Source organism: Gossypium arboreum, chromosome 13 (genome assembly GCF_025698485.1).
Source record: "Gossypium arboreum isolate Shixiya-1 chromosome 13, ASM2569848v2, whole genome shotgun sequence".
NCBI classification, from domain to species: Eukaryota; Viridiplantae; Streptophyta; class Magnoliopsida; order Malvales; family Malvaceae; genus Gossypium; species Gossypium arboreum.
In genome coordinates this window covers 118,606,701-118,675,190 of record NC_069082.1, presented here as the reverse complement: position 1 = coordinate 118,675,190, position 68,490 = coordinate 118,606,701, and the positions used below count along the sequence as shown (strand labels likewise).

Genomic DNA, 68,490 nt, shown 5'->3' with positions numbered 1-68,490 from the left:
CTTATTTTCAGTCAAATTTGAGAAATAATCATTCAGTTAAACTCTGTTTATTTGTTTCAATCAAACACTGATTAGTTTAGATTATTTTATTATTATTTGACCTATGAATTTAAAATACAAATAGGCTCTTTTACAACCTTAGAAAATACACCCATTAGATATTAGAACTCATAACACATTTAAAGAATTTTGTGTTTACGTTTTGAGGGTTCTTTATTTTCGGGTTTTCGGGGTTTAGTTTTTATCTCCATCTTTTGTACTCTTCATTCTTTTGTCATTGTAGTAAAATTATTTTTGCCCGTGGTTTTTTATCCTATTTGGAGGAGTTTTTCCACGTTAAATTTGTGTGTTCAATTTCTCAATTTATTCCGCTATTTTTTTTACTTGTTGCTTAATCGGGTCGATCCTAATAAGTAGTATCAGAGCTAGCTCAATTTTCATAGATCAACTCATTCAGAGATGACAATAAAAATGTTTGAAATTGAGAAGTTCGATGGTGAGACCAATTTCAATCTGTGGCAAGTTCGAATGATGACAATTCTAGTTCAATCCGGCTTGAAAAAGGTTGTTACAAGGGAAAAGCTTGAGAATCTAAATAAAACAGAATGGGAAGAGCTTGATGAAAAGGCTTTGTCTGCAATCCAATTGTGCCTCGCAAATACGGTATTGCAGGAGGTATTGATGGAGAAAACCTCATCCGCCTTGTGGAAAAGGTTAGAAACTCTTTATGTGACTAAGTCTTTGGCTAACCGTTTAGTGTTGAAACAACGTCTATTTACGTTTCGTATGAATGAAGGTGAGCTTCTTAGAGATCATATCAGTCAATTCATTACTCTTTTAAATGATTTAAAGAATGTTGAGGTTCATATTGATGATGAAGATCAGGCTATGCTATTATTGTGCTTTTTTACCCCTTTCATACAAGTTTTTCAGGGAGACCCTAATTTTTGGCAGAGACAAACTCTCATTCGAAGATGTGAAGGGTCATTTGTTGAGTAGAGACAAGCTCGACAATGAGTTTCATTTGGATAGCAAGGCAGATAGGCAAGCTTCCATTTTGGTAGCATCAAAGACACGAGACAAAATGGTTCGCTATTGTCAAAAGTTAGGTCACGTTAAAGCAGATTGTTATAAACTGCGAAATAAAAGAGCTACTGAGAGTAACGAGGAAGATGTAGCTGGTGCTAATTTGGCCTATGAAAACGGTGATGATTTCTTGTTAGTGTCAACAAGCGATAAATCCAAGCTTACATCCGAGTGGATCCTAGATTCGGGATGTTCTTTCCACATGTGTCCCAATAGAGAATAGTTCTCTATATACAGTTCGGTTGAAGGTGAAGTTATACGCATAGGAAACGATTCACCTAGTAAGGTAATTGGTATTGGTACTGTTAAAATTAAGATACACGATGGGGCGATTATGACACTCTCAGATGCTAGTATGTACCTGATATACGAAAGAATCTCATCTTATTGAGTATTTTATACTTGAAAGGATGCAGAATCAACATCAAGTTGAGTGGCATTAAAGTATCTCGTGGAGCTCTCATTTTGTTAAAAGGTAAAAGAACCGACAATCTTTATATTCTGGAAGATTTTATAGTGACCGGTGAAATCGGACGTCCCTCGTCCGTTATGGAGTCGAAGTCAACTTATTTGGAGTAGAGGCAACTTGGTCATAGGAGGGAAAAAGGTATGACCGTTTCGTTAAAGAGAAGTTCTCTTTTAGATGCAGGTTTTGAAAAGTTAGGGCACTGTGTTCGTGAAAATCAGACTCGGGTTAGTTTTGATTTGGTAGTGTACAAGTCGAAGGCTAGAAGTCTTCCAGTTTCTAAGCACAAATTCGACTCAGTTAACTCCCTGCATAGTTCAAGATAGGCTCGTGGCGGGCTTAAGCAAAGATGGCGTTGTGGAAATATGAGTCAATGTGGAGATTTGTTAAATATGACTCCTATTTTCAGTCAATTTTGAGAAATAATCTTTCAGTTAAACTCTGTTTATTTGTTTCAATCAAATATTGATTAGTTTAGCTTATTTTATTATTATTTGACCTACGAATTTAGCCGATAAATAGGCTTTTTTACAACCTTAGAAAATACACCCATTAGATATTAGAACTCATAACACATTTAGAGAATTTTGTGTTTACGTTTTGAAGGTTCTTTGTTTTCTAGATTTCAGGGTTTAGTTTTTGTACTCTTCGTTCTTTTGCCATTATAGTAAAATTATCTTTGCCCGTGATTTTTTATCCTCTTTGGAGGGGTTTTCCCATGTTAAATTTGTGTGTTCAATTTCTCAATTTATTCCACTATTTTTTTTTACTTGTTGCTTAATCGGGTCGATCCTAACACATTTATAACCTCCATTTGTGTGCGGGAGCAACGATCAAACTCCAAATTGGGTTAACAAATAAATTTTATAACTATAGTATGCACACACTTAACACTTATTCAATTTTTACTCGTCAAAGGCTAAGGCCAAAAGTTATGTTCGCTACAATTATTTATAAGATGGATAGTCTTCCCGCTCATATTTCAATGAATACTTTGCACATTTTAAATCACCAACATATAGTTCATACATTTTACATTTGATATCACTAGTAAACAATTTACACACCTCTTACATTTTATATTGCCAACAGATGGCCTAAACCTCTTATATTTTACATTTCCAATGATTGTATCCTTGGTATATATACCATAGATCTCCACTACATAACTCCAGATCATTCAATCAACAATTACACCACTTGAATATACATTATACATTCTCGGATTGTCAACTCGATAGGCCTACCACTCGCTAAATCACAAAGTAAAATTTATACAGGTTAACAACGAATAAAAGTACCATCCGTCAATGCATTATTAAAAAAAAGGGTAGGCATAAATTTCAATAGCTTCACAAGGCATTTTATATACTAGATCGTCAGGTCAACACGCCAAACTACAAAGCAAAGTCTTAGGGATTTTTTCCTCTTTTCACCGTTCAATCATCGAAAGCATTTCTCCATACTCTCTCCTCTCACTTCCAAATTGCCACTTGCTACCTTTTTTTACAGTAACTATCATCAGTGGAAGTAGCTTACATATGGTTTCGAGGTAGGCCACTTTCTAACCTACTTTTCGACTAGGAGTGTTGGAAAAAATTTGATTTAAAAAGGGTTTTCTGTCACAACATAAAATTAAAATTTTGAAAACTGACTCAATTTGTGATATTTATAGTAATAAAATTTTCTCAAAAAGTATTTGTGCTTTGAGCAAGACGGGTCCTAGACGTTCGCAGCTTTCAACTGAATTGTCTTCTCGGCTATTCTTGTACAATGAATCGCTTCGAGTGTAGGCTCAAACATTCATGAATCAAATACAGAACCAGAAACAATCTATTGCTTTTAAAAGGAAAGTAATTTTCTCTCAATAGAATTCAGTAGAATTGTTATTCCTAGAAAATAGAATTTATACTTAGGAAGTAATTTTTTTACTATTTTCGGATAAAATAAAAATATCTCAAAGTTGTGTCAAATAATACTTATTTGATATAAAAACTAGTCTCCTAGTTTATCTAGAAGAAGGGGGTGACACACCTTAGTTAAATATACCAGGGTTGCTGCCCCTCATATTTATATGAAAGGTTTTAGGCCTCTCTTGTATTGGGTCGAATTTTATGTGATTCTTGGACTTTTAACCCAACACCTTATTGTTTAATCCAACCAATACATGTTTCTCTATTTCCCAAAATAAATATTATTTTTCTAAATTAATTTACCAATTAAATTAGTTTTCTCAACCCAATTCTAATTTCGTTAAAATCATGACAAGCTTATCGTTAAAATCATGACAAGCTTATCTTAAAAGAATCTCTGCGAAAATATATTTAATTTCCATATTCAACGGATTCACAATGACTAATTAATTTAATACTATTTTTGAATTTCAATTATTTGATTTAAATAATAATTTGAAAAACTTGAATTAACTTTTAAGTCATTTCCATGCTTGGAAAAAACATATTCATTTTCGAATGTAACCCATTTCACTAACTTTATCATTTCCATCAATTTATGTTCATTTGATTTTATATGCAACTCATTTATGGTTTCAAAGAGCTAGCAGATAGACCACTTGGTAACATGCAACCAGGGATAAAATATGTAAGCAAGTCCATGGTCATGGCATATGAAAGTTATGAAAGTCCGCACGATTTAATTGATAAGTTTGCCAAGAATGAACTATCTGTTTATACAAGTCCGTATGTACAAGATAAGACAGTTTGTTAGGACTATATTACGAGTTTGATTCCACATTAGGGAATTCGTTATTAAGTATCCGCCCATATGTTATTTATTGCTAAAGGTGGACCGCTATGAATGGGATATTTATTGATGATCCGCCAGATTTGTTAGTTGGATTTCATGAGTTGATTTTCTTATTAATTTGAAATGGGGGTTTTCCTTATGAATCCGCCAGTATGTCTCGTAAAGCATAAATTCGAAGATTTGAGTCTGAAACAGGAATCCGTGAGGACCATGAGACAAATTTGAGTCTATTAGGACAAGCCACTAATAACAGTCTACAACAAGGTCTATACACCTAGATTGTCTTATTTGGATTCTTGTATATATATTAGTGCAAGATGCATTATGGTTTTCTTTCAGACATCTGCAAGTAAGAATCCGTAAAGATTTTCTCTCAAAAAAATAGTTGCATATGGGTTTGCCAAGACAACTAATGAAGAAAGAATATGTAGGGATAATCCGCCAAGCTTTCAAACATTTATTTGAATTCTTATATTACATTTGTGAAGTCTCATCAATGAGAGCTCTTTATGTGCAAGGTTCTGCAAGTATTTAAGTGATGGTATCTTTGAGGATAATATACCAAGTACAAAAGAGCCAGATTGTGCGACGTAAATACTACGCCAGTGAGATTGGTGAACCATCGTAGTGTAGACAGTCAGTATTTAATTCAAAACCATAAAATGCCAGTTTATTTGCATGCTGCTAATACGAGGTATGGATAAGTCACTAAGTTCATTTGAACTTACTTTTGTGATATTATGTATTGCAGGTAGTAAAGGAATTTGATAGTTCATGGAGGGACCAGACCCTAGTAGTTGTACTTCCTAGTCGTAATATGCATACAACGGGATGACCTAGAGGCAGAGTCTCAAGGTCTGAGTCTTATTTATAACTAGTTTTAATAAGAATATTATTTCCAAACTAAGTAATATTCGGTATGTTTAAACTACTTTGTAAAATATTTTATAACTTAAGTTAAAGTTGTATAATTAAAATAAATTCATATGGTGTGATCAATTAGGTAATTGTATTTTAATAGCTACATTAAGTTAGAATGTCGAGATTTACATTAAAGAATATGTTAGTAAATTTTCAGTTATGAAGTGTAGCACCCTGTAGTCCAGATCCAACTATTGGGTTGAGTATGGGTGTTACAATTTACCCACTTCTTGGGCTATGAATTCTACTATTTTGAATGATGTTACATGCTGCAGAAGTCGTATATCCAATGCACCAGCTTTCGATTCCTTATCTATTTGAACTCAGGATTTTACTTACATCAAAATATACGAATCACACATACATAGTCCACTCAGGATTAAGGTACTTCACACTATGAACGTCACAAATGAATAAATCCATTAACAAATTCAAGATCTATTCTACTTGGATCCTATCCAATGTATTGTCAGTTCAGTCAGTCACATCTATGTCTCTATCTTCTAGGAGTCATCCACTCCAATGCTTAAGAAAAAACATCTCTCCAGTTGGACTTGATAGACGACATATTAATCTTTCAATGGGTTTGCAAATTTTCAATTAGACTATGAACATGTTTAGTTTCATCTACTAATATAACTTGTCTTTTCATATTACGATCCGACCTCGTAATACCTCTTAATATTAGTTAAACATTAGATAACTAGTGAGCCAATATTTGCTTCCATTTTGTTTTGCATGTTAAAATCATTGACAACAATATACAAATGGTATTAATGTAATTTATAGATATACACTTACCCTGATTGGGACATATGGCAACACGAGAACCAATGGAGTCTAGATGGTCACTCAATGACCGACTACCCGTGTGCATCATACCCCCTCCCCCCAATGGGAGGGATCGTCCATCCTTAACCACCCAGTTGAATCCACTGTTAAGCCATCCACTATTAACATATGCACTTGATTGAAAAGAGGATCATCTGGGAACCCTCTCTTGCCTATTAATACACCCAAAGCACAATATAGATGGGCCTCTTTTCTTTCCTCCCAACAAATCCTAAGAGGTTAAATCCTCTCCATTTTCTTTACTTTTCCAACTCTTGATCCTGGTGTGAGTGAATCTGTACTCCTCAATATTAAACTCCTCTCCTCTTTTTCCACCTTCATTGATATTATGTATCAACACACCAAAAATGAGATAGGACATTGATGTGAATTATGGTTAGGTACTATAATTGTAACAACATATAAAACAATGAAGCTTCCACTGGTCCAGAAAATGCTAACAATAAACAATAATACAATTGATTGTGGTTACTGTCAAGTTTCTGAAAACTACTCTCTTTTAAAGTTTCATTTATTTATTATTTTATTTTATTAAGATTTCGTATTAATATATTTTTATTTGAAAATTCTCAAATCTTTTACATGACGCATATTTTCGGGCAAGGATTTTATTTTACTTAAAAGTATCTTATTATGTTTTATAATGTAAAAATCCTTTTACTTAAATAGCTTAATATTTTGGTCGTTGTCTATAGGAAAATGTGAATAAAAATCTAAAGTCAAGATACTTGTTGAACAAACTTTTTATTAACAAAATAAAGGGAATCTAAAGTCAAGATGCTTGATGCATTTGTTTACAATTAATTCCTTTTTATTAATTAACTGATTGTATTTTTTTTATAAAAATAAATAAATTTAAAAGTAATTTTTAAAAATATTGGACCAAAAATTAAATCGATGAAGAAATTCAATAATAGAATCAAATGAGGTAATTAAAATTAACTATACATATTAAATATAATGAAATATCACAAGGCTCGTTTTTTAAATTTTATTTCAAAATAAAAACCAACACAAAAACATAGTTTCTATAGTAAAGCAATGTCAAACTAGTTGTTGCAATAATCAGTTTGGATCTCCTCCTTTGTAGGGGTGAGCAAATGGCTTTGTGGTCGGTTTTTTAATATAATCTAAAATAATCGACTTGATTCGGTTCATTAAGTTAATTAATTGACTTATTATAAAATATATATTTAAAATAATGAAAATATAAATATAAATTATTTCGATCAAATCAATTGATTCGATCATAAAATTAAAATATCAATAATAAATTAAAATAATCAAAATAAATAGATCATATAACTGATTTAATTAACTTAACTAAATTGATCAATTAAGTGATCTGAATCCGCTTATGTTCTTTCCTACTCCATTGACATTTAAGACAAAACCTTGCACTAAATGAATCACTCAATCTCATACATCAAAAACTAAATAAGCATACTCTCCCTATTGATATGCATCTTCAAGTCATCAAGTATCATAAACAATTATAATTTTAATGAAAAACATCATGACTAAACCTCAATCAAAAAATGAGAGTAAACAACTATACAAGTTAATGCATGGTAGATTTATTTATGATTTGCGTCAATCATTTAAGCTCGAAAGCCCACCTAAAATTTGAAAAAAATTTAGAGTAAAAAGAATATATTTCGAAAAATGGACTTGACAAAAATTTAGACCCACTTATAATATGAGCTAAACTCTAGCTTGAATATTTAACATGACTGATAGGGATGAATTTTAGTCATTGGAAGTATAAACTCGAGTTTAAAAATTATTCCTGCAACCTAGGCCTCAATACTTGCCAAGATGTCTTGAGACATGGTTGAAAAATAATTGTTATATGGTCGTTAGCAGGCTATGTCTCAAGACATGCAACTCCTAATGCATTAAAACTTTCTCGAGACATATAATCTTATGTCTCGGGATTTAACTACCAAAGTGCTTCAAAAATATTTTAAACATTTTAGAACACTTTAGTATTAACTCAAAAATATTTAAACAAAATAAAACATTTAAAAATATTTTGAATATATTCAAAGTCTTTAAAAATGTTTTGAAAATGTTTAATAATATTTTCAATAATATTTTCACGAAATGACTTACAAAAATATAATATATAATATTTTTAAAATATTGTTATAATGAAAACCTATCAATTATTCATTTTTATTTTCACTCTACTGAACAAAGACTTAATGATTAAGAGAGCAATACTAATAATTAAGTAAGATATTATTGTAATTGCAATTTTCAGTATTGGAGGGGAAGCTTTTCAATATATATGATAAAGACGTCGCACCTTGAGAAAAGAACATGAGATTTGAGATGCTACAATCCAAATTATACCCATCTATCTATTGGATATTATCTTTTATGAAAAGTTCGATGATTAAGATTTAGTAATCATCGCAGGTTGCTGATCATGTACGAACATCTTGGTCATTGCATCAGCTGATGCATTCACTGCTCGGCCAACATGGTTAACAACCACTGTTCAAGGCCTAAAAAAAAGTCGCCTGAGATGGAGCAGTAGCGCATCTTCCTCTACAACAAATTTACCAAAGATAGGTTATCACTTTCTGCTTTGATGCTCTTATATCCCATCGATCAAGCTAATTCAAGTCCTTCAATTAACGCCCAGGCTTCAGCTTGCAGAACAGAACAAAATCCTATTTGTCGGTCACGTATCAATCCACCAACAGTTGCTTCCTCCCTTTCAACCGACACAACCCATCCACATTAAGTTTGACCCACCCTCTTCGTGGCCTTTCCCATCGAATAACAGTCTGATTACTGGCTTCATCATTCCTCAACTTCACCTTCGAATCAATCATATGTTTAGCCCAAACGAGACACTCACTTTTCAAAGCCATAGCTCCCACATTGTTTGAATAAAACATAAATGAATTCCTATTTTTCCACAGCTTCCAACAACACATGGCAAAAAGGCCCCCCCCCCCCCCCATTCCGCTTCCTCAACAAGAATACCTTCTGAATTTGAAAGGTTTTCTTGTAACCACTTATCCAGTGAAAGAGAGAAAAACCAATTTTGAGACTGTGATGGAACAAGGCTTTTCCATAATACAACCGCTGCCCAACAATCCCGCATGGCACGAAGGTTGGATTCCCTTGTTTGGCCACAAATTGTGCAAAACTCATCCGTTGTCATTCCCCAATGATGGCGGACCGCATTTGTCTGTATTTTGTCATTGGCTAACAACCAAAGGAACTGCTTAATACGCTGAGAAAAGGAACCCCCCCATATTAAAGCCCACTTTGGATTCTTATTCTTCCAGCTTTGTTTTGCTAACTGTTCATGCGTCTTAGCAACCGGGAAAAGACCCCCGGATGACCATCGCAACGCTAATATATCTATGCTTGCCTCGTCCGATGGTGGTCTTATGGCTGCAATTCTTGATAATACATTAGCAGGCAAGTTACGAACAAAGATGTCCCAACTCCAACCACCTTCCTCGTTAACCACGTCTCAAAACGACATATCAGAACCCTCTACTGGAGTTACATAGCTATTATCCTGAAGCGGTCTTAATTGGGATCTAAGGATCTATCCAAAAAACTTATTGTTCTCCCATTCCTTACAGTTCAATAAACACCATCAAGAACATCAAACCAGATATCCCTCCAAAGGAATGAGCAATTGAAGCCGGCCATCTACTAATCACCCCATATTTATTACAAAGAACCTTCACCCAAAACGCATCGTTATTGGAGATAATACTAAATGCCACCTTTAGAATAAAAGCTTTATTCTGGTCTCCTACCCTCCTTAATCCAAGCCCTCCATTATCAAAAGGCATACAACATTTATCCCAACTCACTAGGGTAGATTTCTTGCTGCCATTGGTATTCCCCCATATGAAACCACGAACCAGCTTTTCGATTTCATTACACACTCAAGGAAGAAGCGTCGTTTGCATGAAATGGCTCGGAATGGCAAGGTGTACTGACTTAGCAAGAGAGACTCTTCCAGCTAGGATAAGGAGAGTTAAACTTCTGAGAAGAGAAACTCTGAAGAATACAACTCTACTATCTTTATTATCTTGTTTTATGAATGTAGTACAAGCAGGTTATATAAAGAAAATATCAACAGCTTTAACAAACTGCAACTGCTTAACATATTCTTTTAATAGCAACCGCTGTTAACAACTTACTGGTATTATTTGACTACTCTAACATTCTCCTGGTTTTCTTATTGTCTTTGGAGAACTGATGCACTAGCAATGGATATCACACGAAGTGCCTGTCGAATAGAGTCAAAAGCCTTGGGTGTGATTGGCTTGGTGAGAGCATCAGCAACCTGTTTGTCAGAAGGAACATAGTTGACTTGTAATGTGCCATCAAGCACTCTTTCTCCGACAAAGTGATGATCTATTTCAACATGTTTGACCTTAGCATGATGCGTGGGTTTGGCAGCCATGGACACAGTGGATGTGTTGTCGCACCAAATGACAGGAGTTTGACAGGGGACCACTCCAACTTCTTCTAATAGTTGTTTGATCCACAAAAGTTCAGACACGCAATTGGCAAGACTTCTGTATTCTGCCTCAAATGTTGATCGAGAGACAACAACCTGTTTCTTAGAACACCAGGCAATGGGATTGGATCCTAGATACACCACATAACCAGTTGTGGATCGTCTGTCTTCAATGGAAAAAGCCCAATCAGCATCGGAATAGCCAGTCAGTTGAAACGAATCGGTGGAGTAGAAGAGTCCATAATTAACAGTGCCATTTAGGTAGCGTAAAACACGTTTGACTGCTCTCCAATGAACCTCTCTTGGAGCATTCATGTATTGACTCAATTTGTTGACACAATAAGCCAGATCAGGTCGAGTGATACAAAGGTATTGCAGCTTGCCAATCGTACTTCTGTATAGAGAACCATCAGTTAGAAGTGGACTTTCATCAACTGCCACCAATTTTGGAAAACCTACTATAGGTGTTGGTGTGGGTACTGAAGTGGACATATCAGTACAAGCGAAAAGCTCACGAATGTACTTCTGTTGACTAAGAAACAGTCCCTTAGAGGACCGTTCAACAGTGATGCCCAAGGAAAAATTAAGAGAGCCCATATCTTTAAGAGCAAACTTTGTATGAAGTAGCTGAACAGCCCTGTCAATCTCGGAAGTTGAGCTCCCAGTTAAAACAATATCATCAACATAGACCATGAGCAACAGAACATTGTCAGAGGCAACACGTATGAACAATGACGGATCGGCCTTAGCAGCCCGAAAATCAAGTTGATCAACAAGATACTGCTTAAGTGTTTGCAACCATACGCGAGGAGCTTGGCGCAGCCCATAGAGAGCTTTGTTCAGTTTACAGACAAGCTTCTCTCCATGAGGACCAGACTCTTCAAACCCTGGCGGTTGTTCCATGTAGATATCTTCAGCCAGCTCCCCGTTAAGGAAAGCATTGTTGATATCAACCTGCCTTAAAGACCAGTTTTTCATGACTGAGATAGCTAGAACTGTGCGAATCGTAGTAGCACGAACTACTAGACTGAATGTATCGTGATAGTCGAAGCCAGCATGCTGCGAAAAACCCTTTGCAACTAGACGAGCTTTGTACCGGTCAACAGTACCATCGGCCCTTGTCTTCACCTTAAAAAGCCACTTGCAACCCACAACTCGTCTATCGGTTGGTAGAGAGCACAACGTCTAGGTGTTGTTGTGAAGGAGCGCCCGTAGCTCACTCTCCACAGCAGCCTTCCAAGATTCATAAGACATGGTAGCATGGATGGAGGAGGGAACATCATCAAGAGAAGAGGGTGCGACGGTGACATAAGCTTTAGGTTTAAACACTCCAACTTTACTACGGGTTACCATAGGATGTGTGTTACAGGAAACAGGTAATGGGGATGGATGATCGGGGATACGTTGAACTTGGGTGGAATTAAATGAAGAAATAGATGGGGTTGAAGGTTGAGAAGGACGGTTGAGGTGAGAAAATGAGCTAGGTGATAAAGGGCTACAGTTGTGTGAGGGAACAGGTGTAGTGGGTGAGGGAGTTGATGTTAAAGCACAAGGTGTAGGGTGGGTAGATGTCGGTGATAGGACAAGAAGTTTAGAGCTGGACTTTGACTGTGGTATAAAGCTAGCAGGCTTAAGGCTATTATTATGAAAAAGAAACACGTTTTCATTGAAGGTGACATGACGGGTAATATATATCTTCCTAAAAGAATCCAAACAGCGGTACTCTTTATGAGATGGAGAGTAGCCTAAAAAGGTGCATGGTGTAGACCTCAACGCCAACTTGTGTTTGTTGTAGGGCCGAAGGTTAGGAAAGCACAGGCACCCAAAAACACGCATGAAGGTATAGTCTGGTGTGGTGTTAAACAACTTTTCATGTGGAGAAGCATGATTTATAGGATGAGAGGGCAATCTATTGAGCAAGTATACTGCACTAGCAAAAGCATCACTCTAGTAGACCAGAGGCATAGAGGCATGAACTAACATGGAAAGCCCGGTTTCGACAATTTGCCTATGCTTTCGTTCAACCAATCTATTTTGAGCTGAAGTATAAGGACATGTCAGGCAATGTACTATCCCTTGTTGAGCTAGATACCTTTTCAAGGCTTGAAACTCTCCACCACCATCTGTTTGCAGTGTTTTAAGCTTGTGTCCAATAACTCTTTCAACTTGCCTTTGAAAATGAGGAAACACATGAAGCACTTCAGACTTGGTTTTTAAGAAATAGATCCAAGTATACCTTGTATAGGCATCTGTAAAGGCAACATAGTAGCGAAAAGCACTAGAAGGAACTAGAGCTGGTCCCTAAACATCAGCAAGCACAAGTTGAAGCGGAGCAGTATACTCAGTTGTAGATTTCGGAAGAGGCTGTTTGTGTTCTTTGCCTAAGTGGCAAGCAATACAATGAAATAAGCTTTTATTAACACCAAGAGGAATGTTACATTTGTGTAGAGCCTTTGTAAGAATGTTTGTACAAGGGTGACCTAGCCTACAGTGCTAAACATCAAAAGGTACAGTAGATGTAACAGTCAGGCCTTGAGCTGAGGTAGACGTTGTTGCACCAGAATCGGTCAAATGAAGCTTGTACAACCCACGCTGCTTTGACCCCTTAAGAAGAACCTCCTCCGTGTGCATGTCCCGAACCTGGCACTGTGAAGGAAGAAACTCAAAGACTACCTGATTATCTTTGGTAAACTTTGAGACAGACAAGAGATTTTTTGTGATGCCTGGCACAAGCAATAAAGGGCGCATGAACAATGGACGTGAATGAGTAGGTAAAAAAGACTGACCAGAAGATAGGACAGACAGAGCATCGCCATTGCCAACATAAACCTTACCTGGACCCTTGTATGGAGTGCTTTCTGCTAGAGAAGTAGGTGAATGAGTAAGGTGATGTGTTGCCCCAGAGTCAGGATACCAGGCATTGTCCTCAACAGTTTTATGTGTGGCAATGTACGCTTAAGGTTGAGGCTGAGGTGCTGTCAGACTAGACGTATTGGCTGGAGAGCAAGTAGTGGTAGCAAATGGATTTGACCAAGGCATAGTAGGCATTGGAGGCTGATAAACCCAACTTGGTTGTGTATGGTGAGCAGGTACGGACATAGGTATAGAGGACATCCATGGTGACATAGGTGAACTTGCACCAAACATGCAAACATTAGCCTGTGAAGCTGGTGGAGGTCTATATCCAGCACTCTTGTACAACGCATCAAATCTATAATAACAATGATCAACAAGGTATCCTTGTTTGCCGCATAACTGACATTGAAACCTCGAGCCAGATGCACGACCATGCCCTCACCCACGAGCATTTGTAGATGGACGATACAGAGGTGTTGATTCAGTTTCAGCATCTGCCTTCATGGGCTAGTGTAACGCCCCAATTTTCGGGAATTCTGTGAATATTGGCAAAATTTCATGCTTTGATTTTTGTCATTTGTGAGTGAAATTATGAAATAGGACCTATGTGAAAATGTTTGAAAATGCTATAGGCTAATTTGTAGTGGCCAAACAAATAGGAGTGCAAAATAGGAGGATTTGCATGACAAACCTCCCATTTTACATGAAGTGGCCGGCCATCATGTTGTTGAAGACAATATGTGCACTTGATATCCATAATTTATGGTACAAATTGATAAAAATTAATAATGGGTTAGGTAAATGTTCCATGATGGGCATTTCATGTCTTTTGTATTAAAGAATTAAATGGATGAAATATGAAATTTTACTAAAAGAAAAAGGGGTGAAAAGAACAAAGTTTTGTCCATCTTTGTTCATCATAGCCGAAAGTTAGAGAAGAGAAAGGAGAGGAGAAAGCTCTTGAATGTTCAGTCACTTGGGGAAGAAAATAGAAGGTAAGTTCATGGTAGTTTGCTTCTATCTTGATGTTCATGAGTTTTTCTTGATTCTACCTTAACTCTTGAAGCATATTTTGGTTTTTAGTTGTGTTGTGAGCATTTAGTCATGAATTAAAATGAAGGAAATGGTTGTTGTTTCATGTTCTTTTGATGAAAAATGGAAGATAGGTGAAGTTGAGCCAAACAAATGAGCATGCATGTGCCTTAGATGCTAAAGGGAAAAATCGGCTAACATGTTGTGCTTTAAAATGATGAAATGGAGATTATACTTAAGTAAATTCATAGATATGTGATGATTGATTGGTGATATACATGTTTAAATAACATGCATACAAGTTATGTGTGAAAGAGTGAATTTGGTAATAAATCTGCTTGGGACAGTAGCAGTAATGTGACTTTGGAAAATCACCATAAATTGTGAGAGATGAATTAGAAGCTGAATAAATTATGTAATTAAAGTTTAATGAGTCTAGTTTCAAATGAAATAAACGAGAACATATTTTGAATTTTGTACAATGAGAAATTTGATTCGTAATGAAGAGTGGTTAGATTAGTCAAACAGTGAAACATGGGAAAACTTTGAGAAAAATCTGGTATTGATTGGCTAAACCAAAAATTCTGAAAATTTTATGGATAGAAGATATATGATTCTATTTTCATGGAAAATTAACGGAACTTGATTTGGAGTTTTGTAGCTCCAGTTATAAATGATTTAGTGACTATTGCTTAGCAAGACGGCTTGCAGTGAAATTTTGATTATGTGGTAAACATTGACAAAAAAATTGTTAATGAGTTGCTTATTGATTTCTTATAAGCTTACTATGATCTGTAAGTGTGGTTGGCTGAATATTGTAAGGGGTTCATACGTAGTTCGTATTTGAATAGTTAGATTAACGTGTTAGTAATCCAATTGTAGGCAGTTCGTGTGTGGATCTCGTCAGCATATCGTCGCAAACAGGTGTGTAACTAACACCCTCTTTCTTAGTCTAAATCGGCAAAAGTCGAAAAGCTGAAATATCGAAAACCGGTATTTTGTAGATTTGCGAGTGTGTGAATGCTCGTGAGGTAAATCGATTAATGTTTTTGGTAAGCTGCAATGTTTGGACTGCAAAGTGCATGATTTTTGTGCCCTCGATATTTTTGGGCTTAATGGGCCAAAATTGGAATGATGGGCCAAGGGACCCAATTCGGTAAGAACACTCGGTACGTAATTCTGTTAGTACGTGAAAGGTAGGAATATGCATAAAAAACCCTAAAATAGATAAATTACTGAAATACCTTTAAAAGTGGAAAAATTTATAGTTTTACCCCTATGAGATAAATTACCGAAATACCCCTAGGGTTAAATTGACTTAAATGCATGTTTGACTGTTATTATTTAATGCATGCCATGTTGTTATTATTTGATGCATGGGACTGGGATATTGACAGAGGAAGTATTGAAAGTGGCTTGTCCACGTACTGGAGGCTTTGCCTCTATTTATCGATAATGAGCAAAGAAGGTCAAGCAATCGTGGAGTGTTAGGCTGGGTGGGTTAAGCTATTCCCCACATGGAGTGTAGGGCTGGTACGGGTGGAGTGTAGTGGTTGGTAGGTTGAGTAGTCTCCCAAAATGGGCTTGCATATGTTTATTGATGTTGCATGTATTTTGAAATGGGCCTATGGGCCATATCATTATCTGAATAAGGGCTAAGGCCCAGCTTTATTGTAATCCGAAAGGGCTCTAGCCAGACCATCATACTGAATAGGCTTAGGCCCAATGGGCTTGAGCTGACTTGGGCTTTGAATGGGTTTTCCTTACACATCGAGTTTCTCCAAACTCACCCTTCTTTAACCTTGCAGTGAGCCTTGATGTGGGTGACTTGGAGCCGGAGGGATTCAGAGTGGCCATGGTGAATACTTTTGGGTTTGAAAAGAGACTGGTTTTCTTAAGTTATTTTTAATTACTATTTAATTTTTGGGTTGTAATAAGGCCATTTTAACTTTATTTTCTTCTTTGATTTTCTGGGATTATATTATTTTAAACAACTTTAAATTGATGGATAATAATTCAAATGGGTTAGACTTAGGGCACGATTTCAAAATGATACTTGTTTTTTTTTTAAATAACACGATGTCACGAATATTCAATTTACCAAAGATAACCACTCAAAGAAATTTCAACTTGTTATAACCAAGTGTGGCAATGGATGTGGGCATGTCTAGGATTGGATCCAATCAGAGAGCTTGGTACTTAAGCAGCCTTCATGGCTCACCTCCTCTATTATGGATACCTACCTAGTGCCCAGCTTCCATTCACTTGGTTAGTGTAACAAAAGTCGGCTTTTAAAACACTGAAAAGGGAACACGGGTTTTTGACTTCAAAGTGGCACGTCGGATTCGGCCTTAACGTCTGGGCCGAGTTTGGGGTGCTACAGCTAGTGAGTAACCATATTAACAGAAGCAGGAGTTTCAGTAACACAGAGTTGATGCACCTCAGGGTCCAAAAGCATCGTAGTGACCCCTTGAACAGTGTAGGGTGTGGGACTAGCTATGATAATGGTGATTACAGACTCATATTCGAAGGGCAGCCCATACTAAGTTATCACGCATAGACAACTCACCTTTTTTCTGAGAGTGTAGGGCATGCCTATAGAACATTAGATGAGACGTAGTTTTGCTGCCATAGAGATCCACAATGGCATTCCAAATGTGAGCGCTGGTGTCCAAGCCAATAAGGTGGGGAAGAACCCCTGAACTTACAGAGGACAGAAGCCAAGATGCAAGAGCACTATCTTGCTGTTCAAACCGAACAAAATCAGCATTTTCCTGAAACTCTCCACCACTATTAGAAAGAAACTGTGGAGGAGCAACAGTTCTGGTATCTAAAAACCGCTGAAGCTTGAAAGTTTTAATCACCAAAAGAATCTGTTGACGCCACAACATATAATTAGTGTCATCAAGAAGGACACTAATCTTCTTGGTCGACAGAAACCTGCTATCAACCACACCATCAGGCAAGCTGGAAGCCATCGGAGATGCGCCAGACTAAACTGCAGATGGACTGGAGGGCCGAGACATGAAAGCCACAGAGACTAATTCACCAAGGATCAATGGCAGTCTGATACCAAGTTAAACTTCTGACAAGAGAAACTTTGAAGAATACAACTCTACTATCTTTATTATCTTGTTTTATGAACGTAGTACAAGCAAGTTATATAAAGACAAATATCAACAGCTTTAACAAAATGCAACTGCTTAACATATTCTTTTAATAAGGAGCATGCTTCCCAACCATTGAATTTGCTCTTAACTTTGTCAATGAAGAATTGAAAAGTACCCAACGAAACTCTTTTGTGAAAAAGTGACATTCCGAGATACCTTCCCAAGTCATCAACCTGTCGAAATCCCAGCGTACCACATATCTCTGCAGCTAGATTAGAACCCTTATATTATCAGAGAAATATACTTGCGCTTTTGCAACACTAACCCAATGGCGGGGAAAAAGATAAAAAAATCCACAATTCTTTTAACTGTTAATGCTTGCTCCATATCCACTCTACAAAAAAGAATAAGATTGTAAAAAAAAAAGAGATGAGAGATGGCCGATCCTCATCTAAAAAGTTGAATTGGAACCATTCTCCCCTTTCTACTGCTTGAGAGATTTAAGTGTCCTAGCCATTCCAAACACATATAGATACAGTGAGAATGGATCTTCTTATCTAACACCACGCTGCGGCTTGAACTCTCTTGTAAGTTTACTGTTCCATAGAAGTTGCATGGTTAAAAAAAGACAGTTGATGATCAAGTAGATAATTTTAGTAGAGAGACCAGCCTCACTTATAGAATAGATTCATACCTTTTTCGAAATCTACTTTGATAGCCATCCTTGATATTCTTCCTTTATACAAACACATAAAATGAATAACTTCTATAATATTATTAAAAGTACTTTGACCTCTAATAAAATTGGCTTGACTCTAACCAATAAATTTTGATATAACCAATCTTATCAGCCTAAATTAAGATAGAAGTTCAGATCCTTCCACTTTGGGAATCAATACGAAAAGAGTTTCATATAATTCAATTGGGCCACCCTCAAAGCACATCTGAACTTGTTGGAACAAGGGCAGCAAAACAAAGTTAAACAAAGTAAAAGAAGAATTGAAGCAAAAATAAAAAATGGAGAGAGTTTGAATAAGAAGAAAACCTAACAACAACACTAATTTTTTATTGATAATTTGAAAAATATAAGCAATTAAGTTACATAGAATTGGACAGTTACCTAATAATGTAACTGCTCCCACTAATGCATAGCAAATACAATCTTTGAATTACATACAAAAGTAAGCTGACATACCAGCTATTACATCAAAATTCAAATAAAAAACTAATCCTACTAACTTTAATAACAAGTTACAAGTTACATGTCAACTTGAACAAGTTACAATGGGACCAAAATAAACAAAATGAATCAAACTAGCTGCTGCACTCAGTTCAGCTCCAATGTTGGTCTGCTTGATGAGCTGTTGCTGGTCACATGTTGCATTGCAGGCCATTGCTCAACACTCCTCTTTGAACTGTATGCAACATACACCAATTTTGCTTCTTAAAACTTTAAACCTTGTAACACAGAGTGGCTTAGTTAAAATATCAGCTAATTGGTTTTCTGAACTACAGTGAACAAGGCTGACCTCTTTTGATTGTTCTGCTTCTCGAACAAAATGGAATTTGATTTTGAAATGTTTAGTCTTGCCATGAAAGATTGGATTTTTGGCTATGGCAACTGCTGATTGGTTGTCGACTCTGATCTCAGTGGCTTTACTTTGTTCTTTATTCAAATCACATAACAGCTTTCTAAGCCAAATGGCTTGATTCACAGCTGCTGCAGCTGTAATATATTCTGCTTCAGCTATGGACTGAGTAACAGTTTGTTGCTTCTTTGAGCTCCAACTGAAAACTCCTGAGCCAAGGGTAAAGAAGTAACCAGAAGTTCTCTTCATGTCATCAACAGAGCCAGTCCAATCATTATCAGAATATCCTGTCAATTTAAGCTCTTTTCCTTTCTCAAACTTAACTCCATAGCTCAAAGTTCCCTTGACATATTTGAGAATTCTCTTAGCAACCTTAAAATGAATAACATCACAGCAGTGCATGAATCTCGAAAGGAGGCTAACACCAAACATAATATTAGGCCTAGGTGCTGTTAAGTAAAGCAAGCAACCTACTAGGCTTCAATATTCCTTCTCATAAACCCTTTCTTGATTTTCACTGCTAGTTAGCTTCTCCCATTGAGCCACAAGTGTGCTGACTGTTTTGCAGTTTAAAATGCAAAATCTATTGAGAATCTTCAAGGCAAATGCATGTTGGCTTATGAAGATACCTTGATCAGATTTATTTACTTCTATGCCAAGGAAGTATGTCATAACTCCCAAATCTATCATTTCAAAGACTGCTTGCATTTGCTCTTTGAATTCATTAATTAATTCATCTTTGCTTCCAGTCACAAGCAAACCATCTACATAGAGTAATAGAATCAACAAGGTTTCACCTTCTGACCTTTTTTACATAAAGTGTAGCTTTATTAACACTTTTCTTAAACCCGAGCCTAGACAAGTATGTGTCAACCTTGTCATACTTGCTTCAAGCCATACAGGGACTTTTTTAGCTTAACATTGTCTTCTTTTCCTAGGACCTTAAACCCTTCAGGTTACTCAATAAAAATATCCTCTTTGAGAAAGCCATTAAGAAATCCTAACTTGACATCTAATTGGTGAACCCTTCATTTTTTTTGAGTAGCTAAGGCAAACAGTAGCTTGATTGTGTCAAGCCTTGCTACCGGTGCAAAGGTCTCCATGAAATCGATGCAATATTGCTGACTGTAGCCTTTCACCACAAGCATTGCTTTGTGCTTGTTCAGTGAGCCATCAACATTATACTTGACTCTAAATACCCACTTGACACCTATGACTTTCTTATGATCTGGTCTGTCCAATAATTCCCAAGTGTCATTCTTGTGGATCATGTCTAATTCAGCTTCCATAGCCTTTTTCCAAGTCTTGTCCCTAGCAGCTTCTTCAAAATCTGAAGGTTCCACTATTGCAACATCACATCTTTGGTAGATGTCTGCAATAGTTCTGGTGCCTCTCATAGGAGCATCATCAAAGTTTTTATTGCTGGGCTCATTTTCAACTGGTTCCAGGTTCTTGTCAAGTTGATATTCTTCAATCAGCCTTGCATCTGCTCCATTCCAGCTCTAAACCTTTTCTTCATTAAACCTTACATCCCTACTTACTAAAATTTTATTTGTTGAGGGATTAGACACTCTATAGTCCTTCTTAGTGTTACTATAGCCAACAATGATTCCTAGAACAACACTTCTTTCAGGCTTGGTTCTCTTTTCAGCTGGAATGAAGACATAACAAACATAGCCAAACACTTTCAAGTATGAAGTAGTTGGCTTGAATCCATGCTAGGCTTCAAAAGAAGTCTTTTCCTTCACAGCATGAGTAGGTAGCTTGTTGAGCAGATATATTAAGGTGTTCATAGCCTCAGCCCAAAATTTGTTTGGCAGCTTGCTTTAAAATAACAAACATTTGGCCATATCAAGTACAGTTCTATTCTTCCTCTCACATACTCCATTTTGCTGAGGAGTATAAACATTTGTGAGCTGACGATGAATTCCAGATTGCTCACACAATTTCTAAAACCTTTTAGATAGGTACTCAGTGCTATTATCAGTTCTCAAAGCCTTGATCTTGCAACCAGTCTGGTTTTCAGCTAAAACTTTGAATTTGCTAAATGCTTCAAACACTTCAGACTTCTGTTTTAATAAATAAACCCAACAAAATCTGGTCAATTTATCTATGAACAGTACAAAATACTAGCTGTCATTCAAGGAAGGAGTCCTCATTGGCCCACAGACATCAGAATGGACCAACTCAAGTCTGTCTCGAGCATTCCATGCCATATTAACTAGAAAAGGCAATCTAGCCTGCTTACCAAGCTGGCAGACTTCACAAACAGTGTCTCTAGCCTCAACCTTAGATGTGTCTTCTACTAAATTCAACTTATGCAACAGATCAAGTGATCTAAAATTGACATGGCCTAGTTCCTATGCCAAAGACCATCATTATCAGCAAGACTTGTGTAAGCCTTCTTCTCAAGTTGATTCACATTAAGCATAAAACACCTATCAGTCATTGCTACTGTGACCAACTCCTGACCATGTGTGTCTTCAACAATACAAGTGCTATTCTTAAAAACCAGTTAATACACTTTTTCTACTAGCTGTCCAACACAAAGTAAATTCTGATCTATATTAGGAAAAAATAGTACATCAGAAATTACTTTGTTACCTGAACAAGTGTTGATCACCATATTACCTCTTCCTTTGGCTTCAATCATGCTCCAATTATCAATTATGATTTTAGAAGCAACACTTCTGTCAAGGTTCTTGAACAGCTTTTCATCAGCTACCATATGGTGTGTGCAGCCATTATCCACTTGCCAGTCACATTTGACTTTGATTGAGGATGTAAAATAAGAAGTTGTGAAAACACGCTCCTCCTGAGCTTGAAGGTCTTCAGCAGCTTGAGTTTGCATTTGCTGCTGACTTTGTGCCTTTTTTTTGTTCTTGCACACCTTCTCAACATGGCCAAGCTGTTTGCAACTTTTGTACTGGATATCTAGCCTGTACCAACAATATTTCTCCAAATGTGTGGTCTTCTTGCAGTGAATGCATGGTGGGAACCTTTTCTTACCTGCATCCCTCCTTGGTTTCTCCCTTTTATCGAGCCAAGGCTTCTTACCTTTATGGCTTGAACCTGAGCCTTCTTTGGCCTTTGCTTGGAAAGCCTTTTCAGGGTGCTCTTCCTGCCTGTTGGCCCTCCTTTGCTCAAGTGTATACCAGGAGTTTATCAGCTCAGACAGTGAGATGGTTGACAAGTCTCTCGAGTTCTCAAGTGATGAAATTTTGGACTCAAACTTCTCAAGGAGAGTGGTGACGACCTTTTCAACAACTCTGCTCTCACTGAAGTCTTTTCCAAGGAGTCTTATGCTGTTGACAGTCACCATTATCCTGTCTGAGTATTGCTTGATGGTCTCTGACCCTCTCATCTTCAAATTCTCAAAATCTCTCATGAGATTGATCAATTGTTACTGTCTTGTTTTATCTGAACCTATGAACTCCTCATTCAGCTTCTCCCTTGCTTACTTAGGTGAGCTGCAAGCCATTATTTTGGTAAAGATCACATCAGACACCCCATTTTGTAAGCAAGCCAATACTTTATGCTTCTTAGTACTCTCTTCACTATGCTGTCTTATTTGAGTAATCGTGGGATTGGCATTCAATGGAGGTGGTCCAGCATCATTCTCTGCTACATTCCACAAATCTTGTGCCTTGAGATATGTCTTCATTTTTACCACCTAAATGTGATACTTTTCTCTAGTGAACACTTATGGTGGAGGTAGAGTAAAGCTCATTTTATTGAAACAACTCAACAGCTTCAATTTCTTTCTTCTCGAGCTTTTGTTTTCTCAAATAAAGCAACCAACAAAAGAGGCCCTCAAAGATGACAGGCTCTGATTACCATTTATTGGAACAAGAGCAGCAAAATAAAGTTAAACAAAGCAAAAGAAGAACTGAAGCAAAAATAAAAAACGGAGAGAGTTTGATGAGAAGAAAACCAAACAACAACACTAATTTTTCATTGATAATTTGAAAAATATAAACAAGTTCCATAGAATTGGACAGTTACCTAATAATGTAACTGCTCCCACTAATTCATAACAAATACAATCTTTGAATTACATACAAAAGTAAGCTGACATACCAGCTGTTACATCAAAATTCAAATAAAAAACTAATCCTACTAACTTTAATAACAAGTTACAAGTTACATGTCAACTTGAACAAGTTACAATTGGACCAAAATAAACAAAATGAATCAAACTAGCTATTGTACTCAGTTCAGCTCCAATGTTGGTCTGCTTGATGAGCTGCTGCTGGTCACATGTTGCATTGCAGGCCAATGCTCAACAGAACCAATTGACAAATTTGATCCTTCACAAGTACCCATTGGGATTGAAAGAAATGAACTTGAAACCCATCAATACTTGGGGCCTTTAAGGGTGCCATGCTGAACAAGGCTTTTATCACCTCCTCCGAAACACTGTTGTCCAAGGCCAGAATGTCTTCATCTTTCAAAATACAAAAGTAACTCTTCTAATAACAAATCCTCCAAGGAGTATAGCTGCACATATAACTTCACTGCCTCAGCTTTCAAAATTTCATTGTTATGACACTATTCACCATGATCAATCTTAAGTCCACCAATAAAATTCCTCCTTCTCCCTAAGGTTTGGTTATGAAAGTATTTAGTATTCTGGCCCCCAAATGCAAGCGACTCACACCATGCTTTCTACACTAGGGGGACTCTTTCCAGTCCAAAACTACTTCTAATTCCGATCTGATCTGAATTTCCAACTGCCTTAGATAAGATGATTCGCTTTGATCAAGGGAGGCCTGAATCCTTCTCAATCTATTGCTAAGGCTCCTCTTCATCGAGAAAATGTTACCAAAAGTGACTTTGCTCCCCGCATATTGTGTTTATATATGAACTCGAAAAATAACTTTTTATGTATTTCTTGGGGCATTTATTTTAGAAATCTCGAAGCAATTGAGTGATAACATTGTATGAGTATGATTATGAACATATAATTAAAGAAGGAAAGGTAACGATGTGGTATCTAATGTATTCGTATTTAATGATATTCTAAAAAATGGTGATGGATGGTATAATTTGAATAAATTGGTGGAGTCAGAAAAGGTTGGCAGGAGTCCTGGGTCTCTCTAAAATAATTTTTTTTATTATTTAGACTCTTTATAATTTATAAAATTTTAAATTAATAATAATAAAATTACACTTTAGCCCCCAAATTGATAAAATTTTAATTTAATCCTTTAAAATTTATAAAAATATAGATTATTAAAATGATAAGATTAAATTTTTACTATCATAAAAATATATAATTTAATTCCGCCTCCCAATCAAGATCTAAGTATATCAAAGGTAAGATGATAAAGTTAACTTGAATAACCAAACTCAATAGCAACCAAAAGAAAAGCTTAACTTTGAAATGGGAAAAAGATTGAAAAAAATAAATGGGGAGTTGAAATAAGAAGATGGTATTAGGAGAGTAAAAAGAAAGAGAGGGAGCATAAAAAACCTTGAAGAAAATGGAAGGAATAAAGAAAATAAAAGAGAAGGGAGAACCAGAAAATTTCAACTTTGAAAGAGAAAATTAAAAAAAAAAATCGAAGTATCGTGAGTTTTAGGAAGAAGAAAAATGGAGTTCAGAAATGCTTTTGGCTAAGAAAAGCTAAAAGATTTAGCTTTTTCATATGAGTAAAAATGTTGTTTAAAAGTCAAAATTTTCAAGCAAAAGATGCTTGCTTAGTATAATTTTAAAGTCAAAAGTGTTTTTTAAACTAAAAGTGCATAAGTAAACAAAGCCTTAATCTATGATCTTATTTTCATTTATGTCGTTTTTCAATCTGAAATACTTGAGGCCAATCAATAGGATTTATATTTCTTTTACCCGGGTGGGTTATTGAAAAATAAATAAAAGGTTAAAAGTAATGATGAAATCAGAAAGGGTTAAAATTACATTGGCAGAAAGTGTGAAAAAGAATAAAACAACAAGAAATAGGAAAATTATAGATATAAGAAGTATACATGATATGGTATTTTACTTCTAATCATTATTAAAATTTTAAAGTTCATTAAATTTATGTTCATCTTACTAAATATTCGCTTAATAATAAAATATTAATAACATATGGATTATTATCGGACTAAAATTAATTTCTTATTTTAAAAAAACAATATTAAAAATTTTAAACTAAAATATGTATATAAAATATTAAAAATCATTAATTTGTTATAATATAAAAGAGATGGAGAGAATATGAAAGCAATAGAGAATGTAATTTATTGATCAAGCAGATAATTTTAATATTTTATTAAAGTTTTTATTTATAGGAATAAGAAGTATAAAAATATAGATATATAATTTATTTAAACTATATTAAAACTTTATATTTATCACAACAGACGTCCACTTAATAAGATATTTATAATATAATCCAATTTTTACTTAACAAAATAATTCTCTCCCTCTATTTTCTTTCCAATTGTTTTTACCCAACCCGATACCCGACCCATTTAGACCGGAATAATCCAACCTCCTTTTTTTCCACCAAACATCATCGTTAACAACGAGAGTCACCCAAACAACAAAACAATTCTTCGATTTCATCGAAGCTCTCTTTAAAAATTTCTAATTTACTTCAAAACCCCATTTCTCCAATTCCCAACTTTTCATCAAAGAAACTCATTTCGCTGTTGTTTTTGTTTTCAAATTATTATCAGTTGTTTAAAGCTTGGGATACAATGGAGTTAGCCCTGAACATTTCGTCTCCAACAATATTTCCCACAAATTCAACACCAAAATTGAAAAAAGTTCACAAAATTTCTTATGGTTTCGGATCCAATGGATACTACCCGATCTCTAAAATCTGCGCTGTTTGTTCCAATGGCTCTGTTTCATCATCATCTTCTTCTCATGGGGTTAGTTTAGTTCCATTTCTTTCCTTTCACACTTTTTCTTTCATAAATTTTATCTATATTCATATTAAGCTGTGATGCGTTCACTAAATTTTCTTAGTTGAAGAATTGTAGAATGAAAAGGGAACCTTTTTTTTTTGTTAATTTTAGTTTCTGTCATTTTTTTTTTGCTAATTGAATCACAGTGAATATTTCCTGCTAAAAAATGCTATTGTATGTGAATTTCTTTTCAATTTATATTTTTTCCTTGTTTGGTTTGTTCTGATTTTATTTAGACTTCTACTTCTAAGATGTTGAACTTTAAATTTCACCATTTTTATGCATTAAGAAAAGCTTTAAGAAGGTATAATAGTGCTCTTATTTAATCTTCATTAACCTTTAGAAACACACATGCAATGGCAATTTTGGTCTAACTAGCGGCTGCCCATTGAAAAATTATTTAAACTTGTTTACAATTTGGATGTTGCATTTTTTGTTTTCTATGCCCGGTTATGTCGACTACTACATTTTTCTTGAAATACCAATGTCCGGCACCATGTCGGATCCATATTCAGAAATAAGTACCTATAGGGATATGGTCCTTTCAAAGATTTTTTTAAATACATGAAAAATGTAGGCTTATTCGGACATAGGTCCCTATAGAGACATGACCCTTTCAATGGTTATTCAAAATACGTGCAAAAACTTTGAAATTTTTACAAAATACTGTGTCGGATACATACCTGTATCACACATTCACGCTCAATCTGAGTAAGAAAGGTAAACACCAAATTACAGAAGACACATTGGATAGGAACCCCAACAATATGCTTAAACAAATAAGAAATCCAATAAAGAAGTTAATGTTTTTACTTTTTGTATAGAACTATTTTAGAAATGGTACTAAATTTTACTATATTTTTCATTTTTAACCAACTTTTGAATTTTATTTAGACTTTTTTTCATTCTAGAAGCTTTTTACAAATGCGAATAGTAAAATGCAAGTAGCAATAGAACCAATCAAACTAATCCTTTATTGTTTGAAAAACTTGTTGATTTTTTTTTATTGTGTTGCTTTTATTAGGTTCATCGAAAATCATTATCAGATTACTTTGTTGTGGTCGCTTTGATATCTGATACTGTTAAGATAATTGTGCTGTCGGGTTGTCTGAATATTTTGATTCTGATGCGCCATTAAATAAGTTGTCTATGACGTGTATCAGGCTGAGGCAAGGGCTGTGGGTGATGCACACAGACGAAGAAGCAGTCTCGAATCACTATTTTGTTATGACAAGCCTATCCCCGAGGAGCGAATTGAAGAACCAGTTGGGGTATCGTTGGCTGAAAAATTAGTTGGAGATAACCCCCGTTGCACTGATTGTCTGGCCAAAGGTGCTGTCCTTTGTACCACATGCTCTGGTTCAGGATTATATGTGGACTCAATACTAGAGAGCCAGGGTATCATTGTCAAAGTCCGCTGCCTAGGTAAAGTTAATTCTTCTTCAATGATTTTATTTGTTTGTATAAGGATTTTTATGCTGTCAATGTCCTACATCTGTTCATGTACTTATTTTGCATTACTATAAAAGGCAACTATTCTCAATCCGAAAACCTGAATCTGCATGAAAACAGATGGAGTTCTAAATACAATCCTTAAAAACTGTTTTATTATGTGAAGGTTTCTCATGAAATGATTAAATTAGGATTAATCACTAGACTCGCTCCAGTGGATACCTTGGGAAAGCAAGAAAGTAAAATTAGGGTTTTGCATTGATGCTTCTAGATTAACAAAACTTCAAATTATATTGAGTATCTATAGGTCATTTCTTGCCTTAAGGCTCTCAGTGCTTCTTGGTGAAATGGATTATGTTTTTACATTGGCAAAACAAACTGTGCTATTCATATTAAAGTTGATGCACATGGATTGGCTGGACTACTCTACCTATTAACACTGTGATTGTGGTTTCTGTGACGTCTCTTTTCATCCAGTTATGATAGACATTTGTAGAACACAATAGCTTGTCAAAACTCCCTTGGTCGTTGCTATCACATTGAGGGCCAGCTGAGCATTCTAAACCCTTAAACATAATGAGTCATTAGATTTTTATTTTTTGCTTCAAAGGAGGCTGCGATTTGTGAATAAGAGAAGATGTTGATGATATTGGATTCAAACCCCAAAAATCTGTTAGATATCGCCTCTTAAAGATGAAACATGAATTAACTGGATAGAACTTCAGGTTACATATGCCCTAAGTTTTTATTTTTGTTCTTTTAGGAAATGATTATGGGAAGGGATTTACATACTGGATTTGAACCCGCATTTGTTAGATGCGGACTTCTTAAATGTGACAGCATGTATCAACTGAACTAAGCTTCGTGCCCTATGTGTCCTAATGTGTTCTTTTTGCTGCTTCAAAGCAGATCACAGTCTAATATTATGGGTAGGGATTGTATGCATTGGATTCGAATCCCGGACTTGTTAGATGCCTCTTTTAAAAGTGATTATATGAATCAATTAGATTAAGCTTTCGGTTCCATGTGTTCAAACTTTTTTTAGCATGGTTTGCTGTAATGTTTATATGCTCTGCTGAAATGTTGTAATAATAACGTATGGAATTTGTTACTGTTCAGGTTGCGGAGGAAGTGGTAATATAATGTGCTTGGAATGTGGTGGCCGAGGTCATCTAGGATCCGAATAATTCGTTGGACTCTTCACCTCTTTGGAAAAATTGTTTTAGCCTTTCATTTTTTTACATATATCTGTTTATACATTCTATCTTCTCATAACGTTGAAAAATTATATACTTAAAGTTATATTCCTGTTTTTTATATATAATAAATCAATAAAAAGTAATTATAATAAGATTTAAACTTAAAACATTATACACAATTGAATAATTACTGAATCTTTTTTATAAAATAATAATTATTGTGGAATTATTTTTGCTATTTCGAAATCTAATCAACAATTATATTTTTAAATTACCAACATGTGATTACTAAATGAAAACATGTGGCCAAATGCAAGCGCGCCTAGTTTGCCTTTAACAATGCCAACGGTCACCTTGCCCAGCTACTCAAAACATGATGTCAAAATAATTACGTACAACATCTATTATTTATTTATCAGAATTTATATGAATATTTATGAATAAAAAAGTTACACCAATAAAATATGAATAAAGTATCAAATTTTTCAGTCTACATAATTTGATCAGAAAGCGACGGTAGTCGCCGGAAGAAGTTGATCGGAAGGGATGGCATGTCGTCTCGAAACCTAGGGTGGCGGATATAGTAAAATCCTGCGCCTAACACTAACACCTTCAACGGTACCAAGTAAAATAACAATGAAACAAATAGGCAAAACACTAAAAAGATGCCTGTAGCTCTTGGATCCTTCCAACTAAACAATGCCTCTAAACGCTCCCCTTGGACTGCTACATCACCTAACAATGTTTGAATCCGACTTGCTAGTACCCGTAGACGATCGTATCGTATTCGTATAGTATCTGATGATTTATTGGTCAGGAATTCATCGAATTCTTCATCCAGCTCATCGGGACTCACAACATCCACATATGAGAGTCTCGACTCCACGTTGTATGGGATCCGTCGACAATAACGAAGTCTTAGTGCTAGGATCAAGAAGGCGTACATGAATGTCGTGGGGAGCACTAGATGCGAACATATGACCGCGGCTACAAGCAACCCATGAACTAAAACCGTAGTTGGAGGGTGAACCCACGTGCGAATCTCATCTAACCAACGTACCAAACTTGCCACACGTGATAAACACCCCACAACCCTAAACCAATTTGCCTTGCTCCTCCTCATGCTCCACACGTGTGTATCACTGTCCAACATGAATTGAACCACTTCTTGTCCTAAAGCTGGCTCGGACCTGGCTAACCTAGCCGTCACTATGCGCATGGCCGTGTAACGCAGTATGTCTTGCTGGGCTGGACCTAATGGGCTAACATGGTGCATTCTTGGTAACATTGGGCTCCCATAAGCTTGGATTAGGCTTAGCCATGATGAACAACAAAATCGAAAGGCTATCTCAATTTCACCCATTTTCTTAACCCCATCAGGTGACAATGCAGTGAGGGTGTAGGAATTTCGGTACACCTTGTTCGTATCTAATGTCGATAACCGTATACGTACTTTACCAATACTTACATCTTTATCACCCTTATACCTTCCATTATCGAATACGCCTATAGTAAGTACCGTACATGGATCATATACATCCCACGTATATTGCTCGTTCCAACGAGGATTAAATAGATCAAGAATCGTACGTGTACGAATCCACTTGGGTCCATATTTGGCCACCACGTAAGCATCGGTGGTTCCACACGGACCATCCTTGGTCTTGACAGGTAATATATTGTTGGCCCCTCGGATCCCAACATCCAGCAACCCAATTGGAGGCTTAGTTAGCTGCTTAGCCGTAGCTCGAACATCACTGGTCACGTGAGCAGCTTCGTCAAGCACGTGATACCCACCTTCTAAACACACTCTGACGTGGATTCTCCCTGCGTAAGGCTTGTTTTCACCTCCAATCAAATTGAACCACCTTGATTTTACCTCCGTTTTGTCATCTGTCCTCCTATCGATGCTTGACACGTGGATTTTAACATCACCCACTGACTGCCTGTTACTCTCATCTTCAACTTTGACCACCAAAAACGGCTCAAATGGCTCAGCCGCCACAAAAACCAAATCCTCATTCCAAGCTGACCCAACTTCAGCCCTACTGGTTTTAAAAAGTTGAGCACCAAGCAGAGCTTTAACATAGATCTCAGGACTCCGAACCTTAGCTTCGGATACCAAATCAAGCTGCAAATCTTGGGTTTGGATAACCGTTAGTCTCAAATACCAAAGCTTTGGAGACAAGTAAACCTTAGCTCGGGTTTCGGGTATTAACCCACCCGAATCCGACTGCCAAGCTTCCTGGAAGGCTTCGTCGGCCTGAGTCCCGACCCAAACGGCAACCATCACATCATTTCCGGTTTCGGATTCGGATTCAAGACTATACCATTGAGGAGCTAACGGACTATCCGGCGGAACCCTTTTCGGCACTTCTTGCAAATCAAACGACACCGTTCCTAAACAACTCTCCACCAAAGATGAAGGAGCTTCTTCGTTTTTCCCTTCTTCAGTCCAAACTGAAACTTCTAAAGAACTTGAATTCAATCCCTCTTTATCGAACGCGAAAACTTGGTCCCAGTCTCTGTCGATTTGGGTTTTGGTTTTGATACTATGAGTGCCTATGACTATCTTGGCATGAAGAGGACAAGCCGGTTCTTTGTTGGCTACTTTTGCTTTTACGACTCTGACGTAAAAAAATGGCATAGGGTCTACGAGATCGTACCCCATACGGTTATGGTCGCCGGAGAGTGATCGGAGTTCGAGGTTGTTGATGATAAGTTCAGTACTTTTTCCTGTTTCTGCCTTGTCTTTAGCAGTCTCTGTTGGCGGCTCTTCTTTATTCGCCAATGGTTGGTTATTCTCCTCTTCCGGCGCTGGATTCGTTTCTGAAGTGGAAGCTGCGACGGCGTCTTGTGGGTTACTACTCTCTGGCGGCGGTGGGTTTGGTTTCTCTTCTTCTTTGGGTGCTTCTTCTTTGTTTTCCTCGGCTGGCTTTTCTTCCTCCGGTGGCTTCTCCTCTGCTGTCTCTTCTTTCTGCTCCGCCGACGTTGGAGCAGCTTCTTCATCAACATAAAAAATTTTAACACCAATCTCACCTTTAACCTGGGAAAAGACACTCCTTTTCTCCAAGGAATAATAAACAAGACTCTCAGCTCCGGCACTAACAAAAACAGTGCCAGCCAACTTGATTTTCCCGAGAAAATGGCTTCTTTTCCCAATTTTCTTATCATTGTAGAGGTTGATCTCCAAAATCTCGGAGGCCATTGAACCGATATCATGAACCAGGAACTCCAGCTTCTCATCCCAGACAGGGTTCAGATCTCTGAACTTGGTCTTTGTCCTTCTTCTTTGACCAGCGAAATCAACTATAGCGTAAGCACTAGCTGTTCCTTGCCCATCTTTGGGCATCAGGTTATTGGCGTTGCAGATTTCAACAATCAGCTTCCTGGTGCAATTTTCTGCCATTTTTTATTTGGAGGGGTCGTGGAAAGAAAGCAATAAAGCTAGAAAATGAGAGAGAGCCGTTGGTGTTTTGAGAGCGCTGGTAGGAGGGTTTATAAAGGGAGGCTTTCAAATTGAAAGCGAGTGGAGCGTGAACGACTCAGCCATGATAAATGAACCGTATTGAATGGTGCTTTTCAATTAATATAAATAAATAAAATCCATTTTGATGGAATTTTTTAAATGCAGTCAAATATATTAAATAACATAAAATATTTTACCTACATTTATCTAAACACTAAAATTTATTAAAAAAAATTCAAAAATAAATTTTCGAAAATCATTTTCACTAAAATATGGAAGGCCAAAATATAAATAAAGTAGACTGAACGAACAAAATTAGAGGCAGTGGTGGGTGGATGACTTTATTAACGGCCGGAGGACCTTCCTTAACAATTGAGACCATATGAGTGCACGTTAATTTCAAAATCCATTCCCCCAAGGAAACTATGCCGAAGTAACCAAATTTTGCGTTCAAAATTTTCTACAATAGCAGGAGCGTCTGTCTTCCCTCAAAATAATTCAGTCGTTCAACTATTTTTACAGTAAAATTAACTTATTATTTTAATTATAACAACACTATTTTAAAATTATTGAACTAATTATATATATTATTTTTATACAATTAATATTTAATTCATCATTATTATTGTATTTATCAATTTCAAATAAGTTTAATATCTTTTTATCCATCCAAAATACATAATTTATCAATATATGTTTAACAAGGAAAGTTTTTAATCAAATAGTTAAACATTTTAATTAAAGAATTTTGACATACATGATATATGTGAATAGATTATAAAAAATATGACAGTTAGAACTATTAAAATATTTGTTGATAAATTAATAAGAGAGAAAACAAAAAGGAGAAAGCAGTGGTGCGAAAAAAGCCAATTTACCTACGATACACTGTAAGTTGATCCCTCCTATATACATATCCATTAAATTTATTATCTTACCTATATATATATATATATATAGATAGATTTTTACTAGATTGTGTGTAACACTCCTTACCCGTATTCGACGCCGAAACAATGTATGAGGCATTATCGGACTTATATCACAACATACATGCATCTCCGAGTCATAAACTTGCATCCGAATTAAAACTTTTGCACAACATTCATATTGTCCCTTAATCGAGCTTACGAGGCCCAAAACATACATTGGGATCGGTTTGAAACTAAACCAAGATCTTAAGAAAATTTTATGAAACTTAGAAAAATTTTGAAGTTTTAGGGGCACACACCTATGTAGGTCAATGGACACGCCTGTGTGGCATGTCACAGCCTGTGTGCTTAAGCCGTGTCGATTTTAGGGTGCATTCTATTTATGACATCAGCATCAAATGGTAGTCACACAGCCAAATCACACGCTCGAGTGCGAGGAAGTATGGTCGATTTTATTTTTATGATTTTTTATAAGTTAGGTGCAGACTTCACACGGCCAGGGCACATGCCCATGTTCCAAGGCCGTGTCACTCATATGGCCCTGACACATGTCCGTGTCTCATCCCGTGTGGCCAATTCTAGACATTCTATTTTGCTAAATTAAGATGCAGGGGGTACACGACCGGATCATACGCCCATGGGGCAGACCGTGTGTCACACACGGCCTAGACACATGCTCGTGTGTCTACCCATGTGGACGAAATAGGCCGTTTTAAGGCCACATTTCTCACCCTTTTTATAACTAACCTGCAAACAAACATCCAACACACAAATATATCCAAACCAAGCAACCAAATAAACCAAAACACAAAGTTTTCATCTACCTTTATTAGGGGTGTGCATAATTCGGGTAAAACCGAAAAAATTCGGTTAACCGACCGAATTCGGTTAATCGGTCGGTTAACCAAATTTTTTTGGTCGGGGGTCGGTTAATAAATTGTTAAATTTTCGGTTAACGGTTAATTCGGTTCGAAACAGGTCGGTTAACCGAAAAAATTCGGTTAACCAAAAAAATAATATATAAATAATTTACTATTTAGTATTTACCCAAGCCCAATCTAATATATTTAAACCCAATGGCCAACCCAACCCAACCCAATTACCTAACTTAATTACCCAATACAAATAATTTAAAAAATAAAAATAAAAATCTAAAAGTAAAAATTTAGTAAAACTAAAACACCTCTACACTACTCACACTCAGTCACAGACGATAGAAAGAAAGAAACCCAACTTTTCAATTTTAAAATCCCTAATTCAAAATTTTAGATCTCTCAAAACCTTCAAAATTTTCCAAAAAGCCAAAACCTTCAAAACTCAAAAGTATCATAGCTGCTGCTGGAGGCTAGAGCCTGGAGCTACGGCTGGCTGCAACCTGCTGCTGTTGTCGTCGAAGCTAAGGACAAGGTGTTGTTCGGCTGGTCCAAAGAAAGCGATAGGTAAGACTAAGAGATGAAGGATAACGAAAATAGAAGAAGAATATTTTAACCTCACTTTCCTTTGTTTCTTAATATTTCTAGACGAATCACGGGAGTCCTTATTTCTCTCTATAAGAATTCAAAAGCTTAGAGTTAGTACTTAGTAGACACTACTAAATCCAGCCTAAACTAACCCGACATTTAACTTGCGTCTTGCTTGCTGTCCATCTCTCATTTCCTCTTTTTGCGACTGTTGTATAATTTATTTCATTCAATTAATTAAACTCATCATTGTGATACCATATATGCAACTACCCACATCCAACTTCTTTTTAAATAAGCATGAAAATTGGTTCATTAATTGTACCAATATTTTATTTAATTTTAATTATAAATTTTATTTAACAAGTATTCTATTTAACAAGTATAAATATTTTATACGGATAATATATACTGAGTTCATTGGGCGTAGAGATATCGATAATATATGTATGTTTTTACAGGTTTATGTAAATGTAATAAGCTTGTCAAGATATTCAATTGAGTTATATTTCTATAGTTTCAGTCTGTTTTTACATGTTTGGTTTGTAGAAAATGTGCTTAATTTCCTTATTTGATTATTTATACTTGAGGGCCTTTTTCATATTTTGTTTTATAGTTAAAATGATATTTTTAGTGCTGATTAAAAATAATAAAAAATTGATTAGGTGCATAAGCCATTTGAGTGTATTAGTTTTGATAATTTCAACTCAAGCTTGGCTCATATTATGAAGCCCAGTTTCTTAATTTTTTAAAAGAATGCATTTCATCTAGTTTTAATCTCCATATTGGAAACTGAAATTGATAGAATTAGTAAAATAAATGCTTTGTTTTCTTTTAGGGCAAGTAAAATAGATTTCCTTACAACAAATGTGAAACAAGTCTTTTTTTCGGTTACATGTAATGACATTAAAAGCATCCATCCACTTTCGCATTAAAACAAGGCTAAGTGATTGAATTCTAACCCTAGATTTTCTTTTTACCCTTTTAGAGCATTAAATTATTGATAACGAAATTCATTGACCCCATTTCATTTTCTAATATATGAGACTCAAACTTACCTCTTTTTGGAGTTATATCCTTGAATCGTTTTTTATATTTTATTTATTTTGCAATATAAAATAAATATTTTTATTTGCTGTAATTTATTTATTGCTGTAATTTACAAACTTCTAATATGTTTAATATTATAAATGTATTTTAATTTATTATATATTTTTTCTTGTAGAATGTCCACTGAACCAACATCTATTAAGGGTAGTGTTCAACCTCCTACTTCGATAGATTCTGAAAATTCGGGTGTTGGAGCTTCAAGCCAAGCAAATGTGACTACTGGGAAAAGAAAAGCCACTCCTCAAAGGTCAGAAGTTTGGTCTCACTTCACTAAGATTATTAATAGTGAAGGTGCAAGTAAGGCTAAATGTAATTATTGTCAAAAGGAATTTTGTTGTGATGTGAAAAAAAATGGTACAGGGTCATTGAAATATCATATTGGTTCATGTAAAAAAAATCCTAGCAATGTTGTTGACCCTAGTCAAGGACAACTAGTTTTACCTAGAAAGGGAGTTGAAGGGGGGGAAGGGCATCTTTCAACTTGGAGATTTGATCAAGAAGCATGTAGGAAAGGATTAGCACAAATGATTGTGATTGATGAATTACCTTTCAAGTTTGTTGAAAGTGAAGGCTTTAAGAAGTTTATGTTTGTGGCATGTCCTAGGTTTCATATTCCTTCACGAACTACTATGACTAGGGATGTTTATCAATTGTATTTAGATGAAAGGGTCAAGATAAAACAACTTTTGAGAAGTTCTTGTTCTAGAGTTTGCTTAACTACTGACACATGGACTTCTTTGTAAAGAGTTAATTATTTGTGTATCACTGCTCACTTTATTGATAACGATTGGAAATTGAATAAAAAGATTTTAAACTTTTGTCCAATTTCTAGTCATAAGGGTGAGTCCATTGGGATGGTGATTGAGAAATGTTTGTTGAATTGGGGATTGATAAGTTGTTTCTTTATTCATGTTGATAATGCAAGTTCAAATGATGTTGCTATTGGTTATTTGAGAAAGAAATTTAACCCTCGAGGGGGTTTAGTTCAAAATGGTAAATATCTTCATATGAGATGCATGGCACACATTGTGAATTTGATTGTTGTTGAAGGCTTAAAGGAAATGAATAAATCTGTTGAACGTGTTAGGGGGGCTGTTAGATATGTGAGACAATCTCCAGCTAGATTACAAAAGTTTAAGAAGTGTGTTGTGATGGAAAAGATAGAGTGCAAGAAGATGTTGTGTCTTGATGTTTGTACTAGATGGAACTCAACCTACTTAATGTTAGACACTTTGCTTTAAATTTGAGAGAGCTTTTGAGAGATTTGAGGAGCTAGCAAGATACAAACTTTAGAAATTTGAACTTGAAAGGGAGAGGGTTGGCCTAGTGTGGATGATTGGGCTAATGTTAGAAACTTGAGGGATTTCTTGGAACACTTTTATGAAGTTACTTTGCGTATATCTGGCACTTCATATGTCACGTCTAATAATTTTTTTGATGAGCTTTCTGAAATTGATATTCTTTTACGAGATGCTCAATTAAATAGTAATGTTGATTTCAATGTTATGGCCATCAAGATGAAAGAGAAGTATGATAAGTATTGGGGTGATATTGATAAGATGAATTGGTGGTGAGGATAAAACATCTGAGTTGGATAAATATCTAGCTGAGGCTAATGAGGATTTTATTGAAGATTTTGATATTTTATTGTGGTGGAAAATGAACAGCCCTAGATTTCCAATTCTTTCAAAAATGGCAAGAGATGTGTTAGCTATACCGGTTTCTACGGTTGCTTCAGAGTCTACATTTAGCACCGGGGACGTGTGCTTGATCAATATAGGAGTTCTTTAACTCCTAAAATTGTACAAGCTCTTGTGTGTACTCAAGATTGGATTCAAAATCATCATCACAAGAAGACATCAAAAGATTGAAGAACAAATCCAAGAGCTTGACATGATTGAAAATGGTATATTTGTTGTTTTATTTTAATAGTTTCAATTTTTTACCATATCACTCTTATTTATTTAATTGATTTAATGTTTAGACTTTTCTTGGAATGCATCAGAGCCTACCCTAAATTCATGAGCTTTCGTGAGTTGAAGGGTATACTTACTATCTTATTCTTGTTAACTTACAATCTATTCATTTGTTTATATTATTTGATTTTTTTTAAATGTGTATACTTTTATTATATTATAATTTTTTGCACATGTATTTTTGGTAGGTATAATGCAAATGGAGATTTTTTGGAGAGAAGAAATGGACACAAATGGAGAATATTAAAGACTTACATTTCAATTATGTGTTAATTTCAAGACTTATGTAATGTTTTTAATTATGTAGTGATTTAATACTAATATATATTGGGTGAAAATGTGTTGAGACAATTAGACAAATGAGTTTCTCAATATATTTATCTTATAAATATATTAGTGTCAGGCACAAAAGTAAGAGCTAGGAAAAAGATGTTAATGCTGTCAAAAAATTTATAAGGGAGTGGGAAAAAGGGATTTGGGTTAGTTGAGCCTTTTTTTTTATTTTTTTGCTTTTTTTTTGTTAATTCGGTTAATTCAGTTAAATCGTTTAAATCGGTTAATTCGGTTAATTCGGTTAATTTTTATACTTATTTTAACTAAAAATAAAAAATATATAAATTTCAGTTAAGTCGGTTAACCGACCGAATTAACCGAAAAAATTACGTGTCGGTTAATTTTTTTGAAAAAATTTCGGTTCGGTTAACGGTTAAAAATTTTAAAAGGTCGGTTAATTCGGTTAATGCTATTTCGGGTCGGTTAACCGGTCGGTTAACCGAATGAACACCCCTAACCTTTATAGCTTAATACTTATTTACTTAAGTTTACCAACATTCATTATCCTACCAAATCCAACTTCAAACACATATTTTAACAAATATATCCATATTACCAAATTACATCCTTTAAACTTTATTCCTATACATGCCATATAAACCATAAGTTGTGTACAAAAGCTACCAGTGGAAATCTGAATAGTGTTTCCCAATGTGTTGATCCGATCCACCGATATCCTCAAATCTACAGAAACGGTTAACACACAAAGTAAGCTTATAAAAGCTTAGTAAGTTCATAGGCTCACAATAACAATCTTACCAAAACTCACTAATAATTCAGTAAATAAGTATTTCACAACAATTCCTGCCAATCACAATCACAACAATGAATTTATTTAATTGAGCTCAATGTCAAATGTTTCCATAAATTCCAACACTTAGCTTTATTTGTCACTTACCAACTCTTGTCAAATTAAAGAACGTCTTACGGATTTGAGTATGTGGTATACTCGGTGCCACAATTCACTTAAATCTTTTACAATGCTATAACTCAGTATGGTTTTTTTTACTGAAATACCATACCTACATTTCACAACTTAGTATCGGTTTCTTCTCTGAAATACCATACCTATATTTCATAACTCAGTATAGTTTCTGAAATACCATACCTACATTTCACATTTTGCCATGGATCAACCATGGACTTTTAAGTCAATTCATCACTTGTCTCAACACGAACCTACTCAATCCTGCGTTTTTTTTTTTCAATTTGAACTTTCAACTTAATTTCTACATTATTTCACAACATAAACAATTCAGTAGCAACCATATGAAATAATACATTATATCATTTCCAATTTAACAAATAATCATACAAGTTCAACCATATGAACTTACCTGGCCAATTCGTAGAAATTGTAGAAGTTCAGAGACTAATCGACAATTTTCTCTTTTCCACGACTTTCTTTAGATTCTTGATCTATAATATAAAATTTCCCATTCATCAGCATCAAACTCAATTCTAATTCATTTCACACTTTATACTCTTAAATTTTTAAAATTACGCATTTACCCCAAAATTTACAGTTTTTACTTAACCCACCAATTTAGTAAATTTTCCTCATATAACACTTTATCAAACTAATTTGGACTATTTCACAACCTTTGTTATTCAGAATTTTCACATCAAACCCTTATTTCTAACTTTTTCACAACTGGGTCCTAAAATCAATTTCTCTTAAATTCACTTGATAAAATCATCATAAAATGAAATTAGAGCCTCAAACACATGATAATTCATCATAAACTTCCAGCACTCACTCATGGCAACTTTCAATTTTGTCCATAGAATTAAAAACTAATGAATTAAATACTTGGACCTAGTTGTAAAAGTACCAAAATAAAAAAAATTGTAAGAAATAATCAAGAATTGAACTTACTTGCAGCAAAAATATGAAAAACCAGCTTAGAGAAACTCTTTAATGGCTGTTTTTGGCTGGAGAAAGATGAAGAATTGCCTAGAAATTCAATTACACCTTTTTAACTATTAACTTTATTTGTTTTCCAATTTTGCCCTAATTTCACTTTGTTTTCTTGCCTATTTCATGCCCAACCGTCCAGCCCATATTTTTTAAGGTCTAATTCCCTTTTTAAATCCTTCCTTATTATACACTTAGGCTATTTAATCATTTTAGTAAATTCTGCACATTTTACAATTTAATCCTTTTCAATTAATTAACTATTCAAACATTAAAATTTTCTAACAAAACTTTAATACTAACTCAATAACACTCCATAAATATTTCTAAAAATATTTATGACTCGGTTTATGGATTCAAAGTCTCAATACTTCGTTTTTTACCCAATTTACCTAATAATTTCTTTTAAACACATAATTTACCAATTCCAAAAATTCTTCCATTATCACTCTTAAATTATAAATATTAATTTATTAATTTTTTCAACTCACTCATCAAATTTAGTGGTCTCAAATTATTATTTCACACCACTGAAAATTAGGCCGTTACATTGTGGTATACCTACTATGTGACTAAAAGCAATTATATAACAAATTTTTAAAAAATATATAAAAATTAAATATGACTTTAGTCAAATGGTAATGTTGAAGGAATGAAAGCCATGCCGTCTTGGTTCAAATATTTTCATATGCATGTGTTTTCTAGATTTTATATAAAATATAAAAAATAAAATACACTTAAAATAAAATATATTGTTTTGTATAAAATAATGTTTTTAATAAATTCACGACCAAGTTGGGTGACACCTACTTCGTTAAAATCTTAAATAATAGTATAGATAGACAAGTATGAAATTATGTTAGTTCTATAAGTTTTCTTAAGCTTTGAAAGGTCTAAAAGGTCCTTAATAAAAAAAAAATCAATTAAACCCTTAGGAAAAAAGGTACACCAAATTGAATACTAAAGTGAAAAAAAAAATCAATTAAGCCTCTTATTGATTAGTTTGACTATTAACAAATGTTGATGTGGCTATTGAAAGCAATGAGAAACTAACACATGTCGTACTACATGGATAAGTTTGATGATGTGGTATGTATTTTAAAAAATTATTATAAAATTTTAAAAATAATTTTTTTGGTCTAAATTCATTTTGAACATAAAGGTGTTAACAATTCACTTTGTTTTCACTAAAAACAATTATGGTGTTATTAGTTTTAGTTTTTTTTTTCTTGATGGTTATGTACATCACCAATGCAAAAGAGTTTTTTGAGGACTTCTAACATTGTCATCGCTGTTGGGAAAAGATTTACGTATACCAAGAATGATGGAAGTGAAGAGTTCCATAAGCTAAGAAATTTACTAGAATTTGCAGAAATTAGAGAACAACAGTAGGACAAAATTTCCACCAGGAACCCTTGAAAACTTCACTACTAAAGTCTATGGAGGTCTTACATAGCCCGCATTCAACAACAATGGTTGTATGATGTTTCATACAGATTGCAGGAATGGGCAATTACTAATGAGATAAGATGGGTACAACGCCATATCTGATCTTTATCTTCAACTTGGGCCACAACAATATCTCCACAACCATCTCTCAAGATATCGGGAAATTGAAGGGTCTTGGCATTCTTGATCCTTCGTACAACTGGTTGGAGAAGAAGGGTGAGTACATAAGGTCTGGAAGCTGAGAAGAGGGATCCATTTTCTTCAAGTCTTCAATGGCTTTGTTTTAGGGTTAAAAAGGAGATTTTAGGGCTAGTAGACTATTCGGCTTATGACAATTTTGTTAAATAAAATTAATGAAAATTATGTGTCAATCATCTAGAAATTAGATGGCAAATTAAAATTCGCACATAAAATCCACTGTTAATGACTTAACAATCAGTGACAATCAAAAATCAAATAATTCAATCTCATTCTATAATATTTTATAACTAAGTCATCAAAACAGAAATAATAGCTATATTATTATGTAAAGTTGATTTTAATTACTCTAAATAATTTTTATGTATTAAAAAGTATTAAAAGCATGATACTATTTAAATTTACTTTAAATTATTAAACTCTAAATGCTAACTGATTTACATGAAAAACCATCTAAAAATAAATCCATGTATATTACTACTTAACTGATTTAATGAAATTACTAGTTATCTCATATATATAAGGCGCGCAAAATTGTTACCTCCGTTTATGATAACGGTAAAACTGAGGGTTAGAGATACACGTGCGCCGTGTTTTCTGCTCCGAAATTCCGAAAAATCTAAAGCTCACCTTGGAGTAGTGTCCTAATTTATCTAATTTCAGTAATTTTTTGGTTAAATTACTTACTCTCTCTCCCCCTAAACCCTAACGTCATCCCTTAACTGTTCCTTTCCCCAACCCCTCCCAACTCAGTGACTCAGTCACTCTCTCCTCTCCTTCTCAATCTCCGATCTTTTCTTTTGGCCTTTTCTTCTTAAATTTCTTCTTCCAATTATTATTATAGCTCTCTTTTGGTCTAAATTAGTTTGTATAATTGTATAATTAATAACGCTCTTTTGAAAAATTCATACTTTTTCTCTTTGGTTGATGAGAAAAAGGAAGGAAAGGAAATAAAATAGCACTATATTTATTTATTTTAAATTCTGCGGAGGATGGTTTACTGTAATAATTGTTCCAGAAACGTTTCTGGAGAACGCCTTGATGAAGGTCTTTTGTAAGTGATTTTCTTGCTCATAAACAATGTTGGCTTTTTTTTTTTTTGAGAAAATTTCAGTTTCCTTTTTCATTATTATTGATTTATACTGTAGGTCGTGTTCTTTTTGCGGGAAGGTGTTGGAAGAATACAATTTTGCAACCGAACCTCAATTCGTTAAAGATTCAGCTGGCCAGGTAATGTTTCTTTCTTTATATGTAATTTTTAATTTTGAAACTATGTTATACTAAATTCTAGTGGAATTGTTGTGATTTAGGATTAAGCTAGTTGATATGTATTGTTTCCTAAATTTTGTGCAAAATTGATTGTTGTTGGCATAGACAATTACGTCTTGCTAGCTATTTGTGGTTTCCTAACTATACGATTAAACAAAAGATGAAATTGGTCACTAATCTCATTGTGTCGGATGTATTTTAATTGACTGAAGTGCGCTGAATTGGGGAGTTCAAGTTTTGCTTCCCTTTGTTTAGTTTGTTGATAACTTGATCTTTGCTTTCATGTTTCTGACTCACATTTCTATTAATTTCTATTGCTCATTTCGCTTTGTTTCCAGAGCAAACTGTCCGGAAATTTTGTAAGGTCTGTTCAAGCTATTTCAGATTCACGTAGGCGTACTTTGGATTATGGTATGCTTTGTTAAGTTGCATCTATGCTATGCAAGAAGCTTTATGTTTCTGGCTTTTGATAAAGGATTATTGATACATTTCATCAAATTTGCTCTTTCTGGGTGTTCTGATTTCAAAACTTTTTGACGTCTTTATTGCAGGCTCAAATATTCTTTTATGTGTTATTTCAGTTTGTTGTTATGGTTAAATAATGTGTTAGCATTACAGTGCTTATTACAATGTGACTTATAAATATCTTGTTGTTTGTTTTAATTTCATGGTGATACAGCTTCTGAGCAAATGAGTGGCATGAAGAATGCATTACAAATTGATGATTATAGTGATGATGTTGTTCATACTGCTAGACGCTTTTATGAAGTATGTCTTGTTCTGCCTAACTTTCATTCCAATGCTTTCCGTTTTTGTTTTTTCCCCCTCAATATTTTAAGCTATTTTTATCTGTATTGTGAAGATCGGCCTTGAGCGGAATTTCACTAGGGGGCGCAGATCAGAGCTAGTACAGGCTGCATGTCTTTATCTTGCATGTCGGTGAGGAATTTCTTCTTTCTTAAATCTGTAATGTGGTTACATGGAAATATTGTTGCCTGAACTTGAACATGGTTTGTTGCCTGATTACATGCACGGGCACCTGCAAAAATAAGATTTCACACATAACTTATTGTCTCAGATAGGAACTTACGTATATTGTTGCGGTGAGGAATTTCTTCTTTCTTAAATCTGTAATGTGGTTACATGGAAATATTGTTGCCTGAACTTGAACATGGTTTGTTGCCTGATTACATGCACGGGCACCTGCAAAAATAAGATTTCACACATAACTTATTGTCTCAGATAGGAACTTACGTATATTCCTTAGTTTTTGCAAATTACTTAATTTTGTTGTCTGAAATTTGTTACTCAATGCAAAATTTTGACTAAAATATAGGGTCATGTAGACAGTAGTGATTCTTAACTACTTCAAACCTCTTGTTCCCATTTGCAAAATACCAAGTTTGATTCTTTACGTTCTATCCTTTTATATGGGAAGCATTTGATCTTTGTTCGTTTTGAATCTTACTTTCTGAAATCTGTGCGGTAGTGGCTACTTTTTCCATATTATATGCATAGGATATTTTCTTTGGGATGGATTTATGCCTTTAGATTATCATGTCCTTATATATGCTTCTTGGTCATGGAACTTGTGTGAATTAAGCTTAAGGAAAAGGAGGGTAATATTGTAATTCATACAGATTTTCTGTTGGCTGGGATTGCTTGCACCAGGAACTGAGGGTAAGAGTTGTATTTTAGGGCTTGATATTGGGTAAAAAGATGTGTTTGTGGCTGGGGTTTGAATGCAGAAAGAATATTGCTGGTTTGGGATTTGGATGGAAAAGGTTGGATGGGATCTCTTCCAGATAGTGGTTCACCATTTAAAAAACACAAGGTTCATGCTGCGTTTGTGAGTCCCACATCAAATATTCAAATTACCTTACACTTTCTTGAAAACTAGATCATTTCAGAGATATGTAAATCATTCAATGTATGAAAGAGTCAGGAGAGAGAGCACTAGGGGAGGGAGAGTAAGAGAGAAAGAAAGAGAGCCATGAAGAGCTACATAATTCATTGGCATTTTAAACCATAATCTGTAAGGTGCATACATTTTAATGTACTTTGTTTATTATGCCCCCTGCCCCCCCCCCCCCCCCAAAGAAAAGGGGACAATGTGTTTTTATTTCATCATTTTTGTGGTGGCTAAATGTGCTGCCAAAGGTATATATATTAATACCATGCTTGAATGGTTTACTGTCCTTTTGATTTTCCTTATTATCACTTTTTTGGTTCTTTTTGTTCCTTGAACTGTGGCACTATTTCCCTCAACCATACAGTTCTTGGATTGCAGGCAAAAGAGAAAGCCGTTCCTTCTTATTGATTTTGCACATTATTTAAAAATAAATGTGTAAGGAATTTTCCTCCTTTTTGCCTCTTGTAAACAAAATTAATTTGCTTGGTAGTACTTTTCTCTCTGTTTTTGCCTGATGAGTTTCTTCTTGTTTTGGTCAACGTTCTTTTGTTTCTTTTTCAGTTATGAGCTTGGCTCTGTATATCTGCAGCTTTGCTATGTGCTGTACCTTGCTGACGGAAAAGATCTTCAGAAACTAATTGATCCTTCAATATTTATTCATAAATTTACAAATGGTAAGTTGTTTAATCAATTTCTATACCTTGAGATTCTTTAGTTGATTCTATGCTCCTGCTGTTTGTGCTTTGAACTCAGACATGCATAATAACCAATATGCTTTGTAGCTTTAATTCCAGAAGGGAATGATGAAGTTGTTAAAACTGCACGTGACATTTTAGCTAGCATGAAACGAGACTGGATGCAGGTGTGATTTTAGTAGAAGTAATTTTGATTCTGTGTATTATCCTTAATTTTTAGAGTTAATATCTTACCATAACATGAATTTACAGACTGGAAGAAAACCCAGTGGATTGTGTGGCGCAGCACTGTACATTTCTGCACTTTCACATGGTCTGAAGTTTCCTAAGTCAGAAATTGTAAGTTATAGTTCATATGTATTTTTTTTGTTTGTTGACTAACACAATCATATGTTCTTGATCCTTTTGCTTGAAAATCTTTAATTTTTTTTCTCATTTATATTATCTGGATGACAAACTTTGCAATTTTAATTTTATGAGTAGGACTTGCAATTTAGTAGATGTTTTAACTTCCAACAATGTCATGATTGTCCTAGAAGAGACACATGCTAAATAAGGTCCTAACTTATATTAGCTGGTTTTAGATTAGGTTCATGTCTTGACCTAAGCTACAGTAGGGATAGTTTTAGATGCTTAAGACTCCTCTGCAACCTATCATTGTAGTAATATGCACATGTCCATGATGCTATTTTTTTTTAAAAAATTTTTGGTTCTTTTTCTGTAAAGGGAACTTTAGCATCATGGTACTTAAGGTGGAGGCATAAAATAACTGAAGTTAATATGAAAAAAAATGAATATGAAAAGAAAAAGAAATCCACGTCAGCCTTAAGCCATAACAATACTAGATATATTTTTAAAAAATAATGCTTGATATTACCACTTAGCATCTGCAAGATAATGATTCTTTTTTTTCTTTTAGTTTAATTGATTTTATTATATTTATCTTTTGTCCTCGTGGACAGCTTTTGGTACTATATTCTTAGATGAGGTTTTCATCATTTTTCCAAGTTCCAATTTCTTCTTTACTTATATTTGCGTTAATTCTTATTTTTCCCTTCTCTGTCTCTCTCTCTCTCTCTCTCTCTCAAGTTGTTGGGTTAACTAAGCTCTCTGTTTATCAGATAAAGCATGTTTACATTTGTGAAGCAACATTGTCAAAGCGGTTGATTGAATTTGAGAATACTAACGCTGGAGCCTTAACGGTTTGTATCTCTTTACTTGTGCATGGTAATGCAGAACTACTTTGTTCCAGGAAACTGATAATGGAATAAGATTGTAAATTAGTAACCATGAAATGAAGAACCATAACTGATGTTTACAATAGTTTGGGACTTTTTTCACTTTTGATGTTGATGTGACTTCCTATCTGCATTTGGTACTAAGTAGAGCATGCTGGCATAATCTGTTCTATAAGGATTGCAGCATCTTATGGGAAAAAAGCTATGTTGTTGTTGTTGTTGTCGTCGTAATAGTAACACGTGTCATTGCTATATTATTTTTGTATGGTAGAATTTGATTATTAATCTTTACTGTTTTTACTCTTATTGATTGTGTCCACTCTAAGGAGTATCTAAATAATTTTATGAAAAATTTGATGCCAATTTTTTATCATTACCACAAGTGTTATGTTGTATTTGTTGTATTCTGCATATAGTTAACTTTTCCTCTGTTGCATTTATTTTCTAAATATTGATTTCATTTCTTGAAAATACCACCATTGTTTTAAACTTATGACCAGATGGAGGAGTTTACGGAAAAGGAGAGGGAGCTTCGAACTAGTTCATTAACTAGAAAACAACCAAATACTGGGTCAAAAGAAACCAGCTTAGATGAAGTGCTATGTAGGCACAAGGAGAGAAAACCTTTTGCCTATGGACTTTGTAATGAATGTTATGAAGAGGTGAGCACCCATGTACCTATTAGGCTTTCCTATCTTCTTTTGCCCTCTACAATTGTACCACTGGAAACTGTTCTATCATTGAAGCTGAAGTTCATGCTGTTACTGGTTGGTGCAGTTCATGAAGGTTTCAGGAGGGCTTGATGGAGGATCAGATCCACCTGCATTCCAGCGTGCTGAGAAAGAGAGACTGGCAAAATTATCTATTGAGGAAAATGCTAAAGTATGTTCTGTAATCATACTTTTCTAAAGGTTTAAGGACAGTGAAAGGTTGAAAATCCTAATTGTAATCACTTGATATATTTTACTTTGCGAGAGTCATGTGGGCACTCAAGTTATTCTCTCACAATATACTTCTCTCCCTTCCTCATGTGCTAACTGATCTCTTAATTTGGTGCTGCCATTCTTTCAGTTTAAACACATAGTAATGAGGCATATATTTATGGTTATGTTGCTTAATTATGAGAGATTAAACCGTCTCATTCTCTTGTGACCGGATACGTGATTCTTTTTTTCTTGCATTTTTTATTTTATTTATGATAAAGTTATCTTCAACATGGTTTTAACTCTGATTCTTCAGCAAGATATTTCAATTTTTTTGGTTGTTTTTGATAATTCCAGAGCATATCTAGCTGCACTTCTGCAAGTGGATCTGAAAAACCTGAAAATTGTGGTAAGTTTTATTGTCACGAGTAATCAAGCTTTACATGGTTTAGTAATTGGATCTTTTTGGCATTGTTTCAGGAGCTTTAGAAGATGCAAGTAATAAGGAAGCCATTGATGAGGGTGACAATGATAAATTACCTGGAGTTGATGGTAGTGATGATGAATCAGATAACTTCTCTGATATTGATGATTTTGAGGTGGGGAATTAGTCTACTTTCTTGTATTTTGACCTTGCATTGTCCATATGAACTTCAACCAGCAAAAGTACTTCGTGCTCAAAGTCAACTACCTAAGCGCTAAACTAGCTACATTGGTTATACAGAATATTCTTTTTAAGATGTATACGTATTTGAGTTAATTCATTATATCAAGTTTCTTGAGCTTTGACTAGCTTAACTGTTTTGGCTTTTTTACTTGGATCAGATCATCTTTTTTCCGTGCATCCAAAAACCATCTAAGATGTTATACCTTTGAGTTGAAGTCAATTGGGCTTAAATGCAGCTTTGAATCATCACTATGGAATTAATACTAAACGCGTGGGTGGAGTTTTTGTCTTATGTAAACAGCATCACTATTGTTATAGTTTCTTCTGAGCTGCCCTGGGTCTAAATAATGGTTAATCCGTAAACTTAAGTCCTCAGAAATAAAAATTTGTCAAATTGAAAAGAGAAAAATTTCAAGGTTACCTAAATTAAATTAATTTTTCAGGTCTTTTCTTCATTGTTTCGAGTTCAGTTCATGTAACTTTCTCAGGAAGTGAGTTTGGTTGGTCTGGTACAGAATCAACCATAGTGACCTGAATTTATTCCTATCAATGACCTTCATTGCATACCTTTTCTCAACAATATTGTTTGTGCCTTCTAAACATGCTGTCTTTATTAAGCATGCATTTGATCTACTAGTGCATGTTTATTGTTTTAGCAGTATGCATTGTGTTTTAAACTTATTTTAGCAAGTGTTGGTTGATTTCATGTATATGGAACAGCAGTATATGTTAAGTTGTGTTACTTTGGTGTCAGTTTCTAATTATTCTTGGGGATTACTCAAATATTATATTTTCAGGTTGATGGTTATCTTCACAATGAGGAGGAGAAGCGTTTCAAAAAGATCATTTGGGAAGAAATAAACCGGGAATATCTTGAGGTGATTTGACTCATGACTCGTTGAGTGCTGCATTATTTTGGCCTACTCTAGTCTAATATCTTGCACATTAATTGCAATATCCATACATTGCCATGTGCTCAAGTATGGGAATCCGAAGAAGTATCTAGTAAATCTTTCTGGTTAAAAACATCTCTGAGAGGATAATTTCTCCTTGATTAGTAATTCAGATATATTTGAGTATCGAAGAGAGAATTTTAGATGTTTCTTCTCATATTTTTATGTTGTAAAATTGAGCCCCAGATCCAGTGAAATAGTTCAATGTAACTAATTTGAGTCTCAGTGCTTTAATGTTAGTTCGAACTCAAGTGAAAAATAACTCAACTTTCCTTTCATGAGTTTTTTGAGAAAATAAAGATCTATCTTGCTATACGTTACAGGAACTTAATCAAACTGCTGCACTCTTTGCAGGAACAAGCAGCCAAGGAAGCAGCTGCAGCAGCTGCTAAGGAGGCTTGCATGGCCAACTATGATAAATGTCCAGAGGACCTCCAAGCTGCACAGGAGCTTGCCGCAGCTGCTGCAGAAGTAGTGGCAAAATCTAAAAAGGTGATTCTTGAATATCATGGAAAGTATAGAAGTTTTTTTATTTCTGAAAATCATTTGGAGAGGAATGCAAGCCACCTCTTGTGCTTTATTTCTTATTGATATACAGAAAATGTAAAACAGACTACGAATGGTATTGTGCATGATAGCTTGATCGCATGCATTCAATTCTTGATCTCTATTTCAGCTGACTATTGCCATTTTGGTTTGATTCTAAGGGGTTTATTTTTCCTCTCTTTTTTTATTAAAAAAAAAAAGAAAAAAAAATATTATGAGCCTTGTTCTAAGCCTCACCATGCTACAATATTTTATTCTTATGTCCAACAATGACCGTCTCTAGATTATGCTACTTATCCTTTTAATATAATTACTCCAAGAAATTTTTTCCTGTATCTTGATTTTCTCTCTTTTTGCTTACTTTTGTTGTATTAACAGGAGAGGCTACAAAAGCGAGCTGCTGAAGCTAAAAATGCAGGTCCTGCTAAGACTGCTGCTGAGGCAACCCGACAAATGCTGGTTAAGAAGGTATCAGATAGCTTTACTTTCTTGTTTTGGCCTAAAGGGTACCACGTGGCTGAATAGACAAAGTTTCTGATATTTGCAATTTAGGATTCTTGGAATTTATTTTTAATCAATCTCATTCCCAGACAAACTCATCTAGATTTTTACAAGTTAGTGGATGAATTTGCTATGCCCCAATAACCAACTCAGGAGTTAAACAGAACGATCCTGAAAATAAAATGCTGATTTTGCTCAGATTTGTTGGACTTTAACAGGCGTAGAATTTGCACATTTCTGCAATCCAAACCTGTTGTCATAATCATGCTTTTGTTTAGCAGTAAAACCACAAATTTTTGCATGCATGTTTACTAGTAAAACCACAAATTTAGTACATCATATGGATTCTTTTAACCACATTGCTTAATTTTTGCCTTCATGTTTGATATTTATATGGCTTCCATGCAGAGACTAAGCTCAAAAATCAACTATGATGCATTGGAGAAACTCTTTGATGAACCGGTAAATTTATGTCTAATTTGCTTTAAATGTTTGAAGTTAATTATTAGACCATAGACTCGAACATACACACACAGGCACTAAGTATTTTCTTTTACGCAAATAAATACTCATTTGGCTGGTATGACTTGGGAGTGTTGGATGTGGATATGCTCAACTCTTTTTTTTTTTTTTTTGTCTTTCCTTGTATTTGAAGCATCATGTCCTCGTATGAGCCATATCCATGTTAGAATGTGTCGGACATAGATACTTGAGCGTAACTGAAGAGTTAAGAGTAACATAGGCTGCTTGAGAGGGTTTTCGTTTTTTATGTTTTAAAAAACATACTTTATGAAGTTACCTTAAGATTTCTTTGGTATTACAGGTGGCTACAGAGAAATCCAAGAAACAAAGAATTGGATCAAATTCTGATGAAAAGGAACAGAAGGCCTCTAAAATTGGCAAAGATGAAGGTGATTATGATGAAGGAGATGAAGAAGATGGAGGAATTTATGATGATAATCCGGAATTTGACAAGCAAGTTTATGATTACGATGATAATGATTATGATTATGGTTATGATTATGATGGATATTGACTCGTCATCTTCATCTTTGGTAATAGAAATTGGCATCTCTAACAAACGGTTATTTTCAAAACTCCAAGAGATATGAACTCTACTCCTTTGAACAAAAGAAGCACATGAAAAAAGGAGATAAAAAATTTGGTTGCAGTTGATATTTTCAATTAAACGTTGTTGAGGGTACATTAGGGCTCTTTAACATAGAGCTCTTTAACATCATGCTGTTGTATTGTGTTAAAAATTCTAGAGTCTACTTTGGTATTTAGGCAGGTTAGGACTTCAGTTTTTCTTGGGGTTCAATATTAGGATTTCAGATTTTTAGTTCTTGTACACAATTCGTGCACAGTAAGGGAGAAAAAAAGTAATTAGTTCATGTGCAAATATGACTGGACTGGCTTGAAGGCTCTGTATATTATTTATAATAAATATATTTTATTATTAAATATGAATTTGAGTTGGGTGAACTTTGAATTGATAAATTTCTATCCAAAATTCGCTGGTATGAGTTGTGCTTACCCGCCCTAGTATTGTATGTTTACAAATTATAAAATTAAAATAAAATATGTTATTTGTATTAAATTAATGTTTCTTAAAGTAAATTCATTCAAGTTACGAGGTCATTTTTTGGTTCCAATCATATTGAGTTTGATAATTTGAGCTTTTTCCGATTTGGGATTGTTTTTTTTTTATTTTTTATTTTTTTTTATTTTTTATGAAATGGTTGCATTAGGGTTTTTGTGTTTGTGTCAAAATTGACAAATTAAAAAGCATGCATTTGTCGTTGTATTCATTGTGTCATGTTCATTTTCATCTACCAGTCCTGTTTAATGTATTATATATATTTTTAAAAATTAAGGATTTTTTTAAAAAAGACATGATAATATTTTAATATTATTTGTGAAATTAAAATATTCTATTGATAGAGTATTAAAATATTTTATTCTAAAAAGAGTGGATATAAAAAAAATTTATCCTATATATAATATATCGTTAGCTATTTAAAATACATACAGTGACATTTTTGACTTCACAAGCATAATTAAAAATAGCCACATATCTCCAATTGGTATTTAAAATTAAAATTAAATATATGAGAAATATAACTTTTAACCCCACTTATAAAATTTTTTAAAAATATTTTTTATATCTATTTTAGAGTTATTTTTAAAGATTGATGATTGTTACTTCTAATAAAATTGTTCCTCTCAATAAAATTGTTCAATGTTCAATTTACATTCTCTCTTGAGAATATAAGGTGACTTGTCATTCTAATTATTATTTAAAATTTCCAACTTGAATACCAATAATATATATATATATATACACTTTTTTAAGTTATACATTATCGTGTAAGTGCAGATTGTTCCTTTGATTTTCAGTTTAGAATTGTATTAGCAAATAGCTATTTTGGGCGAGTATTCTTGTGCAAATAATAGTGTAGAATATCCCCAGTTATGAAATCGAGGAAGATCTTGACAAATAGGGTTTCATTAGTTGTGCTTATAAATTTAACAACATGACCAGCACTGCAATGTGAAGGATCCTACTATCACCATCAAAAGCATAGATAATACATGTTTCAACTTATTACATTAAGATTGTTGTAACAGATTAACTCTAGCTATTGATTCCTTTGTCTTGTCCAAAATTACTGATAAAATTTATATACATATAGAATTATACATATGTTAAGTAGACATATATGGCGCCTAGTTGTAACTGTGTTTTTATAGTATGTGTTGAGGTATCAAATATATATAATTATATGTATGATTTATATTTTCAAGCGTTATTTGTGGATAAAAGCAAAAAAGTAGAGGCACATGGAATGACCCATTTCCGCCAGTTATTGCGCCATCCCATGCTTCATAACCGGATAATAATTGTAACAATCTTACCTAGCTCTAGTTGTTTGAATTTGATTTGATAATTAAATACGAATTTAAATTTGATGAAATTTTATTTTCAAATTTTTTTTTTAATTTGAAAATTTTTAATCAATTATATTTGTTTTTTATACTTAACTTTAAACTTGAGTAGGTGTGTTCAACTTTAATGCAATTTGAGATTAATCTATTCTAATTGAAAATATAAAAAGTAAATTAAGTACACAAGTTATTGACTCAAGTATTAATATCATTGTATTAAGCTTGCTTGATCTCTTTAGCTCTATATGACAATGATTGATTAAATTTGAACTTTTTCATTGTAACACCCTAAACCCATCTTAGACGTCCAAACCAAGTCTAGAGGGTTACATCAAGGACACTAAAGACACCACATTTATAACGCAGTCAAAATGAACCATTCATCATGTAAGATTCACACACCAATAAACTAAGCATGAAGTCTTTCCAAACATCACAGTACCACAGAATATCGAATTTCCTACTAGTAGTAATTTAAAGAAGGATAAAAGCTTGACCAAGCTCCTGTGGCGCCGTCCCATTCAAGTTTGAGTACCACGTAAAATCCAATCAATAACAAAATGAGTTGTGAACTAAGCGCATAAAAGAAGTTTGCTCAATTAGAGCTCATTTATAAAATAGTTTCGAATTTAAAGATTCGGTTTGATACAGGAGTAATTTCAGTTCAGATTCAGAATAGATTAGTTATATATATAAGCAATTTCAGTTTCATATATGATATAGACCAGATTCGGATGCAATATTCCTACCCCCATCCGCTACACACTGTCTTCAGCCATCCCAACACACTGTTAAGGACATTCAATGCCCAACCAACCTTGCACACCTTAGAGTGTCCGTTTGACACTTTCACAGAGACGTAACTTAGTTGCTAGGTCAGAATGTGACAAAGCGCCAGAATCAGATTTATACGCATTGTGGCTTAGCCACTAATTCAGAACAGATTACTTCCTTCTTCACAATATCCCAACCCATGCAAATGTAGAGTACAAATATCCGTAGCATGTATTCAGTTATTCTAAATTATTTCACAAATAGATAAGACTGTTTAACATCAGAATAAGTATCATAGTACACATACAATTATGTTATTCACACATCAGTCTCAAAGTATCAGATAGATCTCATATAATCAAATTCAATCATTCATACATCGGGGAGGCCACTATCAGTGTTAAGCAACACTCATGCCTTTAAAAATAGGTTTCGGGCCCCAATAACATGCCACACGGCCTGGTCACACGCCCATGTCCTCTGCCCGTGTTGTTCTAAAGCATAAACAATGAATTACACGATGTAGACACATGCCCATGTCCCTGCCTATGTGACTCACACGACCTGGGCACACGCCCGTGTCCCTAGCCTTGTGGTCTTGCACCACAAATAGTGAGTTACATGACCTAGACACATGCCCGTGTCCGTTGCCTGTGTGAACCCTGCACTAATATGGCCATACACGGCCTGGACACACGTCCGTGTGGCATTAAATAGATAAATAGTGAGTTACACGGCCAACCACATGGCCTGGCATATTGCTATGTGGCTCACACAGCCTGGACACATGCCTGTGTGTCTAGCCATATGGCGTCGACAGCCACATTTTTCAGCAAAAGAAACTTGCAAAGTTTAAAGTTTTCGGCACGAACCTAGAGAGATTTCAAAGAAACAACAACAAAGAGAGTCTCCGAAGCCTAAAATGACCATCCAATAACTTAATCAATGAACTTTATCGACAATAACACACATTTTACATAGAATACTTTATGTCGAAGGTTTCAACACGAACCTTCAACGAAATCAAACTTACTAGAAAGTCAACAACAGTCACTCAATTTTTTGATTTGTGGTTTGCTACTCCTGACACCCCCGCCTAAGAGGAAACCAAGCGACTAATTATCGAGATTACACAATATGTGTAACGACCTAATTTTCAGTGGTGTCGAAAACAGTGATTTGAGATCACTAAATCCGACAAGTAAGATTGAACAAGATAGTAATTTAATATTTATGAGTCAAGTAAGAATTTATAAGAATTTGTGAATTGGTGAATTTGGTGAATTTGGTGAATTAAAAGAATTTATTAGGTCAAATGGGTCAAAAATGAGGTATCGAGACCTCGAATTTGAAAATTGAGTCATAAATATTTTTATAAATATTTATGAAGTGTCATTAAGTTAGTAGTTAATTTTGGTTGAGAAATTTTAACATTTGGGTAGTCAATTAAATAAAAGGACTAAATTGTAACAAATGCAAAATTTGCTAGAAGGTTTAAATAGCTCAAGTGTTAAAAGGAAGAGGATTTAAAGGGAAATTAAGCCTAAAAGTGAATAGTCTGGAAGGCAAGGGCAAGAAAATCAGCAGAAAAATACGGGAAATAAGGGCAAAATTGGAAATTTTACAATTTTAACATATAAAATAAGGACAAAATCGAAAAATCTAAAGATATCTTCAAATTTTCTCAGCCAAAATGCCATATGAGGTCTCTAGAAAGCTTTTTTTTTTTCATATTTTTACATCATGTGAGTTTAATTCTTGTTTTGTCTTGATAATTTTTATGTTTTTATGACTTTTACAATTAGGTCCACTTATAGAATTCATTAGTTTTTGATTTTTTGGGTGGAATTGGAAGTTAAACTGGATGAGTAAGGGAATTTTATGATGAATTATTATGAAATTTAAGTTCTAATTTCATATTAAAGTGGCTTTATTAAGTAATTTTGATAGAAAATGATATTTAAGACCTAAGTGCGAAAAAAGTTTTGAATTAGAGGTTGGTGTTGAAATTCAGAATATCAAAGGTTGTGAAATAGTTTATAATGATAAAATAAAGTGTTAATTGAGAAAAATTAGTTCAATTGATGGGTGAATTGAGCAGGGACTAAATTGTAAAAACTATAAATTTTGGGGTAAAAGTGCAATTTTAAAATTGAAGAGTATAAATTGTGAAGTGAAATAGAAATGAAATAAATGCTAATAAGTGAAAATATTTTACATTATAGATCAAGAATCCAAAGAAGAACGAGGAAAAGAAAAAATTGCGGAATAGTCCCTAAATTTCAATATCTTCTACAAATTAGCCGAGTAAGTTCATATGGTTGAATTTACATGTTTATTTGTGAATGATTGAGTGATATAATGTGTTATTATATATGAATTTGCTGTGTGATTGTGAAAATTATGTTAAAATGAAAGAATAAAGGTGGAAATTCAAATTAGGAAAAATGCAAGATTGAGTACGTTCGTATTGTGACATGTGATGAATTGACGAATAAGACCATGGTTGATCCATGGCAAAGTGTGAAACGTAGGTATGGTATCATCCATACTGAGTTGTGAAACGTAGGTATGGTATTATCAAATCTATACTGAGTTAAGAAACGTAGGTATGGCATTTCCCATACTGAGTTGTAAAATGTAATTACGGTATTTCAATGAGAAAAATCGTACTGAGTTGTGAATCGTGGCACCGAGCACGTACTTAATTTCGTAAGCAGTTTCCTAATTTGATAATAAGTAATACAATAGGAGTAAACCAAATGAAATAGATTGTGTAGTTGTTAATGTTGAGCTCAACTATGAGAAGTATTATAACAGTGGTTGTGAATGGCAGGGAAATTTAGTAAATATTTTGTTATTGTTTGGAAATATTATGTTTGCTAGGCATTACTTTTAAACCTATGAACTTACTAAGCTTCAATAAGCTTACTTGTGTGTGTTTGATATTTTTAGGTAGATTGGATTAAAGGGAAGTTGGTAGATTGGATCATCAAAACAAAGCTCACTATCCAGATCAATTCCAGTAGCTTTTGTTTTATGTTTAAAGATTTATATGGCATGTATAGAGTTTAAATGAAATGAAGTAAAGATGTTATAAACTAGTTAACAATATTTTGTACTAAAACAGTTTTTGGTTAGTCGCAGTAGTTCGATTTTGAAAATTCAGCATAAATTATGGAAATCGAATTAGAGGTTGAATAATATATGAAATTAAATCGTATTGAATCTAATTTTACATAGAAGAAATGATGTAAGAAAAAGACTTTCATATTAGGATATATTTGAATTTTTGTGAGACAAGGTTAGAGTGATTTCGAGCTCCCCTATTCTGACTTTGGAAAATCATTAAAAATTGTACAAAAATAATTATGGGTTATAATTTATATGCTTAAAATCCTTAATGAGTCTAGTTTCAAAAAAAAAAAAACAAATAGAAACATTACCTAAATTCTTAATATAAGATAATTAATTTTAAGAAAAGAAAGGTCGAAATTGTCAAATAGTAGAACAGGGGTAACTTTGAAGAATAAACTGTACTTTTGGCTAATCCATAAATTTTTAAAATTTTACGGTAGAAATATATATGAGTCTAGTTTCAAATGCTTTTTATATATCTTAATTTATAACTCTGTAGCTTAAGATATAAATAATTTAGTGACTATGACTCGAGTGGACAGCTTTGATGTGAATATAAGTAAATAATGGAACTTTTGTATAATTATTCTGTAAATTTCGGTAACATATTGTAACCCTGTTCCGGCGACGAATGTGGGTTAGGGATGTTACAATATGCTTGAGATGCTCAATTTAGAACATAAACTCCAGAATTTAACGAATTGACAGTGAAACTTACTTACTAACCTTTTTATCATTGCAATTAACGGTGTATGACTTCGTCTAAAGCTGTACTTACTTACGACCGTGATCAAAATGAAGAAGAAAATTAAATATGTAACACCCCTAACCTGAATTTATTGTCAAAAAAGGGTTACAGAGTATTACCAGAGTTTTCAGAACATTTACAGATAATTCATATAAATTATTATTCATTTTCCGACATTAACCATAACGTCCCTAGGATGGACCCTCGAGGCCTAAAATGAATATTAGGATTAGGTCGGAACTAAATCGGGAACATAGGATATTTTTCGTGAAACTTAAAATTTTTCTCATGTACAGGGGTCACACGCTCGTGTTGGTAGGCCGTGTGAGCAAGTGACACAGGTCACACGGCCGTGCCCTTAACCCGTGTAACTCTCCGACTTGCAAAGCATGAAGATGTAGGTTTCATACGGCCAAGGCACACGCCCGTGTCTCTACCCATGTGCTCAGCCCTGAGTATTCTGTTTCTCAAATTTATGGTGCAGGGGACACACGGCCGGACCAGATGCCCATGTGCCAGGCCGTGTATCACATACGGTCAAGACACAGGCCCGTGTATCTACTCGTATGGACGAAAATAAGCTATTTTAAGGCCACTTTTCTTACCCTTTCCACTATCAACCTGCATGCATCATTTCCTTATACTAATATCGTCCATCCAAGCAACCAATTCAAGTCAAATATCAAGTTTTAGACCTAATGTGTCATCACACTACTCATTTGCATAAACTTACCATGTAATTCCATTCATTGACTACTATTAGATACTATTAAACACATGCACATAAACTAACATGTATGTATAAGAGCCATTCATAACCATATTACAAGTTTACTTTCTTTTCATTCCATCCTATACATGCCATATAAACCATAAGTTGTTTTACAAAATCTACAGGTAAAATTTGGATAGTGTGGCCCAATGTGTTGATCCAATCCTCCGTACTTTTTATTAATCTACAATGAACATTTAACACACAAGAGTAAGCTTATGAAAGCTTAGTAAGTTCATAGGCTTTAAAATAAATCTTACCGAACAAATAATAGCAAAAATTAAACAGAGCATTTCATTAATATTCCCTACCAATTACAATTTCAAATGATGAATTTACTTGATTGAGCTCAATATCACAACTGATTGAATTCTATCACTTTAATTCATATAACACTTACCATTTCTTATCAAATTAGAGAATGTCTTACTAATTTGAGTGCATCGTTTGCTTATGCCATAGCCCAACTATGGTCTTACACATATATTACCATGGTTTTGCCATAGTCTTGCACATATCACAATGCCATAGACCCTCTATGGTCTTTCACTTTATTACGATGTCATAGTAGACCCTCTATGGTCTTTCACTTTATTACGATGTCATAGCCCAGCTATAGTCCTACACGTACACACATATACTGCCATGGTCCAACCATGGTCTTACTTTCATAATACCATAATCCAGTTATGGTATTTTCACTGAAATGCCATAGCCCAGCTATGGTCTTACATTCCACACTTTTCCATGGTCCAACCATGGCCTTATTCACCAATTCATCACTGATCATGGAACGATTGTACTCAATCCTGTGTTCTACTCAATTTGAACTTTCGATTTGATTTCCACATTTTTATAATATTCATAATTCAATAACAAAATATGAAATTATACATTATACCATTCCTAAATTAACAATTATACATGCAAATTCAACCACATGAACTTACCTGGGCTAATTTGTAGAATTTGTAAAGCTTCAGGGACTAGTGAGAAATTTTCTCTTTTTCGCATTTATCTTCAGATTCTTGATCTATAATATAAAATTTTCAATTCATTAGCATCTAATTCAATTTCTAATTCATTCCACACTTTTTTCCCTTCAATTTTTGAAATTACACTTTTACCCCAAATTTTACAATTTTTACAATTTAATCCCTAATCAATTAACCCATCAATTGAGCTTATTTTTCTCAATTAACACTTTATATAATCATTTAAGGCTATTATAAAACCTTTTATATTCATAATTTCAGCACCAAACCCTAATTCTCAAATTTTTACAATTAAGTCCTAAAATCGGTTTCTATTAAAATCACTTAATAAAATCATCATATAATGAAATTAAAGTTTCAAATCCATGATAATTCATCATAAAATTCCACCACTCATCCATATAAACTTTCAAAATCACTCATAGAATCCAAAACTAATGAATTAGTTAGTTTGACCTAATTGTAAAAGTCTTAAAACATGAAAATTTCAAAGAAAAAGCAAGAATTAAACTTAAATGTAACAAAAATATGAAAAAAAAAAATTTAGAAGGACTCTTCCATGGCTATTTTGGCTGCAGATTGATGAAGATATCTTTAGAAATTCAATTTAGTCATCTTTTAATTTTTACTTTAATTTAAAAATGACCATTTTGCCCCTTGTTCACATTAACTTCGTTATTTTCTGCATACTCATGCCGTCCAGCCTATATAATTTAGGCTCAAGTGCTTTTTAATTCCCTCTTGTTTAATACTTGAGCTATTTAATAGCAATTTAACAAGTTTTGTACCTTTTTCAATTTAGTCCTTTTTAATTAATTAACTATCAAAACATTAAAATTTCCTAACGAAACTTTAATACTAACTCAATGACACTCCATAAATATTTTTTAAAATATTTAATATTTATGACTCGGTTTATGAATTCGAGGTCTCAATACCTCGTTTTTGACCCAATTTATCTAATAAATTCTTTTAATTCACAAAATTTACTAATTCAAAATTATTTCTAAATTCACATTTGATTCATAAATATTAATTTACTAAAATTTTGAAATTACTTGTCGGATTTAGTGATCCCGAATCACTTTTTTCGACACCAATGAAAATTAGGTTGTTACAAATGAATCGAAAAGAAAAGAAAAGGGAAGCAGGAAAAAGGAAAAAAATAAAAAGAATAATGAAAAAAAAAGAAAAGAAGAAATGGAAGGTGGAAAAAATTTTAATTCCTAATAACTTCCAGTCAAATACTAGCACTTAGCAAAAAGAATGTACATACCCTGGGATTTGAACTCGGAACCAAACAGAAAACAAATAGATGCTTAACCAGTGAACTAGTAGGCTCATTCTTGTCACAAGTTTATACTGAATTGAACTTAACTACATAACACATGGAAAACAGTTGTTTTTTAAAAAATAAAATAATCAAACTATTAACAACGCGACTTGAACTCCAAACCCTAATCACAAAAGCAGAGCACACAACCACAGATACAGAGACTTAATTACTGAAAATTCTCACAATTAAACTCTCAAAATTTTAGGGTGTTACAAGTCTCTCCCCCTAAAAGAAATTTCGACCTCGAAATTTACCTGACTCAAACAGATACAAATACTACCATTGGATCGATTCTTCAGGCTCCCACGTGGTTTCCTCAGTACCGTGGTTCTGCCATAAAACTTTTACTAGAGGAATAATTTTCTTCCTCAGTACCTTAACATCACGTTCTAAGATCTAGGCAGGTTCCTGTTCGAATGTTAAATTCGATCTCAATTCAATCTCGTCGACAAGAACAATATGCGACGGATATGACCGATACCGTCTCAGCATCGAGACATGAAACACATCATGAATTCATTCCAGCTCCTACGGTATTTCTAATTTGTACGCAACTGGTCCAACACGCTTCAAGATATGGTAAAGCCCAATAAACGTCGGGCTTAGCTTGTCATTGCGTCCAAATCGGAGGACTGTTTTCCATGGTGATACCCTCAGGAATACCTGATCACTTACAGAAAACTCGATGTCCTTTCTTTTTAAATCAGTATAAGACTTCTACCGATCATATACGGCCTTCAGAAGGCCCCGAATTACTTTTACAACGCTTTCAGTTTCAGAAACTATCTCAGGACCTAGAATCCGATGTTCACTTAATTCTATCCAACATAACGGAGTACGACACCTATGACCATACAAGGCCTCGTATGGTGCCATCTGAATACTAGACTGAAAGCTGTTATTGTATGCAAGTTCCGCCAACAATAGGTACTCCTCCCAACTACCCTTGAAGTCTATCACATAACCCTGAAGCATATCCTCTAGGATCTGAATAACTCACTCAGACAATCCGTCGGTCTGAGGGTGATAAGCAGTACTGAAATTAAGTCGGGTGCCTAAGGCCTCATGGAGTTTCTTTTAGAACCGAGATGTGAATCGCGGATCTCTATCAGAGATAATTGAGTTTGGGATTCTGTGTAGTCTCAAAATTTCGGCAATGTACTGTTTAGCTAACTTTTGTAAGGAGTAATCTATCCGGATAGGTATGAAGTAAGCGAATTTGGTCAATCAATCAATGACAACCCAAATCAAATCTTTCAATCAATGACAACCTAAATGGAATCTTTCTTGGTAGGGGTTAAAGGTAACCCACTAACAAAATCCATCGTTACCCGCGCCCACTTCCACTGAGGAATTTTAACTAGTTGAAGTAGACTGAAAGGTAATTAATGTTCGAGCTTAACCTTTTGGCACGTCAAACAGTAGGACACAAAAGTGACTTCCCCCAGTTTTAATCCGGACCACCAATAGAGTTTTGGAGGTCCCGGTACATTTTGTTCCCACCAGGATGCATAGCATAAGGACTACTATGCGCTTCCTATAGAATCGCCTGTCTTAACTCTTTATCATTAGGTACGTAAAACTAACTTTTAAAATGCAACACATCATTGCTATTCAAGCTGAAATTGGAAGTATCGTTTGAACCAACATGTTGTAATCGCTGAACTAAGGATTTATCGCTAAACTATTTAGCCCGAATCTATTCAATCCAAGTCGGTTTAACCCGTACTTCTACTAATAGCCCACCATCCTCAACTAAACTCAGACGAGCTAACATTGCTCTCAGATCGGTCATAGCTCTACGGCTAAGAGCATCAGCTACCACATTAGCCTTACCCGGATGGTACTCTATCATGCAATCATAATAGTAATTCAACCCACCTGCGCTTTTGAAGATTTAACTCTTTTTGAGTTAACAGATATTTGACTTTTGTGATTAATGTAAATGATATACTTTTCACTATAAAGATAATGTCTCCAGATCTTCAGAGCAAACACTATCGCAGCTAGCTCAAGATTATGAGTAGGGTAGTTACCCTCGTGTGTCTTAAGCTATCACGATGCATAAACAACCATTTTACCGTCTTGCACTAGAACACATCCTAACCCGACATGTGATGCATCACTGTATACCACAAACTCCCGACCTAATTCCGATTTAACTAAGGCATGAACTTGTCTTAGAATAGACTTAAGCTTATCGAAACTAGACTATTGTGCCTCAAACCATACGAACAGAGCATTCTTACATAGCAGCTTCGTCAAAGGTGACACAATCAGAGAAAATCTTTTGACGAACCTTCGGTAGTAACCGACTAAACCTAGGAAGCTACGAAACTCAGATATATTTTTCGGTTGTTTTCATTCAACAATAGCTTCTGTTTTCTTGGGATCGACTCAGATCCCTTCCACAGTTGCCACATGACCCAAAAAAGTAGCTTCCTTTAACCAAAACTTGCACTTACTGAACTTGGCAGGCAACTATTTTTCACGAAGTATCTGAAGTACAATGTGAATATGATTATCATGGTCAGTTTCAGTTTTAGTGTAGATTAGAATATCATCGATAAAAATCATTACAAATTGGTCCAAGTATGGTTGAAACACCCAATTCATTAAATGCACAAACACCGTCGGGGCATTTGTCATACTGAAAGGCATCACTAGGAACTCGTAATGTCCGTAACAAGTCCTGAAGGCAGTTTTGTACACATCAATCTCTTTGACCTTGAACTGATGGTAAGTAGAGCGTAAGTTGATTTTGGAGAAGACAAATTCTCCTCAAAACTGGTCGAACAAGTCGTCAATCCTTGGTAACAGGTACTTATTCTTGATTGTCAACTTGTACACGTTCTCATCGACTTGTCTTTCTTTTTAATAAATAGTACCAGTGTCCCCTACGGAGACACGCTCTGTTGGATAAACCCTCTGTCGAGAAGTTCCAGAAGTTGCGCTTTTAGCTCAGTCAGCTACTTCCATGCCATGCGATAGGGTGTAATAGACACCAGAGCCGTACTTGGTAACAGATCAATACTAAAATCCTCCTATTGATCTGGAGGTACCTCGGGCAATTTCCAGGGGAAGACATCTGGGAATTCCCTCATAGTACGGATATTTCCTATAAAAAGCTGTACAAGAATAGAATCGAATACGTAGGCAAGGTATGCCTCGCACCCCTTTCGGACTAACTAATCTGCTACAAGAGTGGATATTATATTAGAGAGGTAATCTCGACACTCACTAACCATGACCACCTCGTCATTCTTATTCGTTCTCAGGGTAACTCTCTTGGTTGCACAATCTAAACTAATCTGATACTCTATGAGCCAATCTATTCCCAAAATCAAATCAAACTCATTAAAGGGTAACTCCATCAAATCAGCTGAAAATACCATACCCTGGAGCTCTAAAGGTACCTGCCTGTATACTCTATCAACTCGCACTAACTGTCCCAATGGACAAATCACAGAAAACTCTCTAGCTATATTTTCAGAAGTTAAACCCAGATTTGCAGAAACAACACTAGCTATAAATGAGTGAGTAGAGCCAATATCAATGAGAGCATAGTACGGTATAGAATGAATAAAGAAAATACCTGCAATGATATCAGCATCATCACTATTGTAACACCATGATAAATTTGTTTCTGTTTCTGTAAATATCTGACACAAATGTGTATTTACTTTAGTGGTTAAGTATTCTGGGTATGTGTGAGAGGTCCCAAGTTCAAGCTTTACCTTTAGCAAATTTTGTTATTTTTAGATCTAAGCCTTATCTTTGATTGGTAGGCTTATATGAAATTATCTATAAATTCATATCAGAATGAGCCTACTAGTTCAAGTTGTAAGGGGGTTGTTATGTTGGAGGTCCTGTGTTCGAATCCCAGCTTGAGCGGGGGTATTATTGTTGCTTTGTTGACTATTAGTGTTTTAGTGGAGTTGGGTTTTTGAGGAAGTCGTTGTCAGTGGGATAGTGGAGGGGAATTTGGGGGATTCTTGATAACTTATTTGATTTGATTTTATTTTATTTTATCCTTTTGTTCTTTTCTAAAAATTTCTCTCTCTTTCATAATTTCCCAAAAATTTGACGTTATTCCTCTTCTTTCTGCTCTCTGCCACATTTTCCTCATTCTCCTTCTTGCTGTCGTTTTTATTTTAGTTTTCTATTTGCTGTCAATTTTTGTATCCCGTTATTTCGGTGCTCTTTGTGCGTTAATGGTAAGTTTGGTAGGTGTGTTTTTATTTTGGTTAATGGATCATTGGTTAATGAGGCTCATTTGGTGTTTAGGAGAAGATCAAGGGGTTAGGGGTTTCCAATCGACACTTTAATTGTGTGAAATCTCTATTAATCGTTTGAAGGTAAGGGTTTTAGTGGAATAAAAAGGTTGTTTATTTAAATATAGTTCAGTTTGGTGTCGATTTAAGAGGGTAATTCGGGGGTTTGTTGGATAATTTTAGGTGTTGTGTGGCTTGGCGGTGTTTTTGCATCGAAACTGTAGCAGGTGTGTACTTGAACCGTGAAAAATTGAGTTTTGGTAAAAGCCAAAAGTGGCCATATCGACGCCACACGAGTGTATGGTAACCCGTGTGGTAGCATGTGTGCGAGACATGGCTGTGTGGTCAACGAAGGTATGGCCGTGCGCATCACACGATTATGTGGTGACGTGAGTGTGGCCGTGTGGGCCACATGGGCTAGGCCAAGTTGGGTGTGTGGGTCACACGGGCGTGTAGACCCATACGGGTATGTCACACAGGCATGTGGATTATTTTTCCAGGCCGTGTGGGCCACACGAGCAAAGGCCAATTTGGACATGTGGGCCCACATGAGTAATCTACACTGGCATGTGGGCTCATTTTTTTTGAAATTTTCCCTAGAGTCGTACGGGTCGTACCAATCGACTGTGGGCCTACTGTTGGGTCGATAAGGGCTAATCAAACCTCAAAATTTTAGCTTTGATAGTATGATATTCTGTTCTAAGTATGTTAATGCTATGCATGTCTAAATGTTCTGATATCTGTACATAAGCATGTTGAGCTTGTCTAGTATGTTATTCTATATCTGTTTCTGTATATGATTGTGGGGTGGGATTTGTATATGAGGAGGAAATATTCTGTTCGGCGCTAAACTCCTATATTCTGGTAGCTCGGGTGCATATTATCTGATATGTATCTTAAAGGCACGACACGGTGTGTAGGGTTGGGTGGGTATTTTTAACCTCACATAGTGTGATGGGATGGACGGAGTTGGTATGTAGAGGATGGGGGTAGGATTTTTGTATATCTGTTTTTGAATATGAAACTGAATCTGTATCTGTATCTGACTGTGCATATAATCCTTTATGTTGCATGCTTAATTCTGTTGGGTTACACACTGAGTTTTTGTAAACTCACATCTATTGTATATTTTTTCAGGTAACCTATAGACTTAGGCGTATCGATGCGGTCGAGACTCAGCGGTGACCACTCATCCGTAAACTGTTTAAACTTAACTATTTAGGATTTTTGGTTTTTATTTGAGAGTTGTAAGTTCTAGGACTCTCTGGAGTAATGATTTTAAACTGTTGATTTTGGGGTTTTTTATTTTGGCATTCTTGATTAAATTATCTTATGGATTGAGGGTTTTTACGTAAAATGATGTTTTCCTAACAACACGAATCGGATTTCCAAAAATGTGTTAGTTTTGTTAGACTTCTGCTGCAAGATAAGTTTTGGCAATTAATTAACGTTTTCGACTAAGAATATAAAATATTTTAAGATGATAAAATGGGATAGTTTAACATAACAATTCTGTTTTCAAAACCCATTCCTTGTGACATCTCCGGATTCGACCATAACGTCTAGGCTGGGTTTGAGGTGTTACATTTAGTGGTATCAGAGTCAAGTTCCAAAACTTGGGCTGTGAAATTTGGGTTTCAAAATTATTTTCGAAAGTAATTGGTTTGTAAATATTCTTTTTGGATAAATTCGGAAAATATGTAGTACACCGATTCTTCGGCACTGATCCTGTATGTATTTCTGAATTTCTGAGAGAAAACTCTGAAAACACTATAGTTAGCACTTTCTGAGACTATACTGAGTAGTTGGAGACTGAAACCTTTGAAAATAATTCTGGACTTCTGATAATTTATGCATAAAATATCTATTAATAAATACTGAAACTAATGTATAAAATTTTAATGTAGATAAAACCTGAAATATACAATAAGTGCTCGTGGAACTCGCAGATGTGGCATTCGAGGCTGTGGTAGTGGCCATAGAAGGCTCTAGCTGAGTCTTCCTCTCTAGGCAGTATGCCAAACTTAGATACGAGTAAGACACCAATTTCACCTGCTATTGAAATTGGGTTTCAAAGTCGCTTGGCTGGGGATGACGCACTGTCCCAAGCCATTCTGAGGATCTTGGAGAGGGTCGCTGGATCCCATTCTAGAGCTGGAGGCTAAAGGTCGGCAATTAAACGACTCCGATCTAATGGTGCTGAGCTGTTTAGGGTTGTCACTAGAGTTGCCCCTAATGTGGCCGAGTATTGGTTGGAGGCCATCGGGAGAATCATGAATGATCTAGACTGTACTCCTAAGCAGAAACTAAAGGGTGCAGTGTCTTTGCTTCACGATGAGGCTTATCAGTGGTGGCTGACGGTTGAGGAGGGTACTCAACCTGATCATCTGAATTGAGAATTCTTTAAGACCACCTTTCAGAGTAAGTACATGGGGGCAAGCTATGTGGATGCTCGTAGGCGTGAGCTCATGAATCCCACGTAAGGCGATAGATCTATGGCCGAGTATGAGGTTGAGTTTCTGAGGTTAAGTCGCTACGCTTGAGGCATGGTGGCGTCTGAGTAATGAGATATGCGTCCGCTTTGAGAACGGTCTGATGGATAACTTGAGGGTTCTAATTGCTTTACAGAGGGAGCGGATGTTTGTAGTTTTGGTTGAAAAGGTAAACATAGCCGAAGATGTTAAGTGCATGGAGCGCCAGAATAGGGATCGAGAGAGGGGTAGAAACAAGAGGGAATCGGAGACCTCTAGTTCTGTTCAATGACCTAAGAAAAAAGCCAGATCTGATGGGCCAGTTGGAGTAGGGGCTCCTGTTGCTCCTATTGGGATTTAGTTGTGCGATGATTGTGGTAGGCGCCATCTGGGCAAGAGTTGGAGGAGGATAGGGGCTTGTCTGAGGTGTGGGTCATTAGAGCATCGTATTTGAGAGTTTCCACAGAGGGCTAATCAGATCCAAGCTTCGAGACCAGGTTTTGTGCAGCCTCAGAGGGCAGTTTAGGAGCCACCTAGTGGCCATTGATAGGTTAGGGGTGGAAATGGTATGGGTCGTGGGCAGAGAGCGCCGGGTAGAAGTACTAGTCAGACTGAGGCGATGCAGCCTGCACTTGTTTATACTGCACGACGCCGAGAGGGTAGAGATGCTCTTGATGTCATTACCGGTACATTTATTATATTTGATGTGCCTTATATTACTTTTATAGACATA

The 68,490-nt window shown here is 34.9% G+C and overlaps 4 protein-coding genes across 5 annotated transcripts; 3 read left to right on the top strand and 1 right to left on the bottom strand.

Annotated features, from left to right (window-relative positions):
• The first annotated feature begins 25,690 nt into the window (after nt 1–25,690).
• Nucleotides 25,691–28,918, top strand: LOC108461253 (uncharacterized). The gene is made up of 3 exons (XM_017761035.2): nt 25,691–26,064; nt 27,264–27,525; nt 28,672–28,918. The coding sequence occupies exons 1-3, from the start codon at nt 25,888–25,890 to the stop codon at nt 28,737–28,739; spliced, it is 507 nt and encodes a 168-aa protein (XP_017616524.1). The 5' UTR covers nt 25,691–25,887; the 3' UTR covers nt 28,740–28,918.
• Nucleotides 28,919–29,139: 221 nt separating this feature from the next.
• Nucleotides 29,140–32,312, bottom strand: LOC108461252 (FT-interacting protein 3-like). Its single transcript, XM_017761034.2, has one exon. It carries the CDS (start codon nt 32,158–32,160, stop codon nt 29,242–29,244), a length of 2,919 nt encoding a protein of 972 aa, XP_017616523.1. The 5' UTR covers nt 32,161–32,312; the 3' UTR covers nt 29,140–29,241.
• A 3,526-nt stretch (nt 32,313–35,838) lies between these two features.
• LOC128286848 (zinc finger BED domain-containing protein RICESLEEPER 2-like) lies at nt 35,839–37,296 on the top strand. Its single transcript, XM_053024602.1, has 3 exons — nt 35,839–36,461; nt 36,555–36,912; nt 37,033–37,296. Exons 1-3 carry the CDS (start codon nt 35,839–35,841, stop codon nt 37,294–37,296), a joined length of 1,245 nt encoding a protein of 414 aa, XP_052880562.1.
• Nucleotides 37,297–42,149: 4,853 nt separating this feature from the next.
• Nucleotides 42,150–51,800, top strand: LOC108464462 (uncharacterized). Of its 2 annotated transcripts, none has more exons than XM_017764776.2 (19): nt 42,150–42,650; nt 42,745–42,826; nt 43,204–43,276; nt 43,545–43,633; nt 43,728–43,804; nt 45,156–45,212; nt 45,339–45,451; nt 45,572–45,639; nt 45,725–45,811; nt 46,594–46,674; nt 47,211–47,372; nt 47,488–47,592; nt 47,991–48,042; nt 48,114–48,232; nt 49,098–49,178; nt 49,608–49,745; nt 50,178–50,267; nt 50,709–50,762; nt 51,124–51,800. In XM_017764776.2, exons 1-19 carry the CDS (start codon nt 42,589–42,591, stop codon nt 51,334–51,336), a joined length of 1,803 nt encoding a protein of 600 aa, XP_017620265.1. In that variant the 5' UTR covers nt 42,150–42,588; the 3' UTR covers nt 51,337–51,800. The 2 variants fall into 2 exon arrangements, with proteins under 2 accessions (XP_017620265.1, XP_017620264.1); XM_017764775.2 differs by having other exon boundaries at nt 45,560–45,639.
• The last annotated feature ends 16,690 nt before the right edge of the window (nt 51,801–68,490 follow it).

Excerpts from the sequence above, each read along its gene's own strand:
- LOC108461252 (XM_017761034.2), bottom strand. The coding sequence starts at position 32,160 with ATGGCAGAAAATTGCACCAGGAAGCTGATTGTTGAAATCTGCAACGCC.
- LOC108461253 (XM_017761035.2), top strand. The coding sequence starts at position 25,888 with ATGGAGTTAGCCCTGAACATTTCGTCTCCAACAATATTTCCCACAAAT. Across the intron at positions 26,065-27,263 it reads CATCATCTTCTTCTCATGGG|GCTGAGGCAAGGGCTGTGGG; the intron begins GTTAGTTTAGTT and ends GACGTGTATCAG. Across the intron at positions 27,526-28,671 it reads TGTCAAAGTCCGCTGCCTAG|GTTGCGGAGGAAGTGGTAAT; the intron begins GTAAAGTTAATT and ends GTTACTGTTCAG.
- LOC108464462 (XM_017764775.2), top strand. The coding sequence starts at position 42,589 with ATGGTTTACTGTAATAATTGTTCCAGAAACGTTTCTGGAGAACGCCTT. Across the intron at positions 45,812-46,593 it reads AGTTTCCTAAGTCAGAAATT|ATAAAGCATGTTTACATTTG; the intron begins GTAAGTTATAGT and ends TCTGTTTATCAG. Across the intron at positions 49,179-49,607 it reads TAAACCGGGAATATCTTGAG|GAACAAGCAGCCAAGGAAGC; the intron begins GTGATTTGACTC and ends CACTCTTTGCAG.
- LOC128286848 (XM_053024602.1), top strand. The coding sequence starts at position 35,839 with ATGTCCACTGAACCAACATCTATTAAGGGTAGTGTTCAACCTCCTACT. Across the intron at positions 36,462-36,554 it reads ACTGACACATGGACTTCTTT|TCATAAGGGTGAGTCCATTG; the intron begins GTAAAGAGTTAA and ends TCCAATTTCTAG. Across the intron at positions 36,913-37,032 it reads AGAAGATGTTGTGTCTTGAT|GGAGAGGGTTGGCCTAGTGT; the intron begins GTTTGTACTAGA and ends TGAACTTGAAAG.